Source organism: Tamandua tetradactyla, chromosome 20, assembly GCF_023851605.1.
Source record: "Tamandua tetradactyla isolate mTamTet1 chromosome 20, mTamTet1.pri, whole genome shotgun sequence".
NCBI lineage: Eukaryota > Metazoa > Chordata > Mammalia > Pilosa > Myrmecophagidae > Tamandua > Tamandua tetradactyla.
Window position 1 is genome coordinate 28,958,596 of NC_135346.1, and position 72,089 is coordinate 29,030,684.

The following is a 72,089-nucleotide window of genomic DNA, read 5'->3' on the forward strand; positions in this document are numbered from 1 at the left end:
TGTGAAATCTCTGGGTTCTGTTTTTCCTATCCTGCCCAGTTGGTGGCGCTCGTGGCACATGTTTGTCTACGGGTTCCACCAGTGAAAGTTGCTGTGGGTCCTTTAACTCTGGAAAATTCTCGCCGTAGGGGAGGTTCGGCAGCCGAAGCGTCTTGGAAGAGTGCCAGCTGGCCCGGGGTTCCGAAAGCAGGGAGGGTCGCCGGCCGCCGCAGCACGGGAGAGCGTCTGGCCGAATTACCTAGTCGGCCCGGGGCGCCAAGCGTGGCGGGAGGGCGCCAGCTGTCACAGCCCAGGAGAGTGCACTGTTCCCAGCCGGAGCGGGGAGTCACGTGTTTGGAAGGGACCCCCCGGTCACTGTTCTCCGCAGTCTGGGGATTTCCGACCCAACTCTCTCAGTTGGTCCGGGGGGCCTCGCATGTTGGGGGCACCAGCCGCCGCGGCCCAAGGGGACCGCCTGTCCAATTCTGCCAGCTGGCCTGGGAAGGAGGAAGGGAGGGACTCCGGCCGCTTGCCGTCCCACCCAGGAAAGCCCGCGCCCCTCGGTGATCTCACCGGAGCTGGTTCTCCCAGACAGTCAGCCGTTCCAGGATGGGGTACGCCGTCCCTTTGATCTCCGTTGTGGCTCCGGGAGCTGCTCTGTATTGTCTCCACTCCCCCAGTAGCTGTTCTGGAGGAGGAAAGGTGAGGGTGGCAAGGCTGTCGAGGCCGGTGGCGGAGGAGCCGGTGAAGGCGGAAGAGGGGAGAGGAGGGCGGGCAGGTCGGCTGCTGCGGGGTGTGGGCGCCGCGCGGTGGGTCAGCGGACAAAGAGGGGAAAGGAGGGTGGGCGGGTTGGCTGCTGCGGGGCGTGGGCCAAGAATGACCTTTAACATTGCTTAAAGGGCAGATTTAGTGGGGATGAATTCTATCAGCATTTGCTTATCAGGGAATGTTGTAATCATTCCCCCCCCTTTAAAAAATTTTTTTTCATTGTGAAATATAACATATATACAAAAAAATCAATAAATTTCAAAACACACCACAACAATTAGTTATAGAACAGATTTCAGAGTTTGGTATGGGTTAAAGTTCCACAATGTAAGTTTTTTCCTTTTGGCTGCTCCAAGACACTGGACACCAAAGAAATATCAATGCAATGATTCAGGAGTCATAATCATTTGTTAAATCCTATTTTCTCTTCTATAACTCCATCTTCCTCTTTGATCTTTTTAAAATTATTTATTTTTATTGATATATATTATATATTCACATACCATGTAATCATCCAAAGTGTAACATAATAGCATATTTAAGGATATTTAAACTCCTGAAGTCAAGCTCCCTTTTTATTATAAAATGGATTTAATTAAACTATGCTAGTCTGAAAGGATGTATGTCCCCTAGAAAAGCCATGTTTTAATCAAAATCCCATTCCCTATTCAATACTGTATGTTTGAAACTGTAATCAGATCATCTCCCTGGATGATGAGTTTTAATCAAGAATGCATGTTAAGCTGAATTGGCTGGAGGCATGTCTCCATCCATTTGGGTGAGTCTTGATTAGTTTCTGAAGTCCTATAACAGAGGAAACATTTCAGAGAATGAAGAGATTCAGAGAGAGCAGAGAATACTGCAGCACCTCAAAGTAGAGAGTCCACAGTCAGCGACCTTTGGAGATGAAGAAGGAAAATGCCTCCTGGGGAGCTTCATGAAACAGGGAGCCAGGAGAGAAAGCTAGCAGATGATGTCATGTTCGCCATGTGCCCTTCCAGGCAAGAGAGGAACTTTGACTGTGTTCACCACATGCCTTCTCACTTGAGAGAGAAACCCTGAACTTCATCGGTCTTCTTGAACCAAGGTATCTTTCTCTGGATACTTTTGATTGGACATTTCTATTGATTTGTTCTGATTGGGACATTTTCTTGGCCTTAGAAGTATAAACTAGCAACTTATTAATTCCCCTTTTTAAAAGCCATTCCGTTTCTGGTATATTGCATTCTGGCAGCTAGCAAACTAGAACATAAACTTAACTTGCATATACATGAAGACTAAAAGAAATAAATGTGTAAACCCTTACCATAGTTTTTGCAACAGGAAGAATTTCTCTTCCCTGATTAAATAAAAATATTTAAGAAAATTTCAAAAAGTCCTTTCTTATATCACCCTTCTTAAGGGCAAATAATATAATTTCTGCAAATAGCCAATTCTTTAGTACACCAAGATAGGGTGCTTCATGGGTTTTCCTTTAAAGATTTAACTTATGATGGAAATTCAGTAATCTAGAAGATTAGATATAAATTATGCCAAAATCATTCATATCATTTCTTGAGCAACTATAATGCTCCTGGGAATCTAAATAATTTTACAGTACTGGTTTTCTTATAGGAGTTTTATATAAGACATGGTTCATTTTAAAAATATTTTTATTGAGAAATCTTCACACACATACATTCTATACATGATGTACAATCAGTGGCTCGCAATATCACCACATAGTTGTGTATTCATCACCAAGATCATCTTTTAGAACATTTGCATCACTCTAGAAAAAGATATAAAAAGAAAAAAGAAAAAAATCTTATAAATACCATACTCCTAACCCCTCCTCTTATTCGCTACTAGTATTTCCATTTAACCAATTTATTTTACCCTAAACCCCCCTATTATTTATTTATTTTTAATCCATATTTTTTTAACTCATCTTTCTGTACCCTGGAAAAAAGGAGCATCTCATGGGAGCAGTCGTTTCTTTTAATCCCTATTCAGTACTGTATGTTGGAAACGTGATCAGATTATCTCCATGGAGATGTGACTCACCCAAGTGTGGTTATTGACTTTTGAATAAAGGGAGAGATGACTCTGCCCATTCCGCCTGTGGGTTTTGACTGATTTACTGGAATCCTTTAAAAGAGGAAGCATTTTGCAAAGAGTCCCTTTTGAGAATGATGAGAGAGCCACAAAGGAGAGAGTCTATGCAGCTGGAGAACTTCGGAGATGATGAAGGAATATACCCTTGGAGAGCTTCATGAGGCCTGGAGAAAAAGCTAGCAGACATCACCGCACTTGCCACCTGCCTTTCCAGTTGAGAAATAAAACCTGAACCTCATCGGCCTCTCTTGAGTGAAGGAAACCTCTTGTTGGCACCTTAATTTGGACATTTTTATAGACTTGCTTTAATTGGGACACTTTCATGGCCTTAAAACTGTAAACTTACAACTTAGTAAATTTCACTTTTAAAATCTGCTCTGCTTCTGGTATTTTACATTCCGGCAGCTAGCAAACTAGAACACATTTTGGTGCTGAAGAAATGGGTACTGCTATGGTTTGCAGATACCAAACATGTTGGAATGGCTTTTTAAATGGATAAGGGGGAGATTTTGGAGGAGTTATGAGGAGCTTGATAGAGAAGGATAGAATGCTTTGAAGACACTGTTGGTAGAAATGTGAACTCTAAAGATACCTCTGACAAGGCTCTAGTCAGAAATGAGGCATGTTTTATTGCAAACTGTAAGGAAGGTGATCCTTGTTTAAAATGGGAGGTAATCTGGGGGAAACTGACTAGTGGCTTTGGCTGAAAGGCAGATTTTAAAAGTCAGGAACTTGGATATACTTAGCAGAAGAGATTTCCAAATTAAGTGTAGAAAGTGCAACCTGGTTTCTCCTTGCAGCTTATAGAGAAATGTGACAGGAAAAAGATAAGCTGAGAACTGAACTCTTGGGTACAAAGAAACCAGAAATCAATGTTCTGAAAAATTCTGGGCTTCCAGGAAGGGAGACCCCAGAGAATAGTGCCCCACAAGAGGATTTAACCGAATATGAAACTTGTCAGTCATTTCAGAAAAAGCCAGGATCGGACATGGAGTTATCCAGGAAGGATTTGTGGAAACTCCTTATGTCTGATGGGCACGATCCTTGCTTGCTACATAGAAAGGCAACAAGAGTGTTGTGGGATCTGTACAAAAGGAACCACTGCCAGTCTTGATTGGAGAGCTCAAAAAGGGACAATGTGAAGGTAAAATAACTTCAGAGGCAGAACTATGGGAGCTAAAGTCAAGAAACCTTGGACTAGGAGAGCAGACCCACTCAAGCACATGGAGAGGGTGAGTTTGCCCCAAAGGAAGAGTATGGGCCTTCTACCTTGTTGCAGCGGAAGAGTGGTACCACCTCAGGCCTTGGAGAGGGTAGAACAGATTCCTTGGGGTTTGGGGAGAGCCTGGCTGCCACCACATGGAGGGGTTGAGCGTGTGCCCTGGAGATGGCAGAGAGTCTGGGTGCAGTCCCAATGCTTGGAGAGGGTAGAACTGTAAAAAAGGCTGTCTCCTCAATGTTCCTGAGGATTGTATTCAGAGAGAGGCAGTCCACTGAAATGGGAAGTGGTTGTCTCTTCTGAATCTTCCTTAATAGGCCTTCTGGTGATTAGATTAAGCATCACTCATTGCAGAAAACACAAATGCAATCAGTTGTGGAGGCAGCCAATGTGGTTATGATTTAAGCCCATGAAATGTCCTTAAAGCAATAGACAGGCTAACAGTTGCCCCACTAGACAACCGGGCTCCACCACATGGCCAAGTTGACACATGAATCTGACCATGACAAGCCACCTCCATTCATTGTGGATGGGGAACACTGCCGCCAAAAACACCAGTGTGCAAATGCCCATTTGTGTCCCCATACTCAGTTCCTCCAGGTATTTACTTGGCACTGAGGTTTTAGTATCATATGGCAAACCTACCCCTAACCTCGTGAGGAACCACCACACTGGTTCTTAAGTGCAAACAAATCTTTCAAATTTCCATTGTGTTCTTTCATCCACAAAAAGAGCTGAAAGAAGGAGAAAAAAATAACCTGCAAGAGACAATTACATTTTTGCATGGTTAATCATTTTTATTTATCAGATTGTTATTTTTACAGGAAATCATAACAGGAAATGAAGTAGAGAGATTTAATTAATATCATATAGAGTCAGAAATACTGAATTCAAGAGTTCTTGAGATTTATTAGCACAAAGATTATAGGTCACATATAGGCTATCTTGATTTTCCAGACATTTAGGAAAAAGTCTTTACAACATTAGTGAAATTGAGAGGATAAGTAGAGTCATTTCAGTATAAAGCTGTATCAGAGAATCAACATGGTGAATAATGGTTAAATTCAAGTTGGCCACCACTGCATCTAAAAAAAGAAAAAGAAAACATGTAAATTATTACATGAAGTATCCTACAGGATACATAGAGACATGTGATTCCCCCAAATAGAAATCTAACCAAAGGACTAAGCATGCTGTATTCCATTTCCTAAAGAGCAAGGACCTTCTAGAGCCCAGACTCTGTAGCTATCCTTTCTCTTCTCTAATGAAATCACACATGCATGCTCACTCAAAGTACTTCTGCCAAAAGCACACATAATGACTTGAAAAAAGAGCACTTGTAAGAACAAGAGCCATACTTCTTGCTTCAGGATTAATTGATGGGTTGTTTGTTTAATTTTTGCTGGGTATGATTGTTTTTTGTCTTGGACTCAACATCATGATCCTGTCCTACTATGATTCAGTGGCTTCACTAATTTCAGTCTGCCTTGCAAGCTATACATTGGGGCAGATCCTGGTGAGATATATCTCAGAGGTTGGCTGACCCTCTAAGCAGGTTTTGAATATTTTCTGATCTTTGATTCCTTATAAAGGTGTCCCTCTGGCCTCATAGCCCACCTCTGGAAAAAATGGGGTAAAACCTCTGTGTCCCAGCTTCTGAGGCCTGAAGTTTCTCTATTGACACTTTCTCCAGCAATACGCATCCTTCTGCTGAATTGTTTCCCAAGCTTTTCTTTCTCTAATGTTGTCTCTCCTTATCCCTCTTCTTATTCCTAAGTACTGAGTGTGTATTGTTCTAATCCCAGACCTTTATGTTTTTTATCATTTTAGAGCGTCCATCAGAAATATGTGTGGCCCTGTCTAAACATTACAGAAAGTCAGTATATTTTTTAATCATTTCCACAACAATGAATCCTTTGATTCTAGCTGTAACTTTTTGTAGATTCTACTTTTAAATAAGGCTTAAAAATACTTATCTTTCGATCAAAAAAATTATGAAAATCAGCCTTATTAAAATTAAGAGATGCAGAATTTTCTGAGATAGAGTTCAATGTATAAATGTAATGTCAAAATGCTCTTTTACCTGGAGTATTCTATCTCAATTTTGTTTCTTCTTGTAGTTTGTAATTATGGATGAATTAAAAAGTAACAAAAGAAGCCTTGGAAGATGGTAAAATGGGATAGGTCGAGTTCACCCTTGCCCCAAGGAACAGCTAGGGAGAGAAGAGAAGGTTACTGGGATGGCGATTCCAGGGTGTAAGTGACCCGGGAGGATCTTCTACACCACATAAGGAGGCCCGGGTTGCAAAAGCTGAAGACTTGAGACACAGAGAATAGGAGACCACCTGGCTGGTGCAAATAGCCCATTGTGCCCCTTTCCAAATAGAAACCTGGAGCTCTCAGGAGTGCATGGATGGGGAGATAGGGAGATGGGGACTAGGAAGCCAAGCCATGTTCCTTGAACATGCTACCCTCACTGGTGCAGTCTGGCAACCCACGACTCACCCATACCTCACGCACCTGAACCCCACCCCCACGCTTCAAGCATCCCTACTTAGCCATCCACACCCCAAGTGCACATGCACCTGCGCCGGCCCACCCTGCATCTCCTGCACAAGCACAGTCACCCTGCCTGTCCCAAGACCCACCTCCCCCTCAATGTCCCTGCAGGTTGTCACTAGTATAAAAAAGGCTTCAGGCACTTACCTTCATATGCAGGTTATACCAGCCCCCAGCTCAGAGAGTCGTGCAACCCCACCCTGCCCCCCTGAGCTCTGCACACCTGTACATCAGTTTATGGCCCTCCCAGATCCACGCACGTACACAGCCCGCAGTCTCACCCCACAGCCATGTCCCCCAGCCCTGGGCAAGTGCTGACCTCTGCAGCTGGGCCACACAACCCCAGCCCACCAAAGTGTAACCCCAGCCCACAGCCCCTGAGCTCTGTGCATGCACACACAGGGCCTGACCCCCTAGACTAGCGCATACCAGGGCCCCACCCTCCAGAGCTGAACACCAGCATAGCCACATCCTCCCCACCGCCAGGTACCCATTCTTGACCCTTGTCTGCTACTCCCTGACCCACATACATGCACATTTGCCTACCCAGCCCCAGCACAGGGCCCTGCTCCCACACCTGGCAGAGTCTTACAGATGAGTCTGTGCTACATAGCCCCTGCCCTGCACATGCATATACACCTGTACCAGCCTTCTCCACCCCTGTCCACTCATGCCAGGGCACTGACCACCTGGCACCACCACCCCTAACCCATGTCCCAAAACCCCAATGAACTGTACCTGACCCTACACACCCACACCCAGGATCTCTTGGATCCCTCCCCTTCCTTGCATGAGGGCACACCCACACACTGCCACCCCCCAAGTGCCCTGACCTCTGTGCCACGTACCCTACATCCTGATACCCATGACCCCCACACTCCACACACCCACCCACATCCTGCTCCTGTGCTCCAAGGTCTGCCTGAACTGTGCACCCCATACCCTCGGTTATCATACCACATGTCCACAGCCCCGCGACCTGCACTCCATGCTCAGAGACACCAGCATGGCATCCCCAACAGGTGTGTATACCTGCACTGCAACACATCACTGCACTGTTTGTGTCCTGCCCTGTACCACATCCATCCCACAAATTCAAAACTTTAGACTACTGAAGGAAATCAACTTCCAAAGTAAACCTATCAAGATATTTACATACCTCAAAGACAACAGCAGATCACTAAACATGCCATGATGCAGGCAGATGCATCCAACCTAATGACCAAATTAAAACACCGGAGGAGATACAGGCTTGGGAACAACTAATCAAAGATGTTCATACAACTCTACAAAATAAAATGAATGGGATGGCTAATGGCATAAAGGGGATCAAACAGACACTAGAAAAGCATAAAGAGGAATTTGAAAGAATAAATAGAAAAACAGCAGCTATCACAGAGATTATGTTGTAGACCAAATCAAAAATATACTCAAGACACACAACAGCAGATTTGAAGAGGCAGAAGAAAGAATAAGTGTACTAAAAGGCAGGACAACTGATTTCAAACACTCAAAACAGCAAATGGCAAGAAAAGATGGAAAAATTTGAATTGGATCTAGGGGAAATGATGGACAAAACAAAGCACACAAATAGAAGAATCAGTGGTGTCCCAGAAGGAGAAGAGAAGAGTAAAGGACTAGGAAGATTATTGAAGGATATAATGGGGGAAAGCTTCCCAACTCTTATAAAGGATATAAATACACAAATCAAAAAAGTTCAATGAACTCCAAATAGAATAAATGCAAACAGGCCTTCCACAAGACACATACTAATCAGTCTGTCAAATGTTGAAGAAAACCACAAAATCCTGAAAGCAGCAAGAGAAAAACAATCTACTACATATAAGGGAAACCACATAAGACTGAGTTCGGACTACACATGGAGGTGAGAAGGCAGTGGTATGATATATTAAAGATGCTGAAAGAGCGCGGCGCCCACGCCCCGCAGCAGCCGAGCCGCCCGCCCTCCTTCTCCCCTCTCTTTCTCCACCGGCTCGCCGCGCGGCGCCCACGCCCCGCAGCAGCCGAGCCACCCGCCCTCCTTCTCCCCTCTCTTTCTCCGCCGGCCCGCCGAGCGGCGCCCACGCCCCGCAGCAGCCGAGCCGCCCGCCCTCCTTCTCCCCTCTCTTTCTCCGCCGGCCCGCCGCCCACGCCACGCAGCAGCCGAGCCGCCCGCCCTCCTTCTCCCCCCTCTTTCTCCGCCGGCCCGCCGCACGGCGCCCACGCCCCGCAGCAGCCGAGCCGCCCGCCCTCCTTCTCCCCTCTCCTCCCCCTCCTGCTCCGGCTGCTCTCCAACCACCATGGTGCCCTCTTCCCCCGCCTTCACCGTGCTCCTCCGCCACCAGCCTCGACAGCCTCGCCGCCCTCACCTGTCCTCCTCCAGAACAGCTACTGGGGGAGTGGAGATAATACAGAGCAGCTCCCGGAGCCACGAGGGAGATCAAAGGGACAGCGTACCCCATCCTGGAACGGCTGACTATCTGGGAGAACCAGCTCCGGTGAGATCACCAAGGGGCACGGGCATTCCTGGGTGGGACGGCAAGCGACCGGAGTCCCCCCCTTCCACCTTCCTGGGCCAGCTGGTAGAATTGGACAGGCGGTCCCCTTAGGCCGCGGCGGCTGGTGCCCCCACCACACGAGGCCCCCCAGAACAACTGAGATAGTTGGGTCGGAAATCCCCAGACTGCGGAGAACAGTGACCGGGGGATCCCTTCCAAACACGTGACTCCCCCGTCGGCTGGGAACAGTGCACTCTCCCGGGCTGCGACAGCTGGCGCCCTCCCGCCACGCTTGGTGCCCCGGGCCGACTGGCTAATTTGGCCGGACGCTCTCCTGTGCTGCGACGGCCGGCGACCCTCCCCGCGTTTGGAACCCCGGGCCGGCTGGCATTCTTCCAAGACGCTTCGGTTGCCGAACCTCCCCTACAGCGAGAGTTTTCCAGAGTTGAGGGACCCACAGCAACTTTCGCTGGTGGAACCCACAGACAGGCGTGTGCCACGAGCGCCACCTACTGGGCAGGATAGGAAGAACAGAACCCAGAGATTGCACAGAAAAATCTTTCAACCTGTGGGGTCGAACACCCGGGGAAATCTGACTAAATGCCCAGACGCCAGCAGAAGATAATGGATCACGCTCAGAAAATTGAACATATGGCCCAGTCAAACGAAGAAACCAATAGTTCAAATAAGATACAGGAGCTGAAACAACTAATGCTGAATATACGAACAGAAATGGAAAACCTCTTCAAAAACGAAATCGATAAATTGAGGGAGGACATGAAGAAGACATGGGCTGAACAAAAAGAAGAAATAGAAAAACTGAAAAAACAAATCACAGAACTTATGGAAGTGAAAGATAAAGTAGAAAAGATGGAAAAAACAATGGATACCTACAATGACAGATTTAAAGAAACAGAAGATAGAATTAGTGATTTGGAGGATGAAACATCTGAATTCCAAAAAGAAACAGAAACTATCCAGAAAAGAATGGAAAAATTTGAACAAGGTATCAGGGAACTCAAGGACAATGTGAACTGTACAAATATACGTGTAGTGGGTATCCCAGAAGGAGAAGAGAAGGGAAAAGGAGGAGAAAAACTAATGGAAGAAATTATCACTGAAAATTTCCCAACTCTTATGAAAGACCTAAAATTACAGATCTAAAAAGTGCAGCGCACCCCAAAGAGATTAGACACAAATAGGCGTTCCCCAAGACACTTACTAGTTAGAATGTCAGAGGTCAAAGAGAAAGAGAGGATCTTGAAGGCAGCGAGAGAAAAACAATCCGTCACATACAAGGGAAACCCAATAAGACTATGTGTAGATTTCTCAGCAGAAACCATGGAAGCTAGAAGACAGTGGGATGATATATTTAAGTTACTAAAAGAGAAAAACTGCCAGCCAAGACTCCTATATCCAGCAAAATTGTCCTTCAAAAATGAGGGAGAAATTAAAACATTCTCAGACAAAAAGTCACTAAGAGAATTTGTGACCAAGAGACCAGCTCTGCAAAAAATACTAAAGGAAGCACTAGAGTCAGATACAAAAAGACAGAAGAGAGAGACATGGAGAAAAGTGTAGAAAGAAGGAAAGTCAGATATGATATATATAATACAAAAGGCAAAATGGTAGAGGAAAATATTATCCAAACAGTAATAACTCTAAATGTTAATGGACTGAATTCCCCAATTAAAAGACATAGACTGGCAGAATGGATTTAAAAACAGGATCCTTCTATATGCTGTCTACAGGAAACACATCTTAGACCCAAAGATAAATATAGGTTGGAAGTGAAAGGTTGGGAAAAGATATTTCATGCAAACAACAACCAGAAAAGAGCAGGAGTGGCTACACTAATATCCAACAAATTAGACTTCAAATGTAAAACAGTTAAAAGAGACAAAGAAGGACACTATATACTATTAAAAGGAACAATTAAGCAAGAAGACATAACAATCATAAATATTTACGCACCGAACCAGAATGCCCCAAAATACGTGAGGAATACACTGCAAACACTGAAGAGGGAAATAGACACATATACCATAATAGTTGGAGACTTCAATTCACCACTCTCATCAATGGACAGAACATCTACACAGAGGATCAATAAAGAAATAGAGAACCTGAATATTACTATAAATGAGCTTGACTTAACAGACATTTATAGGACATTACATCCCACAACAGCAGGATTCACCTTTTTTTCAAGTGCTCATGGATCATTCTCAAAGATAAACCATATGCTGGGTCACAAAGCAAGTCTTAACAAATTTAAAAAGATTGAAATCATACACAGCACTTTCTCGGATCATAAATGAATGAAGTTGGAAATCAATAATAGGCGGAGGGCCAGAAAATTCATAAATACATGGAGGCTCAACAACACACTCTTAAACAACAAGTGGGTCAAAGAAGAAATTGCAAGAGAAATTAGTAAATACCTAGAGGCAAATGAAAATGAAGACACAACATATCAAAACTTATGGGACGCAGCAAAGGCAGTGCTAAGAGGGAAATTTATTGCCCTAAATGCCTTTATCAGAAAAGAAGAAAAGGCAAAAATGCAGGAATTAACTGTCCACTTGGAAGAACTGGAGAAAGAACAGCAAACTAATCCCAAAGCAAGCAAAAGGAAAGAAATAACAAAGATTAGAGCAGAAATAAATGAAATTGAAAACATGAAAACAGTAGAGAAAATCAATAAGACCAGAAGTTGGTTCTATGAGAAAATCAACAAGATTGATGGGCCCTTAGCAAGATTGACAAAAAGAAGAAGAGAGAGGATGCAAATAAATAAGATTAGAAATGAAAGAGGAGACATAACTACTGACCTCACAGAAATAAAGGAGGTAATAACAGGATACTATGAACAACTTTACGCTAATAAATACAACAATTTAGATGAAATGGACAGGTTCCTGGAAAGACATGAACAACCAACTTTGACTCAAGAAGAAATAGACGACCTCAACAAACCAATCACAAGTAAAGAAATTGAGTCAGTCATTCAAAAGCTTCCTAAAAAGAAAAGTCCAGGACCAGACGGCTTCACATGTGAATTCTATCAAACATTCCAGAAAGAATTAGTACCTACTCTCCTCAAACTCTTCAAAAAAATCGAAGTGGAGGGAAAACTACCTAATTCATTCTATGAAGCCAACATCACCCTCATACCAAAACCAGGCAAAGATATTACAAAAAAAGAAAACTACAGACCAATCTCTCTAATGAATACAGATGCAAAAATCCTCAATAAAATTCTAGCAAATCGTATCCAACAACACATTAAAAGAATTATACATCATGACCAAGTAGGATTCATCCCAGGTATGCAAGGATGGTTCAACATAAGAAAATCAATTAATGTAATACACCATATCAACAAATCAAAGCAGAAAAATCACATGATCATCTCAATTGATGCAGAGAAGGCATTTGACAAGATTCAACATCCTTTCCTGCTGAAAACACTTCAAAAGATAGGAATACAAGGGAACTTCCTTAAAATGATAGAGGGAATATATGAAAAACCCACAGCTAATATCATCCTCAATGGGGAAAAATTGAAAACTTTCCCCCTAAGATCAGGAACAAGACAAGGATGTCCACTATCACCACTATTATTCAACATTGTGTTGGAAGTTCTAGCCAGAGCAATTAGGCAAGAAAAAGAAATACAAGGCATCAAAATTGGAAAGGAAGAAGTAAAACTATCACTGTTTGCAGACGATATGATACTATATGTAGAAAACCCAGAAAAATCCACAACAAAATTACTAGAGCTAATAAATGAGTACAGCAAAGTAGCAGGCTACAAGATCAACATTCAAAAATCTGTAGCTTTTCTATACACTAGTAATGAACAAGCTGAGGCGGAAATCAAGAAACGAATCCCATTTACAATCGCAACTAAAAGAATAAAATACCTAGGAATAAATTTAACCAAAGAGACAAAAAACCTATATAAAGAAAACTACAAAAAACTGTTAAAAGAAATCACAGAAGACCTAAATAGATGGAAGGGCATACCGTGTTCATGGATTGGAAGACTAAATATAGTTAAGATGTCAATCCTACCTAAATTGATTTACAGATTCAATGCAATACCAATCAAAATCCCAACAACTTATTTTTCAGAAATAGAAAAACCAATAAGCAAATTTATCTGGAAGGGCAGGGTACCCCGAATTGCTAAAAACATCTTGAGGAAAATAAACGAAGCTGGAGGTCTCGCGCTGCCTGACTTTAAGGCATATTATGAAGCCACAGTGGTCAAAACAGCATGGTATTGGCATAAAGATAGATATATCGACCAATGGAATCGAATAGAGTGCTCAGATATAGACCCTCTCATCTATGGACATTTGATCTTTGATAAGGCAGTCAAGCCAACTCACCTGGGACAGAGCAGTCTCTTCAATAAATGCTGCCTAGAGAACTGGATATCCATATGCAAAAGAATGAAAGAAGACCCATCTCTCATACCCTATACAAAAGTTAACTCAAAATGGATCAAAGATCTAAACATTAGGTATAAGACCATAAAACAGTTAGAGGAAAATGTTGGGAGATATCTTATGGATCTTACAACTGGAGGTGGTTTTATGGACCTTAAACCTAAAGCAAGAGCACTGAAGAAGGAAATAAATAAATGGGAGCTCCTCAAAATTAAACACTTTTGTGCATCAGAGAACTTCATCAAGAAAGTAGAAAGACAGCCTACACAATGGGAGACAATATTTGGAAACGACATATCAGATAAAGGTCTAGTATCCAGAATTTATAAAGAGATTATTCAACTCAACAACAAAAAGACAGCCAACCCAATTACAAAATGGGAAAAAGACTTAAACAGACACCTACCAGAAGAAGAAATACGGATGGCCAAGAGGCACATGAAGAGATGCTCAATGTCCCTGGCCATTAGAGAAATGCAAATCAAAACCACAATGAGATATCATCTCACACCCACCAGAATGGCCATTATCAACAAAACAGAAAATGACAAGTGCTGGAGAGGATGCGGAGAAAGAGGCACACTTATCCACTGTTGGTGGGAATGTCAAAGGGTGCAACCACTGTGGAAGGCAGTTTGGCGGTTCCTCAAAAAGCTGAATATAGAATTGCCATACGACCCAGCAATACCATTGCCAGGTATCTACTCAAAGGACTTAAGGGCAAAGACACAAACGGACATTTGCACACCAATGTTTATAGCAGCGTTATTTACAATTGCAAAGAGATGGAAACAGCCAAAATCTCCATCAACAGAAGAGTGGCTAAACAAACTGTGGTATATACATACGATGGAATATTATGCAGTTTTAAGACAAGATAAACTTATGAACCATGTAATAACATGGATGGACCTAGAGAATATTATGCTGAGTGAATCCAGCCAAAAACTAAAGGACAAATACTGTATGGTCTCACTGATGTGAACGGACATTCGAGAATAAACTTGAAATATGTCATTGGTAACAGAGTTCAGCAGGAGTTAGAAACAGGGTAAGACAATGTGTAATTGAAGCTGAAGGGATACAGACTGTGCAACAGGACTAGATACAAAAACTCAAAAATGGACAGCACAATAATACCTAATTGTAAAGTAATCATGTTAAAATACTGAATGAAGCTGCATCTGAGCTATAGGGTTTTTTTTTGTTTTTGTTTGCTTGATGGTTTGTTTGTTGTTGTTGTTTTTTACTATTACTACTACTTTTATTTCTTTTCTTTATATTAACATTTTATATCTCTTTCTGTTGTGTTGCTAGTTCCTCTAAACCGAAGCAAATGTACTAAGAAACAATGATCATGCATCTATGTGATGATGTTAAGAATTACTGAGTGCATATGTAGAATGGTATGATTTCTAAATGTTGTGTTAATTTCTTTGTTTTTTTTCTTTCCGTTAATAAAAAAAAAAAGATGCTGAAAGAGAAAAATTTTCAGCCAAGAATTCTGTACCCAGCCAAATTATCCTTCAAAAACTGAGGGAGAGATTAAAATTTTCACAGACAACCAAATCCTGAAAGAATTTGTCAACAAGAGACCAACCCTACAAGAAATACTAAAGTGACTTCTTCCAGTGGGGGGAAAAAGAAAGACAGGAAAGGGAGTTCTGGAGGAGGGTATAGAATTGAAAACTATCAGTAAGGGTAATTTAAAGGATAAAAAGAAAAAGAGGGAAAATTATATATAGATCTGACAAGTAAAATCCTAAAGATAAGATGGTAGATTCAAGAAATGCCTTTTTAGTGATAACTTTGAATGTTAATGGACGAAACTTGCCAATTAAAAGATACAGATTGGCAGAATGGATTAAGAAATATAATCTGCCTATGTACTACTTGCAAGAGACTCATTTTAGACACAAAGATACAAATAGATTGAAAGTGAAAAAATGGAAAAGTTGTAACCAAAAGAAAGCAGGAGTAGCTATCCTAATATTGGAAAAAATAGACTTTAAATGTAAAGACATTATAAGAGACAAAGGACACTATATATTAATAAAAGGGGCAATTCACCAAGAAGAAATAATAATCATAAATATTTATGCTCCCATTCAAGGAGCTCCAAAGTACATGAGACAGACATTGGCAAAACTGAAGGGAGCAGTAGATGTTTCAATAACAATAGTAGGAGATTTCAGTACACCACTCTCTTCTATAGATAGACCAACTAGACAGAAGATCAATAGAAATAGGGAAGTTAAACAACTTGATAAATGAATTAGACCTAACAGACATAAATAGGTCATTGTACCCCAAAGCACAAGGATATACATTCTTCTCTAGTACTTATGGAACATTCTCCAGGATATATCATATTCTGGGGCACAAAACAGGTCTTTGTAAATTTAAAAACATCAACATTATTCAAAGGCAGGAAAAAGAAACAAAAGGTATCCAAATAGGAAAGGAAGAAGTAAAACTGTCATTATTTACAAATGACGTGATACTATACTTGGAAGATCCTGAGAAATCTACAACAAAGTTACTTGAGCTAATAAATTTGGCAAGGTGGTGGGATATAAAATTGATGTGCAAAAATCAGTAAGATTTGTATACACAGGCAATGACCTAGGTGAGGAGTCAGTTAAGGAAAAAAATACATTCAAAATAGCAACTAAAAGAATCAAGTACTTAGGAATGAACTTAACTAGGGACATAAAGGACTGTACACAGAAAACTACGTAACATTGCTAAAAGAAATCAAAGAGGATCTAAATAGGTGGAAAGACATTCCCTGCTCATGGATAGGAAGGCTAAATATAGTTAAGATGTCAATTCTACCCAAATTGATCTACAGATTCAACACAGTACCAATCAAAATTCTAACAACCTACTTTGAAGATTTCGAAAAGCTAATTACCAAATTCATCTGGAAGGGAAACAGACACTGAATAGCTAAAAGCATCCTAAAAAAGAGTATGAGTGGGAGGATTAACACTTCCTGATTTTAAAACTTATTATAAAGCCACAGTGGTCAAACAGCATGCTGCTGGCACAAAGACAGAAGTATTGACCAATGGAATTGAATGGAGAGTGCAGAAATAGACCACCAAATCTATGGTCAACTGATATTTGACAAAGCCCCCAAATTCACTGCACTGGGACAAAATAGTCTTTTCAATAACTGGGCATGGGAGAACTGGATATCAATAGCCAAAAGAATGAAACAGGACCCTTACCTCACACTTTATAAAAAATTAACTCAAAGTGGATCAAACACCTAAATATAAGAACTAGCACCATAAATCTTCTAGAAGAAAATGTAGGGAAACATCTTCAAGACCTAGTAATAGGAGGTAGCTTCCTAAACTTTATACTTTATTCTCGCATGAAAAAATAAAGTAACAAAACTAGAAGAAATGTGTCCTATAGATAGAAACAACAGAATACTTTCATAGTGAATATATTCATAATATGATTTTAATAAAATCACAGCCAAAATTTGTCTTGAGGGGAAGTGATTAATCTATGATTATTGTTAGCTTCATTACATTTAATTAATTTAGATATTACATGCAATAAAATAACTATAAAAGTAGCTCCACAACAAAACTACCTTCAGCACTAGTGATTCCTTTACATTGAATGACCATAGATCTTATGCCTAAATTCTTTAAATGTCAGTATCAATTCTCCTATTTTTGAATGTGATATTAAAACACAGAGAAAGCGCATATACAAATTTATTTCTTACCTAACTGCCATGCAAAAATAACAAACATTGCTGTATGTCTTGCCATCTGATCCACACAGAGGAAAGTATTCCCTGGTACAAGCCATTACTGGGTTCATGTACTTGTTACTGTTACAGTTAGGCTATAAAAACAAGAAATTTTAAGATAAAATATCAACAACAAAATAAAAACCATAGTAATAAAATAAGAATACCATCTGCTACAGACTGTGCATTCTGTTACATAGAACTTTCTTAGACTTTCTTTGATTATTTGCATACTAGACTGCTTCCTGGCACATAGAAAGTAATCTAGTTTAAATGAATGAATAAAAGAATCAGATCCACAAACCATTCAAAGATTCTTTATTTCTATTTCCACTACTCTAGTCTAAGCTGTCATCATCTCTTCATGACAATTATAGCATCTATCTAGGTGGTCTGATGTGAGTCCAAAGAGTTTATGTTGAAATGCTGCACCTCGCTGTAAACACTTCCCATTTTTTCATAGAATCAACACCCTAATCTTAAAAGTCTCTCCACACACACACCCTGACATCTCCCTGTTTCTTCAGGCCATCTTCACCTTGGTCCCTTTAATCCAGTGTGTTACAAAAACAACAAGCCATTTCTTCAACAAGCTTAGTTTCCCTCATAAAAGAGCATCTGTGAATGCTGGTGCTCCTTCTCCCACTCTGTAGGCACTTCCTTCCTTTTAAAATCTATGCCTCTTACAAAAAACCTTTTGTTAGTAATTGAAATTGTTTTATTGCAAAAAAGACTAATCTGCAATCTAACTGATACAAACTGCTTAATCTCTCAATCTCACATGAAGTCTGTTAGCTTTTTCTTGTCCTCTGTTCTTTTGCTCTGAGTGACAGGCTAATTTGGTCAACATCTGTATTACTCTATAACTGTTATATTTAGTTTACTTGACCCTTATTTCTCCAACACATACCACCACCCCTCTTGTCCTCACACACTTTCTCAAATAGCCCAGCTCTGACCCAATCTTGGTATTTCATGCCTCTATTTGTACTTCTGACATTATACAGCTGAAGAAAATAACATATATAATCATGTATTCAGATGCCATATCAAGGACAAATGCTTGCATTTTTAATCATCAAACTGAATGTTTACCGGAGGGAAATCTATATTTGCTGGAATTCCAGGGACAGCACCTGTAATCAGAGCAGAGAGTTAAAAACAAATGACTCATTCTTTTTTAAGAAGCCATCTAGTTATATAATAAATAAGTTTATTCTCTGAAAATAAAAATTATGAGTATGCATTTGTGGTCATGTCTCTGTGAGCCAGCCGGATTTCAATGGCCCAGAAAACTCCACACATTAAATTAGTAAGCTTTCATTTATGTCTACTGTGATTCTAGCTACATTTCAAACACTTTCAGTATAATTTATATGACTCGAGAAAAACTGTGAAAAACAGGTAATTTCACCATTTAATAGATGAGAACATTGATGTCTAATAAGAGCAATGACTAATATGAAAGTATTTGACAGTCATGGGGTAGATCTTAGAATCAAATTCAATATATCTATTCCCAAATCCAAGTTTAGTGGTCTTTAAAAGCACCCTACCCCATCAGTGATGACCAGGGGTTCCAGTAAAACATCATCACCAGGACAGTCAGTGAGTTCCATGTTGACAATGGATGATTTTTCAGCAACTGAATGTTTAGAAGTTTCCCACTGACTATGAGAAAAAAAAATCACTCACCAGAGAAAATGAAAAGCACCAAAATAGAGGATGAAATAATTTTGTTAATCTGGATTAAAGCCATTTGATCCTTTTGGTATAATGAGGCTCTAGAAAGAAATGAGTTATGATATCAATCTTTAACATAAATCCCAGTGTTTTCATTGAGCAGACAACAAAAAGCAAGCCTAGGACTAACTTCCATGAAGAATATTCACCACAAATAAGCATCTCTATACCCCATTTTATTCAACCATATACTCCCAATTAGAAAGGTATATGCAAGCTCAGTCTTCATGAATTCTTAAGGAGGAATAAGGACACATTTTTAAAAATATTTTTCAAAACATAACTTTTAATGGGTGTATTGTATGCTTTTTTATTTTTAACTTTTTTATTGTATAGTATAACATATATACAAAGCAAAGAAATAAAAAGCAATAGTTTTCAAAGCACTCTTCAATAAGTAGTTAGAGGACAGATCTCAGTTTCTCATGGGCTGCCATATGAGTCTCTCATATTTTTCCTTCTAGCTGCTCCAGAATATACAAGGCTAGAGGGCGTAAGTATTTTTTTTACCACCACAATCAACTTTTTTTCCTTCTTTTTTTATGAAAAACAACATGTATACAAAAAAGCTATAAGTTTCAAAGCACAGTACCACAATAAGTTGTAGAACATATTTCAGAGTTTGACATGGTACAATTTCACAATTTTAGGTTTTTACTTCTAGCTGCTCTAAAATACTGGAGACTAAAAGAGATATCAATTTAATGATTCAGGATTCATATTCATTTGTTAAATCCTATCTTTTCTGTATAACTCATCATCACCTTTGATCTTTCCATACCTCTCTTTAGGGGTGTTTGGGCTATGGCAATTCTAAATTTTTCATACTGGAAGGGTCTGTCACTAATATGGGGTAGGGAGATGGAACTATATGATGTTCTGGAGGGCTTGGGCTAGGTTTCAGGACTTATCTGGACCAAGGACTCACCTGGGTGTTATAGGTTTCTGAAAAGTTACTCTAGTGTTGGAACTTCGTAGAATCTTATATATTGCCCTAGGTGTTCTTTAGTATTGGCAGGAATGGTCCTGGTTGGGAGTTGGTAGGTTATGATAGGTAGCAAGGTCTAACTGAAGCTTGTGTAAGAGCAACCTCCAGAGTAGCAACTCGACCCTATTTGAACTCTCTCTGCCACTGATACTTTACTAGTTATACTTTCTTTTCCCCCTTTTGGTCAGGATGGAATTGTTGATCCCATGGTGCCAGGTCTGGATTCATCCCTGGAAGTCATCTCCCACATCAGCAGGGAGATTTTCATTCCTAGATGTCATGTCCCACGTAGTGGGGAGGGCAATGATTTCATTTGCAGAGCTGGGCTTAGATTGAGGCCACATCTGAGCAGCAAAAGACATCCTCCAGAAGCAACTCATAGGCATACCTATAGGTAGTCTAAGCTTCCACACTACCTACATAAACCTCACAAGAGTAAATCTCATGATCAAGGGCATGGCCTATGGATTTGGGTGTCACTGAAGTTTGACACAGTATCAAAGGATTCCCTGATGGTAAGGCTTAATAGTTCCATATTCTTTCTCCCATCTCTCACGGGACTTTGCCAATACTTTTTGATTATCTGCTTAATATACTCTAGGATGAATCCAGGCATTACAATAATCTATACAGGATTAAAGGACCTCTTTCTTGTTCTGTGCTCCTGTGTTTCAATTGTTCGAATGAGCTATATGGGTAGGTTTAATTAGATTATGCACTACAGAAAATTTCAGTTCCAGACCAAATAAAACTTCCTTCCATTGGTCTCAAGAGTATGTGTGGTTCTAAAATATAAACACTGTCTTCCTTACCCCTATGTTCTGAATTGCTTTAATCCCAACCTGTTTTGCTTTATTCTTATCCCTAAATATCAGGTTTTATATATATAAAGCAGCCTTTCAAAATCCAGAAATACTACTCATCACTCCAGATTTAATGTGTCTGCCCTAAAAGCTTACAATCTAGGCCCCTGTTTTCTTATAAGCATTTTCTAAAGGTGACCACACCATTCTTGTTCTTTTGTTTCTGGCTTATTTGTCTCACCAAATGTCCCACATGTTCATTCACATCATTGCATGCCTCACAACTTTGTTCCTTTTTGTAGCAGCAAAACCTTTGTTCATAAGTATACACCATCATTCACCAATCAACTTCTCAGTCAGTGCATCCTTCAGCCACCTGCATTCATCGGGCATCATGTATAGGGCCCAAATCCACAGTCTATCAACATTCTCAAATTTAGATAATTTTATTGTTCCCAAGCGAAAGAGAAACAATAAACACACCCTCACCAAATAGGAAATCTAAACTTCCTCTTAACTCTTTTCCCTCCCCCCATTATCTACCTCTGCTGTTGCTATGGTAGTGATGATGGTTTCCTTTTGAACATAGCTCATAGCATGCAACCTTACATTCTCTTCTATAAGTTTTATGGTCTTAGCACTAATGTTTAGGTCCTTAATCCATTTTTAGTTAATTTTTGCATAAGGTATGAAATAAGGATCCTCTTTCATTATTTTGATTATAGATATCCAGTTCTCTAAGCACCATTTATTGAAGAGGCTGCTCTGTGCCAGATGAGTTGGCTTGATTATCTTATCAAAGATCAATTGTCCATAGTTATAGAGTCTATATCTAAATACTCTGTTCAATTCCATTGGTCAGTAAATCTATCTTTATCCCAGTGCCATGCTGTTTTGACCACTGAACCTTCATAATATGCCTTAAAGTTAGGTAGTATGAGACCTCCGATTTCATTTTTCTTCCTCAAGATATTTTTAGCTATTTGGGGCAACTGCCCTTCCAGATAAATTTGGTTATTGATTTTTCTATTTCTGCAAAGTAAGTGTTTAGAATTTTTTGTTGGTATTGCATTGAATCTATAAATCAATTTAGGTAGAATTGCCATCTTAACTATATTTAACCTTCTAATCCATGAGCATGGTATGCCCTTCTATTTATTTTGGTCTTCTGTGATTTCCTTTAGCAATTTCTTGTAGCTTTCTGTGTTTAGGTCTTTTGTATTCTTAGTTAAACTTATTTCTAAGTATTTCATTCTTTTGGTTGCAATTGTAAATGGAATTTTTTTCTTGATTTCCTCCTTAAATTGCTCATTACAAGTGTATAGAAACACTACTGATTTTTGAGTGTTGATCTTGTACCCTGCCACTTTGCTGTACTCATTTATTAGCTCTAGTAGCTTTGCTGTGAATTTTACAGGGTTTTCAACATATAGTATCATATCATCTGCAAACAGCGAGAGTTTTACTTCTTCCTTTCCAATTTTGATGCCTTGTATTCCTTGTTCTTGTCTAATTGCTCTGGCAAGAACTTCTAACACAATGTTGAATAACATCATGTTGTTCATAATTATTCAAATTCACCATTATTAATAATGTGACAGTGGACATCCTTGTCTTGTTTCTGATCTTAGGGGAAAAGCTTTCAGTCTTTCCCCACTGAGGATGACGTTAGTCATGGGCTTTTCATATATTCCCTTTATCATGTTAAGGAAGTTTCCTTCCATTCCTATCCTTTGAAGTGTTTTCATCAAGAAAGGATGTTGAATTTTGTCAAATGCCTTTTCTGCATCAATCAAGATGATCATGTGGTTTTTCTACTTTGATTTGTTGATATTGTATATTATATTAACTGATTTTCTCATGTTGAACCATCCTTGCATACCTGGAACAAATCCCACTTGGTCATGGTGTATAATTCTTTTAATTTGCTGCTGGATTCAGTTTGCAAGAATTTTGTTGAGGATTTTTACATCTATGTTCATTAGAGAGATTGGTCTGTAATTTTATTTTCTTGTAGTATCTTTGTCTGGCTTTGGTGTGAAGGTGGTGTTGGCTTCATAGATTGAATTAGGTAGGCTTCCCTCCTCTTCGATTTTTTAGAAGAGTTTGAGCAGGATTGGTACTAATTCTTTCTTGAATACTTGGTAGAATTCACATGTAAAGCCATCTGGTCCTGGAGCTTTTTTGGGAGCTTCTTGATGACTGATTCAATCTCTTTACTTGTGATTGGTTTGTTGAGGTCATCTATTTCTTCAAGTCAATGTTGGTTGTTCATACCTTTCTAGGTAGTTGTCCATTTCACCTGTGTTGTCTAGTTTATTAGCATAAAGTTGCTCATGATATCCTCTCATTACCTCCTTTATTTCTGTGGGGTCAGTGGTTATGTTTCCTCTTCCATTTCTGATTTTATTTATTTGTATCCTCTCTTTCTTTTTGTCAACTTTGTTTAAGAGTCTGTCGATTTTATTGGTTTTCTCAAAGATCCAACTTCTTATTGTTTTCCTGTTCTCAATCTCATTTATTTCTGTTCTAATCTTCATTATTTATTTCCTTTTGTTTTCCTGGGGTTAGTTTGCTCTTCTTTCTCTAGTTCTTCCAACTGAACAGTTAATTCTTCGATTTTTGCTCTTTCTTCTTTTTTGATATAGGCATTTAAGGCAATAAATTTCTCTCTTAGCACTGCCTTCACTGCATCCCATAAACTTTGATATGTTGTGTTTTCATTTTCATTTCATTTGCCTAGAGATATGTACTGATTTCACTTGTAATTTTGTCCTTAACCAAAAGAGTGTGTTGTTTAGCTTCCATATATTTGTGAATTTTCTGGCCTGTTATTGATTTCCAACTACCATATGATCTAAATAATTCCACTCCTAGGTACATGCCTAAAATAACTGAAAACAAGGACTCAAACATATATGTTTACATCAGTGTTAATAGCAGCAATAGTAAAAATATCCCAAAGAGGAAAACAATGCAAGTGTCAATCAACAGATGAATGGTTAAACAAACTATAGTAGATGCATACAATGGAATATTATTCAGTCATAAGAAGTAATGAAGTTCTGATTCTTGCTACAACACACACAAACCCTGAAACATAATGCAACGTGAAAGCAATAGACAGTGTATTTGTGGATGATAAGTGGAATCGTGTATGATTCCACTTACATGAACTATTTAGAATAGACAAATTCACAGAGAAAGAAAATAGATTATAGGTTATCGGGGGCTGGGGATGGGGGAAACAGGAGTTAACATAACAAGAAAATATGTGTGACTAATCTGTGTAGTTATACATTTTATATATATATTTATATTTACCATTAAAGCAGGATAAAATAGGATTGCAAGTCCTTGGTTTCCTATCCAGCTCTGAAAGAGTTAACAGAAAACTGCAAGTCCCTTCTTTCTTATCTAGCTGGAAGGAACTAATGCAAACTGCAAACTTCAGCTGCAAACTTCCTGTAATAAAAATTTCCCTTAAAGTTCCCAAACCTCCCCAAACCATAAAATCTTAGAAAATCATGGGCCTGAAGCAAACTTTTAGTTAATAACAGAAAGCCTGGGGTTGTAAAGATTGTTGAACATCTTCCCAAAGACAAATTCTGGATCGTGATGGGCTGGCCACAAGCATCAATGGTTATATCTTCCTGAAACAATGCTAACCCTGTTGTAAGCCCCTGGTGTTCAAAGATTACTATGGGAAGCTGCCACCAACAAAATTTTCCTATAAAGAAAGCTAACCCATTCCATTCAGTGCATGTCCTCACTTGGACATGTCCTTTATTAACCTCTTTAACATGTATTCTCTCTTTCTTTTTAATAAACTTTACTACTTATTCCAACTGGCCCTCTCATTTGTCTAAATTCTTTTAGCATTTAGACTGTTCCACTGAACCTGGAACAGGGCTCAGCTGGCACCATTGCCAGCCTGGTACCTGTTACACCATAGTACCTATATTAACATAAACATGAGTGCATAGTTATGTCTCCAGCCCTAATCTATTACCAAACAGATTATTTTAGCCTCTTCTTTCTTTACTGTCATTTCTCACTCCAATAGTGAGAAGTCTGGCTCCCATCATTTGCCAGAAATGGTAACTCATATACTTGTAGGAAACTTTATCCAATAATAGACAGGCCCTAAGTACAGTTTCTTTTGCCTTTAGACTCACAAACCACACATTTTCAAAGTTACTTAAATAAGTACCTTATATGAATATATGAAAGTTATCTTTTATCCTCCACTAAATAAATAATTGGGTTTGCTCTTTTTTCTTTTGTTTGTTAGGAGAAGTTATATTCTACATTTTCCCTCTCATGCTCGCAGACAACCAGGTTAAGCCCATGAATGGAATTTTGGGGTAACAGGACATGTAGTTTTTACCTTGCCTGGATAATGCCAAATGGTTTCGTATTACTTGTAGGATTGTATTTCTTGACACTAGTGTAATTATGATACAGATTTTTAGTTTTTGAGGGATCATTCCATTGTGCATATTGTTGGGTGAATTTTTCTATTAAAATTTACGATATAAAAAAGGCAAAATGTTTGTCTTTCAACTTCCAAATGAATCATATTAACCTACCTTTGGTAAAGTTGGAAGGGAAGTTTCTGTAACCCAAAAAGAGATAAAATTAAAAAAATAATAAAATCATCATCTCTGTTGTAAAGTGCCAGAAATCTACATAAATTGCTTACACAGGACCTTGCAAATAATTATGAGAGACTTCTGTGTCTAGCAAAACAATAAATTCACAAAATAAATCCAAATGTGGAAACATGTTTTATTTCCAGATTAATCTTACTCTGAAATTACTACATGCATTATTTTTTAATAACCCACAACACCTTTGTTTAAAGATAACACTATTTTTTTCATATTTTAGCTGATATCTTAGTCAGAGATGACTGTGCCCTAAAGTTTCTTAAATATGAATAAATTAATAAGTACTTAATTAGTAAATATCTCTATTAGATGCCTCGATCCTATACCTCATGTGCTGGTTTGAAAAGTTTTATATACCCTAGAAAAGCCATGTTTTAATTCTAATCAATCTTGTGGGAGCAATGGTTTCTTTTAATCCCTATTCAGTACTGTATGTTGGAAACTTCAATTAGCTTATCTCCATGGAGGTATGACTCAATCAAGTATGGGTGTTAAACTTGATTAGGTGGAGACTTATCTCCACCCATTCCAGGTGGATCTTGATTGGTTTTACTGGAATCCTTTAAAAGAAGAAGCACTTTGGAAAAAGCTAAAGAACAACAAGAGAGAACACCACAGAACTACAAAGCAGAGTCTGCCCAGCCAGTAACCTGTGGAGATGAAGAAGGGAAACACCTCCCAGGGCACTTCATGAAACAAGAAGCCAGAAGAGAAAGCTAGCAGACTTTGCCATGTGCCCTTCCAGCTGAGAGAGAAACCCTGAACATCACTGGCCTTCTTGAATCAAGGTGTCTTTCCCTGGATGCCTTAGATTGGACATTGCTACAGGTTTGCTTTAATTGGGACATTTTCTCAAACTTGAAACTGTAAACTAGCAACTTGTTAAATTCCCCTTTTAAAAAGCCACTCCATTTCTGGTATATCACATTCTGGCAGTTAGAAAACTGGAACACCTCGCAACTAACTTATTCTGAATTTCATGGGTCATATTGAGCTTTAAAGAAGATAAATTGTCCCCAGAGTAATCAACGAGCTCCCTCTTAGCAAGGCATTGATTTTAGGGAATGAGAGCTGGCAAGTCACAAATAGATTGTCAAGCAATATCAGATATAGAAGAGATCATTCCTTCCCATATTCTGCATTTAACAACCATCAAATCTCACATCCAAATAGGAAAAAATACTTAGTGTCCTCTAATTATATATGAACAAACAGCCCATTCTAACCCGCTATTCTGTCTCTAGTCCTCTAATGTGTAAAACGTGGTAAAGCATTTCAGTTACGTAATTTTAAAAAAGGAAATTGTTTCATGTCCTGTTTCATTTTTCCAGTTTAATGATTGAAAACCTGATTTTAAAAATACCCTTTATTCCTATTTTCCAGCAGTTGTCTTCTGCATTTTATAGGATTTATGCAGTGTTTCAAGTTAGATTTGAAAATTTACTTATGAGAATAAGGAGTATTTGCCAAGACAATGACAAAAAAATAGTTTTGATCCCATGAAACAAGCAAACAAAAAAGACATTTTATTGAGTCCTTGGGCGGTACCTTTCAGGTTATTTATAATTCATGGGACAGGGATATATTCCAATTTCCAATGGGCAAAAAACAATCCTGAGCCTACTTGTATGGTTTTTATCGGTAAGGGAACTGCTTCAATTCTCTAAATTATGAATTAACTATTCCCTGTTTTCTTCCTCCAACCCTCAAATTCATCTAGCCATAATATGTAAACAGAGGCCTCCTAGAGATGTGTAATAAGGTCCAGGAAGAAAGTCCTCTTGTACACATCAGAAATAGCTGGCTTGTCTCCCAACCTCTTGGGTCAGCCAACAAGCACCTTAGCTGCATTCAAAGCAAGTATTCACATTTGAATCTCACTGTTTTCTTCTGGAAAATAGGAACTGTTGTTTCTGGAAAGAATGCTATCCAGTTTAATGATTAAACTGGATATGATCTACTCTCTAGATTCCCCACCTAACCTACCTCCAACAAAGAAAATAGTGGAGACTGAGTTCAATAGCTCTGGAGCCTTTGGCTATCTTGGTCTTTCCTCCTCAGCCACCTCCACCCAACTGAGAAGTCCCTTTTATTGATGTATGAGTAGGAGTTTGGGAGCAGGTCACTAAGGTCCAAGATAGATAGAACACAGGGGTACTCAGTGTTCTGCCTGGAGGCTGTAAACTAGGTCATTAAAGTTACCTAACAAAGAATTCTCCATACATCTTCCCCCCAGGAGGAAGTTTAAAACAGTTTGATCTGAAGAGACTAGAAGTATGGGGAAGGGAGAAGGTAATAAGAGTGATTATAGACCATGAGATAGAGAAGATATGTGAAAGTTTTCCAAACAAGTAAATCAGAAAAGACAAGAGAATCAAAGGAAGAAAAACAAAAAAAAAGTTTTGGGAATTGTAATCAGACAAGGGTATAATCCTGTAGAAGTTTTTAACACTAGAAGTACGTTAGACTCAATTGGAGTTTTTTCTGTTTGTTTTTTTTTTTTTTCCTTTTTTGAGATTATTGTAGATTTAAATGTAGTTGTAAGAAATAATAAAGTAATTTCATGAACGCTTTAGGCATAAATAATGATATAAATAAAGAATATTGGTCAGGGCTTTGTGGCAAAAAGAACAAATATCTAACAAGGCTGGAGAATTAAGCTTGATCACAAAAACATAAAAAGCAAAGCAATGCATAGTAGAACATAGTGAAAAATAGCAAGGAAATAAAGAGGGAAGCAATGATTCTATATTCAGCTAAGTTCTTCAAATGTAAAAGTAATAGAAAATAAATTTCAAATGCACAAAAACTTCAGCTACCTTCTATCATGACTGCTTCTTGAGCAATTAACTAATGGAAGAGCTTGCTTCAATTGAGTAATTGATGGAAAAGTTTGGCAAAAGCCTGATTAGGACCATGTAACATATTTAAAATTTGTTTACTACTAAACACAGTTTGGGAAAGAATAATATAAAAATGTTACATTACGTATGTTCTGTCATTTATTTTATAAGTAATAAAACAAAGTAGTCTTACCATGACTAAGAAAGTTAAAGTGGAGTCAGCAGGTCATTCTGGAGGTTACCCCTAGGCAAATCCCAGCCACGTATCACAAAGTGCCAGGGTATGCAAATCCTCAAGCAGCAATGCTCCTCAAAACTCTAAGGACATCCAGATATCATAAATAAACCACAAAATAAATGTCTTGGTTTGCTAGGCTGCTTAAACAAATACAATAAAATGACTCAACTTAAACAATGGGAATTCATTTGCTTCTGGTTTGAAGCTGGGACAAAGCCCAATTCAAGGTGTCATCAAGGTGAACTATCTTGAAGATGGGTGGTGTGGGGCTGTCAGCTTGGGATCATGAGACCTTGATCCTTGACTCCTGTGTCCCATGGCAAGGCACATGGAGGCATCCTCTGGTCTCTTCCAGGTTCCATTTAAGCTTCTTGCTTCGGCTTTCTCTCCTTGTCTGAATTTCATTATCTCATAGAGTAATACAGGAATTGGATTAAGACTCCTCCTGATTGCGGTGGCTCACATCTTAATGGAAGTAACCTCAGCAGAAGGTCCCACTTACAGTGGGTTTACACCCACAGGAATGGATTAGATTTAAGAACATGTTTTTCTGTGGTATACACAGCTTCAAAGCACTGCACCCCACCCTCTGAACACCCCCAAAGAAATGTTTTTCCATATGCAAAATAATTCATTCATCATGATATCCCAAACATGTAAGTCATTTCAGAAACAATGCTGTTAGAAAGAACGCCATACTTGAAAGAAAATAAACACTCACCCAATTGTGTAGAATAAAAAAATTTATTCACAATCTTGCAAGAACAGGCACCCAACCAAAAAAATGGTGGCCAGTGAGCTGAGCAACTGAAAGCTGTGATATTTATCTAACCCGTGAGTCCCTCCCCTGTTTCTCTGCTGATTGGATACCTCAGAAGTTAATCCGGATAGTCTAATTCAAATCTCTGGCAGAAGATTCCCACTGCCGATAATACTTTATATTTCAGTGACTCTGGCCATTACTTAAACTTGTTTCTACCTATCTGCCCCAATTCTAGGCTAGCATCAGAGGTGCTCTTTTCCCTGCCTGCAAACCAGTTTGAATTGTTCTGCAACCCTTTCCTGCACCATCTTGTATGAAAGCTAAACTTGATTTTCTAACAAATGCTTAGTACAAAGTCTCATCAGAATTGGTTATGGTCTTGTCCATGGCCTAATTTCCCTTTGTTTATGGACTGGTGAAATTGAGAGAATAAGTTATCTGCTTCTGATATACAATGGAGGGATACGCATGGAATAAACATTCCCACTTCTATAAGGGAAAACTGGAAGAAAAACAAGGGTCATGAGTCCCAAACAATTCCAAAACTGAACAGGGAATACTCCATTATATTTCAAGTTTGAGAATCATTATGGAATAATGTTTTGTCCTCCAGGCCTGATAAAGCAGCAGCTCCACCCCTTCCAAATGCTTGGACAGTAGCTATGCTCTCCCTGAACACTGGGACACAGGACCCATTCTCTAAGAGCACTGGGGTGGTAGCACTCCTTCTGAACAATTTGGCAAAAGGCCAGCACTCTCCAAGACCCAGGCAGACTCACCTTTTCCCACACATGGGTGGGCCTGTTCTCGTAGCCTGAGACGATGTCTTTGGTCTAGACCTCAGCTTCCATGGATCTTCCCTTGAAAAGATTTTTCCTTCAATTTGCCACTTCTCTGTCTCTTTTAGTCCAGGCTGGCAGTGGTTCTTGCACACAAATTTTGCAAGAAACTTCTCAGTTTTACATGTAACACACAGGGGTCCAAATCAGACAGTAGGACTTTCCACAGGTCCATCTTAGATAACCATATCTCCAATCCTGGCTTGCACTGAAATGGTTGACTGTTTCCATGCTCTGGCAAACTCTCACATGGCGCACTCTTCCCTGGGGTCTTACTTTCTGGAAGCTCCGAATTTCCTAAACCATCAATTTCTAGTTTCTTTGTGCCTAGGAATTCAGTTCTCAGTTACACCTTTCCTCTTGCATTTTACTATAAGCTGCAAGAAGAAACCAGACTGCACTTACAACATTTAGCTTTGACATATCCTCAAATAAATATCCAAGTCCATCACTCTCATGAACTTGATGCTTTCTGTCCAACAGCAGAACTCAATTATTCCAAATTCTCTTCCACTTTAAAACAAGGTTCACCTTTCCCATCATTTTCTTCTTATGCCTTATCAGAATTACCTTCAGCATCCATATTTCTCTAGTCTCTTCAAAGCAATCTAGGCATTTCCTATCAAGCATCTCACAATTTTTCTGGCCTCTACCCATCACCAAAGCCATTTCCACATTTTGGGTATTTGCAATATAGCAGCACCTTACTCTCCTGGTACCAAAATCTGTTTAGATTGACTTAAACAATGGGAATTGATTTGGTTAATCAAATTTCCCCAGTTTCAGGCTAAGGAAAAGTTTAAACGAAAGTGTCATCATGGTGATGTCTTCTATGCAATAACTAACAGTCTGGGGCTGTCTATCCATGATTCTTGGTCCTTGGCTCCCGTCACATGGCAGGGCACATGGAGGTGTCTCCTGGTCTCTTCCTTTTTTTCCAGGTTCCATCTCAGTTTCTTGCTTCCTGTGGCCTTCTCTCTGTGTCTGAATTTCATTGCCTTATAAAGGACTCTATTAACAGGATTAAGACCTCTACTGTTTGAGGATAGGTTTTAACTGAACTAGCTTCATCAGAAGGTCCTACTTACAATGGGTATACATCCACAGGAGTTGATTAGATTTAAGAACATGCTTTTTTTAGGGGCGTACATATGGCTTAAAACCACCACAATAAAAATCTCAGTAAACTATCTAGCCTGAAAGACGATTTGATTCCCCAAATACCATGACCACAAAATTATCTAATTACCTTTGTCTTTAAGAACCCTTGCCTGGAAGTGCCAAGATGGGACATAATTTGGGTTGCTACCTCAATCTGTGGTTCTCAAATTGCAATAATAAAAATGCAAATAAATGCCTTTGTTGCCTGGTAATTTAGTGTATTTGTGATATTATTGGTTGACAATAACATAACATAAATGGGATGTGAAGTGACCACCAATCTGAGTCCAGAGCCACTGTTGGATTTGAGCATGGTACCAGCAAGAGTCCCCATGCTCTGTCATTTCCCCAATGCCCCAGGTTCCTGTCAGTCATTTTAGCTCAGAACTTCTCCTCTTTTGGTTGAGGTTCTAGCCGTCTTCTGGATGTCTTCTGATAAAGGGCATTTTGGACTTCAGTTCTTTGGGTTTGAGTTGGTAGCAGCAGTGCTGTTTATGTATTTGAATGTTTATTCTTCTGGTTTGGCCTTTGTGTGTGCCCTTTTTGGTATACGAGGAAAATTTCCCTGTCTGGTGAGTTCTCAAATCGGACTTTAAAATTTCCACTTTGCTATTCTCTTTTTCAGTGGAGGGATGCCTCAGTAACAATCAATTTGATCTATGCTCTGACTTTGAGCAATCAAATAATTATTTTGGTGGGTACAGGATAATCATTTAAATGCTATTAGAGCACCTGCTACTTTTTTATGAGAAGCCTTGGCTTCTGAAGAAGAAGACTTCCATGAAAGGATAAGGTGGCATACACTGGATAGATTAACACAAGGTCACCTGACACCATCAAGACAATTTTTGTACAGCTAGTAAAACCTGGCCACAGGCCAGACAACTAAAGCAAAGGCTATCTACCAGGTAAAACAAGTATCCCATGAAAGCCATACTGTAAAACATCACATTTTGCAAAACACTCAAATGATCCCTCTCAGCTTAGAATTTAGGCTTGCTCATAATCAGAACTAACTGAAGGAATGGGTTCCAATCAGTCTAACAACTCTAATGGTACACTACTGTCAGGCATACCAAATGGTTTAATGCATAAAACTTATGGTCCTGCCTCATGTAAATTCTTATCCTGCTGGATCTGGTGCACTAGAGAAAATCTTGAATCACAATGACCACTAAGGGGAGCTTTTGAAATGACTAACTTGGTATATTTGTGTGTTCAATTAAAAAATAGAGGCCTAAATCTAAGAAACCCAAATGGGATATTTATTTTAATTTGTACTTGGAAGCTTCCAAATGTATAAGTAATTCTAAAATTGCCATTCTTCAAGAAACAGAACATAAATTAACAAAGACTTATCTAAGCACATTCTCAAGCTTGAAAAATTATCCAGAATTCCTAACTCTCCTTTAAACCCCTCCTATATCCCTCCTCCATGTCCTGGTTTAATCAAACTCCCCTTTTATAGGGATGAGATTTACTAAATCCTACTGAAGACCCAGTGGGTTTTGCAAAATAATTCACACATCTTTCAGACGTATGAGCCTCAATTCTCAGACCTTTATCAATTAAGTCATATGACTGCCGGTGAAGGTCATGCCAGTATTTGGATAGACAAAACTAATTGGAAAGATCCCTTAGATGAATTTTCAAAATGAACAACTATTGAAAAACCGAAGCATTTAAGCTAGCTAAGGAATTTCATAAGGGCATACCTGAAGTTTCTCCCTATAGAAACCTGTCAAGCACACTTATGAATATTGTTAACAGGTTCAGAAAAACACAACTTTACCCAGTTCTCAGGTCTTCACCATATAGCTGTGAAACCTCTACCCATTTAACTATCCTTTTGTTAATGGCCTTCCAGACGAACTAAGCACCACTCTAAAACGTAAACATCTAAATTGGGCCACAATGGAACGTAATGATTTAGTAAGGCTTTACAGATTAATTGGATCACACCTTTAAAACGAATGAGAAAAAAAAATTCTCCTAAGCTAAAATAGCACAGATACAATAAGCCCAAATCATGAGTTTCCAATTATAGCAGCTAAATAAGCCCTCAATGAGCCTTTAAAGTGCCAGGGTTCAGGACATTGGTACTTGTAATTACTGTAAACAACTTGGACATTGGAAAAGAGACTACCCCAAATGCAATAATCAAAATTTTAAAAATGAACATGAAAACAGCAGCAAACGGCTTGATGCTCTCTTTGCTCTCTGAAAAAGCAAGATGTCTTTTAATTCTACTGCTGGCGCCGCACTAGGGAAACAGCAGAGATCTTTTCATTTGTCTATGTTACATCTTTAGGTGAAATTAGATCTGATAATTGAAAAAGAGTATACAGCCCCGTTTAGATACTGGCACCACCATCCTCTCTTAACTCTCACACCTTCATCAAACTTTCTCCCTGGAGTACAGGAACAATTCACATGGTAGGAATCTCCAGAAACCCATGACTCTTTAAATTCCTTCCAATTCCTTCTCAATTAGGTAGGACATTTTTAGGGCACTCATCAATTTTTATTGTTCCCCTTTGCCCCAATTCACCTTCTTAGAAGATATTTTCCTTGGATTATTTCATCCACAAGGGGGAAATTAATCTGGAATTCTTAGAATCAGATTCAATAGACCAAGAAAAGGCATTAAGTCCCATATCTAATGCTGTCCATTCTCTTTTGGATACCACTCTGAGCTGGTGTGAAAGGATGTATGGACCCTAGAAAAGCCATGTTTTAATCAAAATCCCATTTCGTAAAGGCAGAATAATCCCTATTCAATACTGTATGTTTGAATTTGTAATTAGATCATCTCCCTGGAGATGTAACCCGATCAAGAGTGGTTGTTAAACTGGATTAGGGGAGATGTGTCTCCACCCATTTGGGTAGGTCTTGATTGGTTTACTGGAGTGCTATAAAAGTGGAAACATTTTGGAGGATGGAAGAGATTCAGAGAGAGCATAGAATGCTGCAGCACCACGAAGCAGAGAGTCCATGAGCCAGCAACCTTTGGAGATGAAGGAAAATGCCTCCCAGGGAGCTTCATGAAACTAGAAGCCGAGAGAAAGCTAGCAGATGATGCCATGTTCGCCATGTGCCTTTCCAGCTGAGACAGAAGCCCTGACTGTGTTCACCATGTGCCTTCTCATTTGAGAAAGAAACCCTGAACTTCATTGGCCTTCTTGTACTAAGGTATCTTTCCCTGGATGGACAACTTTAATTGGACATTACTATAGACTTGTTTTAATTGGGACATTTTCTCAGCCTTAGAACTGTAAACTAGCAACTTTTTAAATTCCCCTTTTTAAAAGCCATTCTGTTTCTGTTATATTGCATTCCAGCGGCTAGCAAACTAGAACACACTCCAACCGACTTATGGTCCACATTGCCTGTTGCTTGTTGATATGGGTCGCATTCTTTCTCCCCAGGGCCACCTCCTGGATCTTAACTGAATCTAAAGCATTCTAACATTTTATTCTCCCCGGTACAAATTTCACCAAAGAAGATTTTTAGGCCTTGCAGGAGAAATTGATGGTTCAACCTTTAAATATCTTGTTTAAAGCTAAAAACACTGAGCCACTTATTTGGGACCAAGCTAGTCAAAATTTTGTCAAGGAAATAAAGCACAGTTTGCTGGCATTCCTGTTCTGGGACACTCTAATTGCAAATTACCCTTTTCCCTCCTTGCTCATGAATGACAAGGGAATGCCTTAAGATTCCTTACATAGAGGCATGGCGACCAATATAAACCTCCAGATATGATAGCCAGCAATTGGATACCATAGCCAAGGGACTGCTCCCCTGTCCCCTTGATGAGGTCCACTGCTGCAATGGCAAAATTTTAGAATCAATTGAAGAATTAATTATGGGATCTCCCTTAGCTATATATGTCCCTTATTCTGTTGAAACCCTTTTTAATTCCCATCACACTCAACGTCACTATACCAATAGATTAATTTCTTACAAAATTCTTTTAGTTTCCCCTCCCAATATCTCCTTTGTTCATGGTCACAACCGTAATCCTGCTACTTTCTTCTGTTTCTTATATGATCCTCTCTCATGACTGTATAGCTTCAACTAACTAAATGTTAGCCTCTGGAATAGATTTACCCAAAAACCTAATTGATAACACAGATGTTGTCCTGGACCACAGGGGCCTCTCCAGCTGAGAAATCAAAGAAAGCACTAGGTGCAGACTGAGACATGAACTTTATTATAGGAATTTCTTAAAGGAGTAAAGAAGGAAGCTAATCAGGGAATCATGCTGCTCTGAAGGAGGCTGATGCAGAGCTCAGGTGAAAGCACTCTGCACTTAGGTGGGAATCAATAGGGCCAGTTATAGGGGCCAAAACAAAGACATTCCACTGAGGTACAGCAGAGGGGTCTCATGACGCAAGGGTAGGACTGATTCTAGTTTGTGTGCACAGGGAGGGATTATAGGTTGCTTTGTAGATAACAGTAAACATGATAACATCACAAGGGCTTCAGGAAGGAGGTAGGGTATAGATCAACATCCTACACAGAGAAGGGTCTAGTCTCTTACATACATTGACCCCCTGCACGTTCCTCCTCCAGTAGAGAGGTTAACTTAAACACTCACTGACCCAGGTCATGCGAGGGGCTGTGTGCTTTCAAGTTTTGCAGACTTAGGTAATGGCTTGGCTCCTAGGTCCCTACAGATGTTATCTAGTGTACAGATGGTTCCTCACCTTAAAGATAACTCAGGAATCCACCGCATTGAATATGCTATAATCTCAGACCATGAGATAATACAATTCTTTACACCTAATGCTAAGTATGTTCAGGAAGCTGAACTTTTTGCCCTCACAATAGCCTATATGCTTGCAGAAGGAAAACAACAAATACATACAATGATAGCTGGTATGCCCTCGTTCATGACTTAGGATGCTGTGGAAGCAGAGGTTTTTAACATTCAATGGAGGAAAAATAAAATATAGCTCTTAGGTTACAGAATTGCTAGATGCTATATTAACAAAGGCTTTGACTATAATTAAAATTCCTGGAATTCTCAGGCAAATATAGAGGAAAGCACTGGCAACAGCATGGCAAATGCAGCTGCAAAAAGTCGTCCAGCTATAAATTCTAATCCTACTCCTATTTATCTAACATTTGAGTCAAATAACTACTGAAACATAAAAAAGTATTCCTTAATACTGAACAATACACTCCTTCCAAGAGTCAGAAAAATGTAAAAATCCTGGCTGCAATTAATTAAATTATGGTTTAACTGCAATTAAATCATGGTTTGACCTGAATGGTAAACCAGTCCTCCCTAATTGCCTCCAGGAAACAGTTTTGGAAATTATTCTTAATGTCTCTTTGGAATACTGATAAAATGGTATGCTGGGTAAACAATATTTATGGAAACCACCTCCTAAAGTAACTATGGAAAAAATATCTCAATTGTTAATTTTGTCCCAAGCATAATCCAGGAAAACTTTTCTACAGCTTTCAGGGACATTTTCCCTTACCAAATGGACCTTTTGAAATTTGGCAACTGTACTTCACTCAATTACCCCATCCCAAAACTATAAATATGTTTTAATAAGAATTTGTGTGTACCCCTATTGGGCTGCAGCCTTTTCCTGTAGACAAGCTACTGCTGCTACTGTTGCAAAGTATTATTAGAAAAAATAATACAAAGTTGGGAAATTCCCATAGAACTTCACAATGATTGAGGAACCACTTTACAGGAAATACTATTAAAACAATATGTAAAATATGGCCTATTTTGCAACAGTTTCATTGTGCCTATCACCCCATCCTCAGGTTTAATAGAAAGAATAATTGGTATAATTAAAACTCAATTAGTTAAATTTATGGAACCCCTCAATCCTCCATGGCGAAAAGCCTTACTTTTAGCCTCATTAAATCTAAGATCTACACATTTTGGAAAACATAAGTTATCCCATTTGAAATTATAATAGGGAGACCTATGAATATAAATTCTGGAATACATGAGTGCTGCCTCATAAAAGGAAACACACTAACCTATTGTCAAGCACTAATCTAAATCTTAAAGAACAATGAAACCCTGGTAGAACAATCCTTTTAGAGTGCACTCCCAGAAGACAAAGATATTCAAAACCACAATACTCAGCCTGGCAACCCTGTATATTGGAAAAACACCTCCATAAAGTTGCACTCCAGTCTTGCTGGAAAGGACCCTATCAGGTCCAGCCTTGCCTGGAGGGCAAATTTAGCCCTGCCTTGAAATCCATTCCTACTGGGAAACTAAAGCTCAGAATTACCAAGGATTAGAAGTAGATGGCATCTGATGTAGCTAAGACCTGGGACCAAGCCTGCATATATGCTTACAGGTGATCTTAGGCTTAAGTCACCCAAAAATAGAAAGCATCTGATGTTGATGGAACCAGGACAAGACCTGATTTTTATCAGATAGAACTTGGGGAAACTTGATTTGTAGCATATTTCAAACCTGGTGAATCTTTTTTCTTCTTATAGCCAATACAATGCCTCTTATTCATTGTCTCATCTTCAGTATCCCATCTTCAGAATAACAGCTGCAGCTGCCTCTGTCATACTACAGTGCCATGCTCTTGATCTTGAAACTTGCATTTATGAAACTTTTTTATGTAATGATGAAACTAAGCCTAGTTATAATTAATACCTACTATAATTAGGTAGGTAATTAATACCTAATCACCTTCCCTTAAAATCCCCTTGTTGCCATTCTGTAAGCCAAACTGAGCAAATAAACTCACTACCTTCCACTATGTGGGGCATTATTTCCATAGATGAGCCTCCCTGGCACCGATGAATTAATATCAGATGTCGATCATTGATCAACAGTCCCCCTTAATCAAAAGGGGTGAATGTAAAAAGAAATAAATGGAAAAAAATAGAAACCTTGAATCATGCTTTCTTTATAAAATGAGGTGGAATAAAAGCCAATATCATTAATCATGACAAATAATTAAGACACTAGATTGACACAAGAGAAACTAAGGAGACGAACTAAGAATATAAACAATTATAATATTAGAATAGGGGACTATAAGTCACACTCGCAATACATGACAGGTCAAATGGGCTGAGAACAAGAACAGCAACCAAACTGGAAAATGGAAATAAATTAACTAAATTCCCAATTTATAAAGCTACGGAAAGAGTACAAGGCAGATAATAAAGATAAAAACAGAATAGGAAAGCAGTAGATACAGTTAACATATCAAAGTTCAAGGGGGAAATAACCACTGAAACACAAGAAATTAGAATAAATTATAAAAAACTACTTTGCACACCTCTTTGCAAATTAATTTTCAGTTTTTATATAGTTTTACTTTGGAAGAGTTATTTTGGTGTACATTTTGTTCGGTAATATTAATCTTAATTCTCAATTTTAAAAAGGTTAAAATTTTACCTTTAGATTTCCAAGTAAATGAATAATAACTTAAAAAATTATTTGAAAAAGTCTACAAAGAAGAGTTGAAAATTTTAAGAAAAAAAAAAAAAAACAGAACATGATCTCTAGTAGAATGTTCCTGCATTTAACAGTAGCAGATATTGATTCAAATTGCCTACTCAAGACCTTGCAAATAATGAATGATAATTTTGTGGCAGTGGTAAAAGGAAATAAAACAAAATGGAGTTACTATGGCTAAGAGATTTAAAATGGATTTGGAAAGTCATTCTGGAGATTACTAAGGCAAATAAATGCAAGACATCACAAACTGTCAAAAGTATGCAAAGCCTCCAGCCACAATTTTCCTCAAAACCCAATGACATTCAGGCACAATGAATAAACCACAAGATAAAGAACTCCGTAAATTATTTAACCTGAAGGACAATTAGAGTAGCCAAAATATCCACCAATCACAAACGACTTGTTTAATCTTTCCCTTTACAAATCTTTGCCTGGAAATGCCAGGATAGGTCACAGTTTGGGTTGCTACCTGAATCTGTGTTCCCCAAATTGCAATTCTAATACCCCAAAAACTGCCTTCGTTGCCTTGAATCTTAATTTGTTATTTCTCAGTTGACAGTGGTAAAACATAAATTATCAAAATATATCTAAGTCTTTAAAAAATTATTAATGACCAAATTAACCAGCTGTGAAAAAATAGTGCCATATGTTGTTTAGATACCCCTCATTCTATATTACAATGCTATCTCAAATAAATTTTAATGAGATGATCTTAGTCTGAAAAAAAGACAAGGTTGTACGTGTATTCAATTAAATATGAAACAATAATCAGGACTCTTGTAATTTTATGGTTCTACATAATGCCTCACAGCTAAATTATCCTGAAATTCATAGACCAACTTGAGCTTTAAAGAAGATAAATCGTCCCCAAAGGGATCAATGAATTCTCCTCTTCTTCCAGGTCTTGGCTTTAAAGAACTTGGAGCTGGCAAACCTCAATTCAGATTGTCACGCAATTTCAGATTTAGAAGCGACCACTCCTCTCACACTTTGTACTTAATGCAATCTGATATCCCCAAAGGAAAAATGACTGAGGTAAAATATTTTACTTGGAGAAGAACAAAGAGCTAAATTCTACTATTCACTCGAATCCATTGTCTCCACTTCTCTAATGTGGAAAAAGAAAACACAATTCCTGGATGTAATTTTAAAAAGACATTTGTAATATACCCTGTTTATATTTTACCATTTTAATGATTACAAACCTAACAAAGCAAGCCTCTCTGTTCCCAAGTTATAGCAGTTGTTTCCTGCATTTTCTAGGATATGTGAAGAGTTTTTCTGAGTACTGGAAAATTTACTCACCAGTGCAAGGATGAAAGCAAAAACTGCTGAAAGTAGCTTTGATACATGATTACAAAGGCATTTTATCCAACCCTTGGAAGAAACAGGATGTTTAAGAAACATGGCACAGGAACAAATTTCCTATTTCCGATGGACAAAAAAAGAGAATCCAGGGTATTTAGACACTCAGAAGTTCCTTATAGGTAAAGAAACTTTGTAACCCCCTGACTCATATTTAGGGAGGATTAGTCCTTTTCACCACCTCACAAATCTATGAGTCAACAAGACAACAGACCCTCATGCCCAGAAAGATAAAGCTCAAGAAAAGTCTTCTGAGAACACATGAGAAAGAGTTGATCACTCTCCAATCCTTTCCGTCTGCCCATGGAAGTCTGGCTGACTTTAAAAAAATGTCCATTGAATCTCTGGATTTTTTTTTTTTTCAGAAAAATAGGAAGAGTAATTTCTGGGAGAACCAATCTGGAGCTACCTTCCCAGCTTTGCCACATGACCTACCTTCACAGAGGGATGGTGCAGTATGAGATCTACAGCTACCTTGTTCAGCTTTTGCCTTCAGCCACATCCACACAGCTGAGTATCCTTTATTCATGCCTGGCTGAGCTATTTGACAGGTTTAAGAGTCCCAGGCAGATAAGGAATGGAGCCATTCTGTGTTGTGCTTGGAGCTTCTAAAGTTAGTCATGAGAAGTAACCCACAAAGATTTCTCTATAGATATCTTCTCAGCAGGAGGTATGGAGAAATTTGATCTGATGGGCCCAAAAGTATAGAAGGGAAAAGATAATAAGAATGATTATAGCTCCTAAGAAAGAATATATGTGAAAGGTTTTCAAGGCAGTTGGAAAAGGACAAGAAAATCAAGCAGGAAAAAAGAATAAATCGTTTAGGTATGGTAATTAGACACAGTTTCAAGGCCCTAGCAGTTTTAAAAACTAGATGATTATTAGAATCACCTGGACACCTACAGAAGCCAATGGACACACCACCCCACCACCAAGATAGTGAAGCGATTGCTGACAAATGAGGCCTGGTAGAGGTGTGTTTTAGAAGCTCCCAGAAGAGTCTCGGGTGCAGCCAACTTTGGGGAACACAGGCTCGATAATAGGATGTGAATAACTAGAACAGGATAGGCAGAAAAAGGAGAGTAAAATTGAAACCAGATGGCCAGTGGGAAAAATTACGTTAAATAATTTCATTTTTACCTTACAGGTAAGTTAGAGATATTGTAAGCTTTTGCATGAAGGAAGAGATTTATCAGAATTATCCTTCCTAATGAGCCAATCAGTACAATAGTCTGACTCAGTGAAAAGAGTTTGGCAGTTGAAAGACCCGAGTTAAAGCCTCATCTACTACTGAGTAACCTCGACTCCATTTTTAAGCTTTCTAATCCACAGTTTCCTTACTATAAATATGAGATTTATAATTCTTATTTTATAAATCTGTGGTCAATGTTAGGGATAACATTTAAACGATCTGCTCTTAGGTTGTGTGTTAGGCCTAGATCTGTTAGTTTAATTTAACCCTCGTTTTTTAAGTAGTGAAGAAACCCAGGATTTATCAAAAAAAAAAAAACCTGAGACAACTAATGTTCTATGCTGATTTAACTGAAAAACCCACATCTGACAACTGAAAGAGCATGCTGCTTTAGAGAATATTAAACCTCTTATGCAGGTCTTTTAATTGCTAAGTTAGATATCATCCGAAATATCTGTGGCAGACAAATCCTTCTGGTACATAACACTTGAGGGAAACATGAACCCAGCCTAGAGATGAAATTTCTAGGAAGGCCTTTATGACCACCATTACCAGACTTCTCTTACATGTACTCATCAGCAGAGAGTAAGAGCCGGAGAGACTGTCTATGACTCACAGCAGGCTACAGATGTCTGTAAATGACCAGAACAGGGAATACTTGACATATGGATTATTTAATATGGCATCATGAAGAGAAAATATGCATACATTATTCAACGTGCATCATGGGTAGGATAAGCAGGGAAAGACAATGACTTTGAGAAGATAGAGATATTGAAAGAGAAAGAGATTGGGAACCAAGTGCATTCTCCAGCCTTCCAATATCTCTACCCCAATAAGTTGTGGGTAATGAAAGGCATCATTCTGGATGTTTTGTGACATAGATGAACTACCCAGATTTCCCTATGCCTGTAAGACACCAACCAAAATACCCGTGGGCCCTCACCTTCCTTTTCCTACCCCATCATTGCTGAAGAACACATGTATTTTGTCATTTTCTTTTTGGGGATATCACATACTCTTGAAAACAGAATTACAAAAGTCAAAATGCACCCAAATATACTAAGTAAAAGAAATTGATTCTTCTAACCTTCCTGGTTCAAAGAGACTGAAGTGGTATGACACATTTACAACGATAAAATTTTAAAGCTGAACTGTAGTTGGGAAAGTTCTTGGTAGAAATGGACTTCTGGAAACTAGAGGGCAATGCTCAAATCCATTCTCATAGGAAGGGAGGAGAATGTTGAATAGGAAACCAACTCTCAGGCAGCATATGAGTATAAATCCTGTATAATTCATGGGAGATTTCTGAATTTAGGAGTTTAGTAGCACTGCCTCACACCATCAGGCGATGGATGGCTCTGTTAGATGAGAGTAAAGAGGCATGCCTTTCAAGCTCTCTGCAGCCAAAGGTATAAAATGAGGTACACGGAGTTTAGCTGAGAGGAAGGAGTTCTGTCCTGTTGAGGGAGCCTCTTGTTAGGTAAATAAAACCTATCTCTAAACTAGACAAGGCTCTGTCAACAGAAGAAAAATTCCAATAGAAAAGCGCTGTTACCCAGTATTATTTAAAGCTTACTTTAATAAAGTTTTACTCACATAACCAGACTCTTTTTCCATCTGCTATCCCTGCACCCAGAGAGTGACAAGGATAAAGTTCTCTAGGAATTCATGCTCACCAAAAGGAGAAAGAAGGAAGGCCAATCAGAAAGTTCCATTCTACGAAAAATATCAAAGTTGATGATAATGATTGAACTTATAGTTATATTGATATATATATCCAAATACAAAATTTATTTTTTATATAACCAAATAAAACATAAAAATATGTACTAGCTAAATTTGATCAGAAAAGTCATGTCTGGGATATAATTTTTTTGGGGGGGCGGGAAGGTGGATGGGCTGGGAGTTGAACCCAGGTCTCCGGCTTGACAGGTGAACATTCCATCACTGAACCACTGGGATATAATTTAAGAAACATCAAAACCAAACAAAATGTACATTCTTGGGTGGACATAAAGAGAAAGTTCAGTTTTCATATTTTTAATTATTCACATTTATGAGCTGATATTGTTTGCAGCACAATTGTTACAATTATGATGCCATCACCTGTTGTTTTGCAAAATTCAGAATCTTGAATGCTGAAATTATGGCTTAGATGTAAACAACAGTCTGGATCATACTTGGGGGTCCATGTTTTATTTTCAAATCAGGAAATGGCATCATAAGTGTTTTCCTCCAAGATTGGTTGTGAGAAAAAGATTCACCTTCATAGGGTGATGATTAGATGATCCATACCTAGCTGGTAAAAAAGAAATGCATAGGATCCCTTCCAAGATGTTCTCATCCCAAAGTATAACTACAGTTAAAAAATATTAAAGAAGCATAAATATAATCATATATATTGTTAAAGTCAGGTATAGACTGGCTTATTTTTGAATCCTCACTTGTGCGTTGTGGAGAGCCTGTTTTATTTCCTATGGGAAGCCATTCTGTTTAGGCATCATTAACATATAATCTAGGGACAGACATATAAATTAATTATTTAACATAAATATAAAAGGGATATATGAAGGTTACATGAAAGATAATTTAGACAAATTGACCTTTTTTTTAAGGTGATTAGATTAAGTCTATAGGCAGAAGACTAGAAAGGTCAGGAGAGTTTTTACAGGAGAGGAGATAGCTGTTCTAGAGTCCAATGTTAGCCAAAAGCATGACCTGCGAATAAAGAAATGTTGAGATAATCCCTGAACACAAAGCAGAGAGGCAAGGTACAAGTGGAGAGGTAAAGGAGAAAAAAATCATGTAGACTTTGAATACCATGATAAGGGGTTCTTTTGCTTGCCATGAGCCTAGAATTACATTTTAAGCAAGGAGATGATATGGTAAAGATTTTCTATTAAAAATACTACTCCGAGCATATTTATATAGCGGAGAAGTTTAGCCTACATATAGTTATGCCTAAGAGTTACTTCCAGAGGACCTCTTTTGTTGCTCCTATGTGCCTATACCTCTCTAAGCCCATTTGCAAGTGAAATCATTACCCTCCCCTGTGCGTGGGACATTACACCCAGGAGTGAAAAGTTTCCCTGGCAACATGGGATATGATTCCCAAGAATGAGCTTGGCCTTGGCAAGCTTGACCAAATAGGGAAAAGAACTGTACAAATAAGATATCAGTGGCTGAGAGAGGTCAAATAGAGTCAAGAGGCTATTCTGGAGGCTACTGTTATGCAAGCTTTAGCTAGGCATTGCTACTTATCATGGTTTGCCAAACCCCAACCAAAACCCATTCTTGCCAACCTAAAAGAATACATAGGGCTTTAACTGAGATTCTACAAATATTCCAGGCAAATGATTACTTTCCAGAAACCTACAACCTCCAGCTGAGTTCGTAGACCAGATTTGTCCTGAAATCCAGAAGGGTTGACCTCTCCAGAACATCAACTAGTTCCATCTCCCTATTCTGTATTATCAACAGCCCTTTCCAACATGAAAAAGCTAGAATGGGCATAGCCCCCAAACCCCTAAAGATTGGGAGAATGATCAAAGGAGAAGATGGATTTATAACAGAGAAGATAGGATTTAACAAATGAGCATGATTGCAGAATCATTATATTGATATTTCTTTTAGTCTACAGTATCGTGGAGCAGCTAGAAGTAAAAACCTAAAATTGTATAATTGTAACCCATACAAACTCTGAAATCTGTTCTACAACTAATATTGTGGTATGCTTTGAAATTTATATATATATATATATGTAAATATTAGGAGAGTTATTATAGGATTTGGTCTACATGACTGAGGGGATGGGCAAGTCCAAATTCTGAAGGGCAGGATGTAATCTGAAACTTGAAGGTGATGTTAAATTCCTTAGGAGAAACCACAAAGTATAAGTTCCAAAGAAAGTGACAAATTCACCAAAAGAATCCTATCTCTGAGCAGAGATAGATATTCTTCTTTCTGACTGCTGAAATCGTCATTCCCCCCTTTAAGGCCTTCAACCAATTGGATGAGATTTTTCTCATTGCTGAGAGCAATCGCCTTTATTGATTGTGTCTATAGTCAACCATGGACCCAATTAACTGACTAATGATTTAAATATATGAAATACCCATACAGTAGCAATCAGGCCAGTGCTTGCTTGACCAAACAAAAGCCAAGTTTACACATGAACTTAGCCACCAAGGAGCAGAGCAGGCAAATAATATAAATTGAGTTTTGACATTTTGAATTTAAAGTACTTTTCCATCATCCAAGTGGAAATATCACATGTAGGTGAATATATAGTTTATAGACTCTAGATACAGATAAAAATGTGTGAGCATTGTTTGTATAGACGGGGTAATTGAAACTGCCGTGGTCATTAGATCATTAGCAGTGGCAAATAGAGTGAGGGTCAGAAGAGTGTGGGGCAGAGACATGAGGGAATCCAGTATACACAGAGGAATTAGGTGCTGAAAATAATAAGATTTACAACAGGAAAGTAGAAGGAAAGAAAAAAAATCCCAAATAGAGAAGACATAGCAAATGAAATAATATTTGCAAAATAAAATGGACACCAGTCTGGAATTGTTTTTTATAAACCACAAAGAATTTATAAAGTACATAGTGTAAACATGGGGGCCCTCGTGGGAGGGTTGAGAAGAAGATTAGGGAAAGAAAACTCACTTATTCTGGCTGCCAAACATGGTTCTCCAAATTGATGTGCAATGGACCACAAAGCCAAATGAACACGTCTACAAAAGAACTTACGAAACAGTTCCTTCTGTTCCACAGATAGGGAAATTAAAGTCCAGACAAGTGAAATATCAGGTTAAGAATTGTAAAGCCACATCAGATTTTTATATATTTTCACAAAATATTCATAATTCCATTTTAATCAGAGGAAAAACAGCAGACAAATGTCATCTTGGAGGCACGCTATAAAACACCTGACCGGTATTCCTCAAAATTGTCAAAGTAATCAAAAACAAGGAAAGCCTGAAAAACTGTTAAGAGTCAAAGGAGCCTAGGAGGGAATGAGGACAAACATAATTGGCATCATGACTGGGTTCCAGGAACAGAAAAGGACATAAAGTAAACAATAAGGAATGTTGAATAAAGTAGAGACTTCAGTTAATAATAACGTATCAATATAGTTCATTAATTTTAATAAATGTACTATATTAATGTAAGATGGTAATAGGAAAAACTGGACGCTAGGTATATGGAAACTCTCTATCTCCCAAATTTTTTTAAGTCTAAAACCATTCTAAGATTTTTAAAGAGTAAAGATGAGGTCCTGCAAATCTGGGTGCATTGCTCAGCACAGTTTATGGGCTGTGGAGGAAAAGGTTTATTCATGCTGGTGGGAGGGCAAGGGAAAGTTCCCAAACTGCTTCCCCATCATGATTATTCTGTGGCATTTATATAATGTTAGAGACAAAGAAAGAAAATCATCTTGGTTAACAAGAAACAGAGGTCTGGAGAATTTCATTAGTCCCTTATCTCAGTTATTTACTACTTCCTTTAGGATTTATGACCTCTAAGATACCCGGAACATGGTGCCTCCGTGTCTGAGGTGGTAGATGAAAGAACACAAACAACGGTAATTAATGCATAGCTCAGCTGGTGCCCCGTCCTGTCTGGGTGCATCCTTTACCTCCTGCTTCTCTGTGAGACCCAAATGCACAGCTTGCTTACAGTTGCAAAGTTACATTTAAAATGCTAGCACTACAAAAGTTCATTAAAAAGATGTTCAACAATTCAAAATACAAAAGATGAAGTGATAATGTAATTTTGTTACTGACAAAAAAATTTGAAATCTTACATAAACTGTGGTAAACATTTTTTTAAAGTGTGGCATTACTGCAAAAATTTAAACGTAGGCCAAGAGAACAAAAGAGAGTCCAGAAATTGGTCCCACAGACATACACAATATTCATTTATGAGAAAGAATCCCCTGTAATCCAGTGGGGAAAATTTTTCCCCAGTTAATGATGCTAGAGCAATTAGTAATTGATAATAAAAATACAAACCATAAGCCAAAACAAAGGTTAATTTTTGGTTAATTTAGATTGAAGACCTAAGTATGAAGGCAAAGCAATATACTTCTAAAAGAAGAGAAGCAAATATATTCATTATATTAGAGGAGTTAAAATTTTCTTAAACAAAATAGATGTGGCATAAACCATAAAGAACATTAAATTTTGAGCTGGACTCCATTAAAATTGAATAATTCAATTCATGAGAACCGAATAACTATTTAAAAAGAGGTGGTACATATGCGTCTTGGAACTTCTAGACTAACACTGAAGTGCTCAGAGAAACTTCTCCAAAAGAGAGAAATTAAACCTGTTAAAATTAGTAAAGATAGTCATTTAAATTCTATGGTGATTGATCAAAGGGCTTCCAACAAATTAAGAAGCATTTAACAAAATCTATGGAAACTCAGCAAGAACAGGAGGTCATGACATACCCATCAGGGCTGTATCATCCCCACACAGATCCTACGTTCCTTGCCCTCTCTGGGGTGTAGAAGACCTAAACTAGCCAAAGCATCCAGTGGGTGTTCATACCATTTCCCACTCCCGTTGCTGTACACACAGAATGGGATTGGATAACCAGTGAAGAATTAGTTCTCCAGGGTCCATTCTCCCAGGGTCCCTACTCCCAGCTCCTGCTTCATAGCCCAGCTGTCCTGTCCAGGGAAGGTTTGGAGCAAGCATAATAGACTGGCAACACTCTACGCCTCTCAAAGGGCCAGGGGCGATTTGAATTAAATTTTGGTATTACTTATGCTTTGGGGCACTGTCAATAACAACAGAGAAATCAATTAGCAATTACTGGAGGCTAAAATTAGGTGTAATATCAATAGAGCAAACAAGGCAGAGGCTGAAAAGTGAGATCAAAGATGTAGATGATAAAAGCAAGCTTAGGGGAAAAAAAACACAATTATCTCTACACTTAAAAAACATTCTCTGGGTCTGCCCAAGGCTGCACTCTAAGGAGTGATCTGAGAGGCAACTTCTGAACTACAAGTAAGTACCTGGCTGAACAGGAGGCAAATTCATAAAATCCCTGAATAGTGAAAGTGGACTTTAAGCCACACATAAAGCTTTCAGTAAAAGATGAAATCTCTACTGGTTTAGGAACTTTAGCCCTACCTCTGATCAATCAGTACTGACTTATAAATGGTGCTACCATGGGCAAATGCTAGGAAGCCAGATTTAATGACGAAAGGGAAACAACTTTGAGCAGAAACATCAGACATGCACATTTCAAGGGAAATACTTTGAAGAAGCCAAGTACCAAAGAAATACAAAAAGCCAGCAACAACGAAATAAAACAAAAAACCTCGAGTGGGATTGAGGGAAGTTTGTATCCAGAAATTTTATAAAATATTATTGAAGTCCTTGGTCTCCAACAAAAACTTATGAGACAAATGAAATTACTGAAACAATATCATGCAATGAAATTTTGAGGCTGTAAAAATATAGAAATGTAATAAACTTGACAATAATAGCACAAAGGAAGTGGATGGGAGAAAAGGTACACTGGAGTAAGGAAATGATCCCACATGATAACTGGAATTCAAAAGAAGAAATTAAGAGAACTAGAAGTGATAAGTAAGAAAGTTTTCTAACAAACTAAAAAAAAAAACTTTGAACTTCTCTAAAGATGTAAGATGTACTATAATAACAATGTATTATTAGGTTTGTAATATATAAATGTAATTTGCTAACAATAAACACTAAAAATTGGCACGTAGAACAGAACTATATTCTGCATAGGATTAAAGTTTATATTTCTCATGGTATTGTTACTATAAATATGAAGTAAATTCTGACAAGGTAAAATGTGTATTGTAAGCCTATGGGAAATATTAAGAAGGTAACTCAAAGATAGTTAATATAATATTAATGGAATTTAAATATTTCACTCAAAAAGTACCCACTTAGTAAAAAAAGTCAATAAAGGAACAAAAAAATATTAAGACATATAGAACACAAAAATCAAAATGGTAGATATAAATCCAGTCATACCAATAAAAATGTTAAATATGAATGAATTCAGCAAATCCAGTCAAATGGCAGAGATAGTAAGAATGAATGAAAATAAACAAAATTCAATTTTATGCTGTATATAGGAAACACACTTTAGAATTCAAAGATACAAATAGGTTGAAAGTAAAAGGCCGGAATAAGATATACTATGTAAATAACAACCAAAAGAGAGCTGGAGTAGTTCTAAAGGTAGAATATATAAACTTCAAGATAAAAAATGGCTACTAGAGATCAAGAGATATATTTTGTAATTATCAAAGGGCCAACCTACCAAAAAGATATAACAATTATAACAGAGAGAATTGAAAGGAAAAATTGATAATTCAACAATAGTTTCATTTTCTAATACCTCACTTTCAAAAATGGACAGAACAGCTATAAAGCAACTTTACCTAACAGACATCGATATCATATATTATGGACAACATCAGAATATACATGCTTCTCAATCATGCATGGAGCATTCTACAGACTAGATTATATGCTAGAACATAAAACAAACCATAATAAATTTCAAAGGTATGGAGTCATACAGAGCATGTTCTATGGCCACAATTTAATTAAATTAAAAATCAATAACAGAAGGAAATTTGGAGAATTCACAAATAAAAGGAAATGAAACACACACTCCAACTAACTAATGGCTCAAAGAAGAAATCGTTAAGACAAATTAGAAAATACTTTAAGAAGATTGAAAACTGAAACATAACCTATTAAAACAAATCAGATACAGATGAGCAGTACTGAGAGAGACATTTATAACTTAAATGTTAATATTAGAAAAAAAAGAAAAAAAATCTCAAATCTATATACCTCCCCTTTCAGCTTAAAAGAAATCTAGCATGATAAAATAAACTCATAGATAGCATGAGGAAAGAAATACTCCAGATTACAGTAGAAATTAGTGAAATGAAGAATAGTAGGAGAATACAACCAACTCAACAGTTATTTTTGAATAGATCATCAAAATTGTCAAACCTTTAGCTAGGTAAATAAGAAAAATAGAGAAGGCTCAAATTATTAAAATGAGGACTTACAGATGGGACACCTATCAATCTTAAAAAAATGAAAAGGATTATAGGAAACTATAATAAATAAAGTATGTTAAAAACTAGATAACTTAGATGAAATTTACTAATTATAAAAAGACACAAACTACCAAATTGACTTGATGAGAAATAGGAAATTTGAATAGACATGTAATAGGTGAAGAGGTTAAATTACTAATTAAAAACTTCCCAGGTGGGCCACGGTGGCTCAGCAGGCAAGAATGCTCGCCTGCCATGCCGGAGGACCCGGGTTCGATTCCCGGTGCCTGCCCATGTTAGAAAAAAAAAAAAAGAAAAAGAAAACCAAGGCTACATACTATTCAAATCCTGTATCTACAAAAACAAAGTTAAAAAAAAAACTTCCCATAAGGACCTGAACAAATGGCTTCTTTGGTGAATTCTACTGAACATTTCATGAGGAATTAACACCAATCCTTCAGAAACCCTTTCAGAAAATAGAAAAGGAGGGAAGATTTCCTAACTCATTCTGTGAAGCCTGTATTATCCTTATATCAAAACCAGACAATGTTATCACAAGAAATTTCCCTTAAATGCACCTGTGCATCTAGAATAAAAAATCTTCAACAAAATACTAGCCAACAAAATCCAGCAATGTATATATACATATATATAATTTTTATACATTTATTTTCATTTGATTAATTAATATATAAAGAAGATTTTACCATGACCATGACCAAGTAGGATTTTCCTAGGAATGCAAACTTGGTTTAACATCCAAAAATCAATGTGCTACATTAATAGATAAAGGGACAAAAATTATTTCAATAGCTGCAGAAATCCTTTGACAAAATCTAACACCTTTTGATGATAAAAAAAAACTTCCAACAATGATCTATAGCACCAATGGTATACCTATAAAAAATCTCAAGACTCTTATGTAGCTATAGACAAGCTTATCTGAAATTTCCATGTAGAAAAAAGCCTTCCACAGTAATAAGAGTAGAATAGAATAGATTGAACAGTCATCCCTCTTTTAAAACAATAAGACTACTTGGAAAAAATATCAAAATCAAATTTTTCAGAACTTTGGATTAACCTAAGGCTTACAAAAATATGAGGAGTGTTTGGTCAAGACATTGACCAAATGCCTTAAAAGAAAACATTAGAGGAGGGAATGTTTTCAGAAGGTTTGAAAAACTCTGACAGACCCCTATGAATTTAGAAGGCCAAACACATGTACAACGTAGACCTGAAAATGTCTTAATTTCTCATCTCTGCCTGAACTTGAGGATCTGTACAAACAAGGTGTAAAGTTTCAAGTAGAGCTGTAGGTGCCTGCTAAAACGTGAAGGGATGCCTAGAATAAACACTGTGCTCCTCTACAAAAACTGGGATACTTATTGGTTAAAGGCATTTAAGGAAATCTCAATACAATCATAAACTGAACACAAAACTAACTGTGTAGTGGCGTTAGTGACCCCACTCAACAAAGAATGCAAGTTTTGTAGAATTAATCCCAAAAAATCACTGTTTTGGTTTGCTGAAGTTTCTCTGAGGAAAGGTTCATGGTACTAGGGGTTCTCCTGTCATTGGGGAAGGCACATGGTGACATCTGCTGGTCCTTCTCTCCTGGGTCCTGGTTCCAATGACTCTTTCTCTACTCCTCTGGGGGCTTTCCTTTTTATTCTCTGACAAAGGACCCCAAAAAAGGATTAAGATGCACCTTGAATGAGCTGGGTCACCTCCCAGTTGAAATAACCTAGCCAGAAGGTCCCACCCACAATAGGTCTGTACCCCAAGAGTGGATTAAAACAAAATGGCCTTTTCTAGGATACATAACAGCTCTAAACTACCACAATCACTAAACAAATAAACAGCACAGAAAATAACAGAAAAACAGCACAAACAGTTACAAAGTATTCTATGGATGGAATAATCTGAGTTCCAAATTTGCTTGGCTCCAGACCTTAGCTTCCATGTTTCTGCCTTTGAAGTCATTTTTCTTTCGATCTGTCCCTTTAGTATAGGCTGGGAGTGGTTTCATCCAATTTTGCAACAAAAACTTGTTCGGTTCGGCAGACATCATACAGAGGTCAAACCCATCAGACAATGGGACTTTCCACAAATCCTTTCTGGATAATTTCATCTCCAATCCTAGTTTATTCTGAAATGGTGGATTGCTTTCACGTTTGTTTGAATCTTCACTTGGGAAAATATTCTGAGGTCTCATTTTCTAAAAGCTCAGAATTTTCTAGACCATCAATTTCTGTTTTTTTTTGTACCTAAAAATTCAGTTCTGAGCTTATCGATTCCCTCTCACATTTTACTGTAAGCTGCAAGGAGAAGCCAGGCTGCATTTTACACATTTAATTTGAAAATTTCCTTATCTAAATATCTGAACTCATTGTTTTCAAATTCCACCCTTCATCCAAAATCAGCATTAAATTTTACCAAATTCTATGCCACTTTATAAAACGAATCATCTTTCTTTCTGTTTGCAATAACACATGTATTATTTCTGTCCAAGGCCTCAATGGAAGTAACTTTAGCATTCATATTTCTAACAACAGACTTCAACACAACTCAGGTCTTTGCTATTCACCTCCTCAAAATTCTTCCAGAATCTTCCTCTTATCCATGTAAAAAGCCATTCCAACATGTTTGGTATTTGCAAACAGCAGCACCCCACTTCTCTGGTACCAAAATCTGGACATTTTCATGGCCTCAGAACTGGAAATTTATGACCTAATAAATCCCCTTTGTAAAAGCCAATCCATTTCTGGATTGCATTCCAGAAGCTTTAGCAAACTGAAACTGGCACCAACAAGAGGATAACTTCTTGGAGGTAAGGCAACATCTGGGTTCCTCTATTAGCTGGGAAGGGACATGGCAGCATCTGCTGGCTCTCCTAGGGATTCAAAATGGCTCTCTCAGCTCCAGTGGGCCTTTCTGGCTTCTCCTGGGGGTGTTTCCTTCTACAGCTACAAATGTCTGAGTCTAGGCATCTGCTCTCCATATTGGCTCTTCAAGTATCTCCAGACGTCTTTGTTCTGGTTTCATTTTGCTATTCTCCATGTTGGTTCTGAGCTCTTTCTCTCACTGTGAGCTCCTTTAAGAACTCCAGTAAACTAATTAAGACCCACCTTGAATGGGAAGGGTCACAACTCCAAGGAAATAATATAATCAAAATATTGCACCCATGGTTGAGAGAGTCACATCTCCAGGGAAATGACCTAATCAAAATATCCCACTGTACGATAGGTCTGCCCCACAAGATTGGATTAGGATTAAGAGAACATGACTATTCTAGGGTATATAATAATTTCAAACCAGCACAGACTCTATTCTCACACCTTATACAAAAATTAACTCAAATGGATCAAAGACCTAAACATTAGAGATAAGATCATAAAACTTTTAGGAGAAAATATCTTAACAATCTTGTCATAGGACTTGGTTTCCTAGACCTTATATCCAAAGCACAAGCAATGAAAGAAGAAATAGATAAATGGATCTCCTCAAAATTGAATACACTTGTGCATCAAAGGACTATGTCAGGAAAGCAAAAGGCAGCCTACACAATGGAAGAAAATATTCAGAAACCACATATTGGACAAGGACTTAATATCAAGAATATATAAAGAGATCCTACAACTCAACAACAAAAAGGCAAAAAAAAAAAATTAAAAATGGAAAAAGACATGGATAGACACTTTTCCAAAGAGGAAATACAAATGGCTCAAAAGCATATGAAAAAAAATGCTCAACTTCACTAGCTATTAGGGAAAAATGCAAATCAAAACCACAATGAGATATAATCTTAAACCTACCAGAATGGTCATTATAAAAAAATAATAAACAGGAAACAACAAGTGCTAGAGAGAATGTGGAGAAATAGGTACACTTATTCACTGTTGATGTGAATGTTGAATGATGCACCCACTTTCATAGGCAGTTTGGAGGTTCCTCAGGAAACTAAATGTAGAATAGTTGTATGATCCAGCAATTCCATTACTAGGTATGTATTTGGAAGAACAGAAAGCACAGTTTACAAAAGGATGTTTTGCACATCAGTGTTTATATTGGCATTATTCACAATTTCCAAGAGATGGAGACAGCCAAATGCCCATAAATGGATGAGTGGATAAACAAACTGTGGTATATATACAATGGAATACTATGCAGCTGTAAGATGTAATAAAGTCATGATATATGCCACAATATAGATGAACTTTGAGGATGTTATATTGAGTGAAATAAGGCAGAAACAAAAGAACAAATACTGTATGGTCTCACTAAAATGAACTAACTATAATGAGCAAACTCTGGGAGTTTAAGTTGAGAATGCAGGTTATCAGGAAATAGAAAGAGGGTAGAGAATGCATATTTGATGCTGAATGAGTACAGAATGTTCAAACAGAATTGATTGTAAAGATTCAGAAATGTATATTACAATATTATGAGGTGGTAGCACAATATTGTAAGTATAATGAACAAAGCTGAGTGAGAGTATGGTTGAAAGAGAAAGGCTAAAGTCATATATAACACTGAAAGGAAAGATAAGGTATTAAAAGTAGACTGTATAACTTAGTAAACCTAGAACAATGATGGTGATTAAATATATAAATATAGGAAAGTTTTTACATGAAGGAGAACAAATTAATATCACCATTGCAAGGTATTAAAAGTGGGATGATATATGTTAAAAATACAATTAATTAATCTAGGGTCCATGGCTAACAGTAACATTGTAATCATCTTTCATTAATTTTAGGAAAGGCAATATACGAAAGCTATATGTCAATAAGAGGAGAATATAAAGCAGGTGTGTTGGATCTTGTTTTATCTCTTTTTGTTTCCTCTTCTTTATTTTGGAATAAATGTAAATGTTCTAATATAGATTGTGGTAGTGAAAGGTTAACTATGTAATTATACTAGGAGCTATTGATTATACACTTAAGATGGGTTGTACGGTGTGTGAATAGAAGTATTTAAAAATAAACAGAAAAATACAAGTGCTGGAGAAGTGTGGAGAAAGCGATGTATCTATTAACTATTGGTAGGGAGTAAAATGATGTAGTCCCTCTGGAGGGCAGCATAGGGATTCCACCGGCGGCTAAGTATATGGTTGCTACATAATCCTGCAACCCTTTAATTAGGTATATACCCAGAAAAAATGAAAGGAGGTACACAAATAGAGATTTGCACACTGGTGTTTCTGGTGGCATTTTTCATGATTTTCAATAGATGGAGGTGGCCAAAGGGTACATTGTCTGATGAATGGAAGGGTGAAATGTGGTGTATACATATGACAGAATACTGAGAGCCTGAAGAAAGGAATGAAGTTGTGAGGCAAACAATTAAGTTAATGATTCTTGAGGACATTATGTTGAGTGAAATGAGTTATACATCAAAAGACAAATATTGTATGGTCTCAATGATATAAGCTAACTATAATGAGCAAACTCTGAGAATTGAATTTGAGAGCATATGTTATCATGGAATAGAAAGTGGGCAGAGATGGGCAATCGATGATTAAGGAGTACAGATGTTCAATAAGTTTCACTGTAAAGGTTCCTAGATTGTAAGCCCTTACAGCAGTCACAACTACTCCTGAGTTTTAACTGTTATTTTCAAATTTTGAGATCTGTATGCTTGTGAATAACCTGGTTATTACTTATAACTTTGGGTATCTGTGTGCAATGGAGGCTCAGAGTTAGAGTTTTACAGTTCTGAAAGCCAGCATTACTCCATACAGCAACTGTTAAAGAAGTTGGAAAAAAAGAGATCAGACTTCAATTATAAATGTGAAGGAAATGGATCTGGTTAGGGCTCAGGTAAATCAGAGTGCAGGGTAAAGATATTGTTCTTATTTAAAACTTCAACTTGGGTGTGAGATCAAAGGAAGAGATGTTTACTTTGTCCAAAATTTAAATTTTCTGGTGTACACTGTCTAATTTAAACTGCCTGATCAGTTTATCTAAACAATCCAATTACATGGAACCAAGAATGAGAAATGAGATCTTGTTATTTTGTACAGGTTAAGGTAATACTCTGATATATTCCAGAGTATTTTGGGCAGAAATTTTAAAAAGTATTTGCAAAGTCTCCTTGAGGGACTGGAGAAAAATGTGAAACTATTAATCTGCCCCACCAGAAAAATTCCTCATATTCTCTCAAGCATTAGGGACTCCCAATTTAATATGTCAAGTCCATGATCTTGAGGGCTGTCCTTACGAAACTTATCTCTGCAATGGCAAAGCAAAGTCAATTTATAACTGTGCCTAAGAGTCACTCCCAGAGAACCTCTTTTGGTGCTTAGATGTGGCTTCTCTTTCTAATCTGAATCTGTAGATAAAATCACTACTCCCCCATATATGGGACATGATCCCATGGGTGTAAGTCTCCTTGGCAATGTGGGACATGATATTCAGTGATGAGCCTGGCCCTGGCATCATGGAATTGAGAATGTCTTTTTGACAAAAAGGGGAAAAGAAATTGAACAAAATAAAATTTCAGTGGCTAAGAGATTTCAGAGTTGCAGGGTCATTCTGGAGGTTACTTTATACAAGCTTCTGCCAGATTTTGCAAATTGCCACAGTATGCCAGGCACCAAATACAATATTCCAGAAAGCTCTAAAGAATACCCTCTACTCTCTCTAAGTCTCTATAAATGTTTTACCTAGCAAGTTTATTTTTCCAGAACTTTAAGGCCTCCAGATTGTTCCAATGCCAGATAACTCCTGAAACCCAGAAGTACCAGTCTCTCCGAGAACACTCACCAGTTTCATCCTCTAGCCCATGAGGTCAACACCCCTTTCCAGCACGAAGAAGTTAAAATGGCCATTTCCCAGTTATCTCTGAAGATTGAGAGAATTATCAAATGAGAGGGAGGAGGTGTAATGGAGAAATTTGGATTTAACAAATGATATGACTACTGACAGATAGAAAGATTTTTCTTTTTAGTTTCTAGTGTATTAGAATAACTAGAAGGAAATACCAGAAATTGTTGAGCTATAGTCCAGTAGCCCTGATCTTTGATAATGATTGTACAGCTATATACAAACAAACAAACAAAAAGTCAGTTACCCATGTTTGACAGATTTACTTCTGGGTGTTTTTTCAGTTCCACTGACCTATACAGCTATATCTGACAACACTACACTGTCTTAGTTAACTTAACTTTATTGTATATCTTTAAATTGGGTAGAATGAAATACTAGGGCTCAATGGGGAGGGGCAGTATAAGGGGTATGGAATGTTTAATGTTTTCTTTTTTTCCTTTTAATTTCTTTTTCTGCAGTAATACAAATGTTCTTAGCTTGATCACGGTGATGAATGCACAACCATGTGACTGATGGGGCTGTGAATCACTGACTCTATACTTTGGATAGATTGTATGGGTGTATGAATAGATCGCAATAAAATCACACTTAAAAAATACATTGAATTACATCATAAAAATACAATTAATAATCTCTAACATGTAAAAATAATAGCACAAAGCAAATATATATGTACATAGAAAAAGCTGTAGGAGAAAACCCAGAGCAGAATATCTGCCATAGTTATTCTCCTCCAGGTGGAGGCTTAGGGAAATTTTCATGTTCTTCTTTATACTTTTATATATTTCCCATTTATTTCACAATGAACCTACCCCTTTTATAATTGAAAAAAATCATATAATTTTTAATAATAGGGTAATGATCAATGTTAAAAAAAAACAAGGAAAACAATGCATTCCTTGATAAGGAAATATGGAGAGAATTTATCACTAGAAGATTGTCTACAAGAAGTATTAATAGAGACCTTCAGACTGTAATGGAAGGACATAGAAAGTAATTTAAGTTCATATGAAGAAATAATGAACATGAGAAGTTAGCTATTTAAATATAAAACAGTATAAAATATTTTTGCTTATCATTTTCCATCTATTTTATTTAAAAACAAACTGAAAAACATCAAACTGTAGAAAAGAAACCAGTTACATGGGTTCATAATAATGCAAATATGATTTATAAGATAATATCACAAAGGAGGGGGCAAGTGTATGGAGTTATATGGAATCAAAGTTTTGTATACTATTGAAAATAAGTTGATCTCAATCCAAGCTAGACTGTTTTAGTTAAATGATAATAGTAACCTTCAGGGCATCCACTAGCAAAATAACTCTAAAATAAATAGCAAAGCTATTTGAATGCTATATAAGATAGCATGTACTAACACAAAAAAAGCAGTAATGGAGGAAAATGAGATACATTGACAAAAAATGTAAAATAACAAACATAAATTCTAAGTAATGATTAATTCCATCAAATGTCAAAGAACTAAAAATGCCAATCAAAAGACAGACGTTTCCAGAATATATTAAGAGAAAAAAACATGATCAAATTATATGATGAATATAAGAAACCTACTTTAGATTCCAAGACAGATAGTGTAAGAATAGAAGTATGAACAATGCATGCTATGTAAACAGTAAAAAATAAAATAAAAAAGAGAGCTAAAGCAATTATACTATCAAGCAAATATAAGACAAAAATTGTTACTTTAGAAAAAGAAGAAAAAATTTTATTATAAAAGGGTTAATCCGTAAGAAGACATAACAATTATAAGCATATGTGGGGATCTAATAACTGCCTCAAAATTCAAAGGAAAAACTAACAGAATTCACCTTTTGAACATTTCCTAAGACATATCATATGATAGGGAATAACAGAAACCTCAATCATTTTCAAAGGTGAGCAATCATAGGGAGCATGTTCATTAACTACAATGGAATAAAATTTAAAAATTAATATACGAGGAAATTTGGGAAATTTACAAATAGATAAAAATTAAATAGCATTCCTAAATAACCAACAAGTCAAAGAAGAAATCATAAGGAAATTTATAAAGTACTTTGAAAATTTTTGAAAGCAAAAATACAGCATACAGAAATTTTGTGAGATGCAGCTCAAAAGCAGTGATTAGAAGCACATTTACACTTGTAAACATGTACAATAAAAAAGAAAGATCTCAGGTTAATAACCTTATCTTCTACCTTAAGCAACTCACAAAAACAGGCAAACTAAGTGCAAAGCACAAAAAAGTGAATAGCAAAGATTAGAGCAGAAATAAATTAGAGCAAAGAGAAATTCGATGAAACCAAAAGTTGTTTTTATGAAGAGATCAACAAAATTGACATACCTTTAGCTTGACTGAGAAAAGCAGAAGACTCAAATTACTGATACCAAGAATGAAATAGAGGACGTCAGATCTGACCTTACTGAAATACAGAAAAAAATAAGAGACTATTGTGAATAATTGTACACATTATTCACAATTTATTTATTAATAAATTAAATAACACATGAAATAGACAAATTCATAGAAAGACACAAACTGCCAAAATTGAAGCAAGATTCCCTGGTGATTTCTACCAAAAGACTGAAGGAATTAATGTTCACAAACTCCTAGAAAAAATTAGACAGAAAGGAGCAGTTCCCAACCATTTGAGAAGGTGAAAATCAGACAAAGACATCACAGGAAAAGAAAACTACAGACAGATGTCTCTTTTGAATACACATGTAAAAATCCTTAATAAGATAATAGCAAACCAACTCTAACAACATATTAAAAAATATTATACCCAATGACCAACAGGATTTATCCAAGAACTGCAAGGCTATTCTAACAGATGAACCACAATGTTAGGACAAAACATATGATCACTCAATAGACAAAGAAAAGCATTTGACGAAATTTAATCTTTTTTATGATAAAAATCTTCAACAAACTACAAACAGAAAAGAACCTCATCCTCTTGATAAAGGCCATCTATGAAAAAATCCTAAAATAACATCATAATGGGAAAGACTGAAAGCTTTCCCCTTAAGAACAGAAAACTTACTACTTCTTTTTAACATTGCAATGTTAACTGGGCTATTAAAAAGAAAATTTTAAAAATTGTAAGGAAGCATCACTCACAGGACACATGATCTTGTAAATAGAAAATACCAAGGACTGTACCACCAAATTATAATTAAAAGGAAATTTCATCCAGATTGTAACACTAAAGATCAATAACCAAATTTAATTTTTTATATATTAGTAATGAACAAAGTAAGATGGAAATAAGAAGCCAATTCCATTCACAATAGCATGAAAAAGAACAAAATATGTAGGAATAAATATAACAAGTTTATACATGTGCAAAATTTGTACACTGAAATCTTCAAAATATTGTTGAAAGAAATTAAATAGCTACATAAATGAAAATACATCCCATATACATAGACTGGAAGATTTAAAATTGTAAGATGGTAATACTCCCAAACTGATCTACAGATTCAACACTGTTCCTATAAAAATAAAAATCTGTTTTCCGGAGAAATTAACTAAAATTCATATGGACTTTCAAAGAAACTTGAAAAGCCTAAACAATCCTGAAAAAGAACAAAATTTGAGGACTCATACTTCCTACTTTCAATTACTGATAATCTACAGTCATCAAGAAAATGTGGTATTGGCATAAGGATAGACATATAGATTCACTGAAATTCTAGAAATAAGCCCTTACGTTTGTTGTCTTTTGGTTTTTGACAAGGATGTCAAGACAATTCAATAGAGAAATACAGGCTGACCTTGGATTAGTCAATCATTTCTTTTTTATGATATCGATAGCACAAAGAAACCAAAGAAACAATAAAATGGACTTCAACAAAATTAAAATTTTATACTTCAAAAGACACCATCAAGAAGGTGAAAAAAAAAACAACCTGCAGAACGACAGCATATATCTGCAAATCATATATCTAATAAGTGAATTGTATCAAAAATATGTAAAAACTTTTAAAACTCAACAATACAAAGAAAAATATTACAATCTAAAAAATGGGCAATGTGTTTGAATATCCATTTCAGCCAAGGGAGATAAAAAAATGGCAATAAGCACATGAAAATATGAATAAAAAAACATTAGTAGTTAGGAGAAGTGCCAGCCAAAATCAGGAGATTTCATTTCCTACCCACTAGGATGACTAAAATAATTTTAAAAAGAAAGAGAGAACCAATTGTTGATGAGAATGCAGAGAAATTGGAACTCTCATACATTGCTGCTGCGACTGTAACATCAAACCTTTCTAGTGGTTCATATAATTACATATAATTAAATGTAAAAAGTAAAACTATAAAATTTTAGAAGAGAACACAGGATAAGTTCTTCTTTACGTTATTAGATAAGTTCTAATAACGTAAAGAATTCTTAGATATGTCATGCCAAAGCCTGATCCATTTTTTTAATTCATAAATTGGACTTTATCAAATTGAAAAACTTTGCTGTATGAAAGCCTGGATAAATGTTTCACATCCATACAATTAAGTACTTTCCAGTAATAAAGAGTAATAACTTTTGATACATGAAAAAAGTAGATGACTTTCAAGGATACTATGCTGAGTTTAAAGGAGCCAATCTCAAAGTTTTAACTTGCTGAACCAATTTTAGAACATTCTCAAAATGACAAAATTCTAATGATAAAGAACAGATCATTAAGTGCTCTGGCAATTGATCAGTAAAGGTTTATTGTTGGAGATACTGTGGCTATAAAGGGGAAGCAGGAAGTGTGTTTTTGTAGTAATGGGACACTTCCACATCCTGGCAGTGGTGATGGATGCCCAAGTCTGTACACATGATAAAATTTCATAGAACTCTACACCAACAAACAAAGAAAAGTGTACTGTATTTGAAAATGTTGAAATCCAAATACGGTCTAAAGTTAGTTAATTGTTGCATACCATGTCACTTTGCTGGTTTTGACACTAGTTGAGTAAGATGTTACTGTTGGGTGAAGCTGGTTATAGACTACACAGGAACTCACTGTATTATCGATGCAAAATTCTTGGGAGTCAAAATTCAATTCAATATACATAAGTTAAAAAATTACCCTAGGTACAGAATGATATCAGTGTTTGCTAGGGGCTGAGAAATATCAAAGGAATTGACCACATGTGACACAAGGAAATTCTGGAGAGTGATTGTGGAGTTGCTTACATGATTGTATAACTTTGTCAAATCTCAGTCTATAAACTTTTGATTTTAGTATATGCAAATTATACTTCAACAAACCTGAACTAATTCGTATAAAATCATTCCAACTCTTTCAGAGGTGTATCTCCTATACCTAATTCTGGTAGTGTTTACCTACATTTACTATTAAAGAGCATTTTTTTAGCTTAGAATAGTGGGAATAATAAACTCTAAGGCTTTATTTATTAAATAATGTAAAGCAGGCATGACAATCCAGAGTAGAGTTCATTCTTCTCAATTATAAAGTGTTTGCAAATATTTTCTGGATCCTCAGATGAAGACTAAGTTCCAGTCTTTTTGAAGTAGTGTAGTTCTATATTTTGGTCTTTTGATAATTTCGAATTCACCTTTAATGGATTGAATGACTCTTACTATTCAGTGCAAATCATTCTTCAGACAAATAGCACAGACCCCAGTATTTGAAAGTTTTGCCTGGGTTTTTGATGTTAAAATCATTTAGAAAATAATTGTTAGCATAATCTTTAACATAAAATGATGACATACAATTTTCAGCCAAGTGAATACTTTATGAATTATTATTACCTTAAAACGGTATAGGACTTCTGATACCATATCATGGTGTAGAATAAATAAAACTCTGCTTGGCACATGTTAAATATTTTGTACTGGATGATTTGAATTAAAGTGTCCCGTCTAATTGAATTTGGAATGGTGGTTTTTCAGGCATTGGTTTGGATCAGAGTGTCTGGTTATAGGTGTCTGGAGAGTAACTAGAGGCATAAGGATGCTTGGTGATGATTCAGAAAAAAAGAGCAAGGCAGTTGCATTTAAGAAGCTATGTACCAGGAAAAAGAGGGCCGTTTCTTGATTCGGTCACTAAATACTTGTCTTAAGCCATTCTATTTTCCCCGGGCCTTGGGGTTCTATATATAATGGATACTCCATAATTCCAGGTATCCATGGTTAATATTTGTGGTATGAATGGAAAATATTATTTTGTCCAAGATTCCCAGTTTATGTACTAACCAAGTGTCATTTACAATTATGTGTGGTGAAGGGCTTTTTGCGATCATGTGCAAAACACAAAACTACCTGAAAACTGTATACCTTGTAGAATTTGGTTTAATACTCCTAAAACCTGGGAATCAGAGGGCTCCCTATCCATTCCTATAACAGGATGCTTATAACAGAACAAAATGGTTCAGAAAATTTGTGTCCATGTACCAGCTCAGAAAACATTGAGATATGGATGGTGAAAATGGCTGTGCATTCTTACATCCTGTCTGACTTGAGAGAATGGGCAGGATTCCCTTCAGTTCTTCCCTGGAGCTTAATTAAGCCAATTGTTACTCTGCATATCAATCTTGAGACTGGAAGGGAAACTTTGGTATATAATGTCATTGTTGGGAAATGTTAAAATAGGTAAAATTAGGTCATGTGAATAATAAAACACCTCAATATTTTTTATTAAACTTATTTTTCCATTATGATAGTAAATGCATGTTCCTTGTTTTCAAAAATGTGTAGAAATGTAAAAAGAAGAAAACCTTAACTCTTCACCCAGAAGTAATCAATTTTAATATTTTGATGTTATTAATAGTTGATCTTTTTTCCTTAGTTATGACAGTAGGGTTAAAGTTCCTTGTGTGACTATAAATGCACCTACTCGAATAGGTATATTAATAGGCCAGTAATGAAAATGCTCATGGGGCTGTGGAGAAAATGGAACCCTCAGGTACTGCTAGTGGGAGTGTAAAAAATACAGCCATTTTCTGTCCCACTTTCATTATGACTAAAGTGTAGAGTTGATGTCTCTCTAATAAAATTCTTATAAAACTAAGCTATATACATGAGGCAGGCTGCCTCAGGGAACTTTTGCAGATAACTGTCACTCCATAAAGAAGAGTTTCCGTTCTCTAATAGGTAATTTCAACCTGTATACTGAAAGTTCCAGTTATCACTTATCATCTGATATCCACCATCTGACATAATGTCTGCTACATAGTAGGTTTATTATGTAATATGTGGAGTAAAAATGAAATAAATACATATATGAATATACCATGCTGTTGAAGAATTTTTTATACTAGCCATCTAAAATGAAAAAGGCCATGCAACTAAGTGAATAAAGTTTTATGTTCTAATGAAAAATATTTCTTTAATTATGAGAAAGAATATTTGAATAAATATATAATCATTTAACATTTTACAACAAATATTTAGGGTTTTAAATTGCTATAGGTTTTAGATTATCAAACATATAAGTGAGAAATTGAATTGAACTGAGTAATTGAACATAGAGAAGCAAAACCCTAAAATCACGGGATCATAGAGTTGGAAAGAAACTTGAACACTTTATATGCCAATATGTGTTCTGTGGAAGGATTCACCTGGTCTTCTAGGAATAGGGTCCTGAGAAGAATTCAATTTCAAAATCAACCACAAAACAAGATAAAAATAAATGCCATACTGATGTATACTTCAATCAAAATTCAGCATATACCAAAATGATCAAATTGAACTCTGTTCCGTAAAAGCCTGTAGAGAAGACACAGAGAGAGAAAAAAATGAAAGACTTAAAGAAACTAAACTTGCTGGGTTGTGCATAAAGTACCTCTCCTTGAGGAGGATGTGAGTCAGGACACAATGGAGAGGTTGGGCTCCACTCCCGGAAACAGTTGAATCCCACTTGCTCCTGGGCCCTGCACATGTCTTCTTCCTCCTGTGGGGCTACTTGACCCTTCCTACTTGCTCTATCCTGACTCAGTCTTGGAGCCTATCCAGACCTGAGGAAGGAGAGGATTAAGGGTTGAGTTAGTAGCCCTTGAAAAGGAGATTGGCAGTTTGGGGATTATAAGTGCAAGACTTTATAAACAAAATACCTGTGAGTGAATATGAAAGACAGGCCAAGAAGGCTGGCAGAGTGAAGGAGGGAGGGAAGGGAGATTGGATGGAGATCTCCCAGATTGTCCTGCACTTTAAGAAAGATCTAGAAGGCTGTAGTAGAGTACAGGAAATACAGTCAATCATCAGAAGACTCCCTTCACATCATGAATGGATCTACTGTGATAAATTTCAGATAGCAGCATTCATTAGAGTCCCTTGCTCAGTTGCACTCCCATTAATGAAGAACCGCAAGACTCATTCGCATGAAATCACAGAGGTCTGCTGTGCAGCATCAGCAGCATCAGGGTTTTGGAATTACATTATATTGGTCCCTAGTCTTCCATTAGTAATTCATAATAAAATAAATTTTAAATTAATTGATTATTATGTTTGCAGAACACCCAGCACAGTTATATAGAAAGCTCAAATACAAAACCATTTTCAGAAATGAGAACTTCAGGGAAGGTACAATGTGTGCTCAGCATCTTTTACACAGATATAATAGTCATTCTATGTGTATTCTGTACCTGTTATAAGCCACAAGAATTGTCCTAACATTTTGTGATAGTTTCTTCATTACTTTTTTAGAAAAAAATAATTACTATTATATTCTTACTTCCTCTCTCTGCAGAAAATACATAGATTTGTGTAAATTTCGCCATTGGTTTCACAAACTGGATCACTTTCACTGGTGCAAGCAAGTGTTGTAATTATGCCCAGAGGACACAGAGGCTATAAAATACAAAGAGACAATATGAAATTTATCAAACAATCAACACTGGAATAAAATTTTCCTCAGTCTTTAATATGATATGCCATTCATCAAAATGTAATAAATATAATCTATATGTAGGTTTAATGACAAACACTAACATAACCACAATCTACTTAAACTTAAGAAGTAATCAGCTTTTTTTACAAGACTGCTACTATTTTAAAGCCATATACTTTGAGAGATACGTCAACCTCCTCGCCCCCCAACTTCTCTTAAATTCTGATCATATCTCCATCCTTCCATCAAACTAGAACAAATCATGAAATTGAATTTGACTACATATATGCATAATATGTATTGCATATATATATTTCATTGTTCTGACAGTTATACCTGCCAACTTTCTATATTCTCTCACAGATATTTCCTCTCATAATATATATTTATTTATATTTTATATACACAAATGTGTGTATATATTTACATGTATATGTACTTGTGTGTGCATGTGATTTGGTTAGTTTTCACAGTTTATGTAATTTTGTATAAATAAATATTGTATGCATTTGTTTATGACTTTTTTAACTTCTCTGTGAAGTCTATTTTGGTGTTTAAAGCTATAGTCATTTCTTTTAATCTGTGTAAAATGTTCCACACGTGAATATATAAAAATAAACATTTTTAATACACCTTTAAATGGGTAATTGGTTGGGTTTTTTTTCTTTTGTTTTGCTAGGATGAACATTTCTACTCTAAACACCCATTAACCTGTCTTAGATGTTTGCAACCCACAAGGTTTTTACCAAAGAATGGTATTTGGATAAGAAGATATTTTCACCTTGACAGGAAGCCAAATGATCTTGAATAACTGTAAAAATATTGTATAAGATTTTTAATTTAGTGTAGTGATAACATCTACTTTTACTTTTTGAAGGTTCATGTTACTGAGCATATTGCTGGGTGAATTTTGCTGCTGAAATTTACAACACAAAAGAAGTTAACACTTTTTTTCAACTTCCTAAAGAATCAGAATCACCTTACCTTTTTCACATAAAATGGTATTGCTTGAAATGAAATTTCTGTGAAAAACACACAAATGAAAATGTTAAAAAACTGAAAATAAAATAAAGAATTATCTCTGGTAGGAAGTGACCACATCTCTTAGACACAGAACTATACATAAAATGCCATAAGCAAAAGCAACAGGAAATGTAATGAGCCTTTAATGGTAGCAGCAAAACATAATTTCACAAAGTAAAACAAAATAAAATTATTTTACTTTTCAAATTGTTCACACTCTATGAAAAATAATTTATGAATTATTTTTTAATGCTCTTTCCAACATCCTGCTTTAAAGATACCATTGTTTTTTCACTTTTGACACTCTCTTCAGAAAAGACACTGCCTTGCATGAAGTCACTCAACTGTGAGGAAATTAATCGGTACTTAATTCATCAGCACTCTGCTCTGATTACGTCACATTTATCTATTCTGAAATTCATGGATTTAATTCTCTGAGATTTAAGGAAGATAACTTGCCCCCCAAAAAGCTAATGAAGTTTTCTGTTTACACAAAATCTTGATTCTGGAGGAATCATAGCTGGCAAGCAACAAAATAAGATTGCTAAGGAATATCAAATCTAGAAATCATTCCTCTTCATGTGCGGCATTTAAAAACCAAGGATTCTAACATCCAAAGGAAAAAAAAAAGGATTGAGGTAAAGTCTGTTAGTTTAAAGAGCTAAGAGCTAATCAAAGAGCTAAGATCTCTTGTCTTTTCTAATACACCATGTTATCTCCACTTCTCTAATTTGGGAGATGAGAAAAAACAAGCTACTGGTGTAATTTCAAAAAAAAGTAAAAAGGCATTTGTATCACACCCTATTTTATTTCACCAGTTTAAGGATTACAAATCCAATGAAACAAGCCCCTCCATACTTAAATTAGAGCCATTGTTTCCTGCATTTTCTAGGGTATGCAAATTATTTCACCCAGGACTGGAAAATTTACTCACCAGAATTGAGAGTAAGTGTTAAGACAGTGACTAAGACAGCTTTGATCCATGTGAAGAAGAAAGACATTTTATCAAGTCTGTGGAAGAAATACTTCAAATGGTTTAGTGCTCAAGCAACAAGGGAAAATTTTTATTTTTCAGTAGACAAACAATTTGAATCTAGGACCCAAGAATGGAATGTTTCTTACTAGTAAAGGGATTGTTCCAACCACCTAGATTCTAATTAAGGTAGACTATCCCTTCCCTTCTTCCCCCAACCCTATGATTCAACGCTACATAATACGCAAACACACACACAATCCCCTAGAGATGTGAGAAAAAGTCCAGAAAAAGTCCTACTATACCAATGAGAAGGAGCTGATTAATCCCAACCCTTCTGGTCAGGCCGAAAGGAGCCTGGCTGCTTTGAAGCGAACTTGTACTTCTGAGTCTCATTTTTTTCCCCCACAGACAATAGAAAGGTATTCTGGATAGGGCTGACCTGGAACAGTCCTCACAAAATGCTATGCATGAAGTCTACCTCCCTAGTTTCCCCATGTGGCCTACCTACACAGAGAGACAGTGGAGAATAAGGTCAATAGCTCTGGAGATCCAGACTGTATTATTTTTCTTTCCTCTTCAGCCACCTCCTCATTGGTGTGTGGGTGAGGAGCTCAATGGGGGTAAACCAGATGGCCCTGGGGAAATGAGACACAGGTATTCTGTGTTCTGCCTGGAGGCTAGAAAGTAAGTTATGAAAGGTGCCTTACAAAGAATTCTCTATAGATCTTCCTCCAGCAGGAGGCTTGGGGACAATTTGATCTGATGAAACCAGAAGTAGGAGGAAAGGAGAAGGTAAAAGATCTTAAAATAGAGAAGATACATGAAAGCTTTCCAAGCAAATGAGCTGGAAAGAGAATCAAAGCAAGAAAAAGAATGAGCTTTGTGAACTGTGACTTGATATATGCATAGACCCTCATCAGTTTTCAACACTAGCAGCACACTATATTCAACTGGAGTTCCTTTTTTGTGTGCATGTTATACTTTTATTTTGAGACAACTGTAGATTTCCGCCAGTTATAAGATATAATAGAGATGAACCAGTTTCTTGAATGGTAGCATCTTGTAAACCTATAGTACAATGTCATATCCAGGAGCTGACATCACCCGGAGTCCTCTGTATTAATGCCCAGTCCCACCACCAAGACAATGAAACTGTAATTCATAGATGAGGCCTGTACACTGGTTTAAAAAATTCCCAGATGGGTTTGGACCAGTCAGTTTTGGAGAACTTTAGGCCAGATCACAGGGTATAAATTTCTGGGTTAGGAGAGAGAGAAACATAGGTGGTTAAATTGAGGCCATATGGGATAATGCTCTAAATTAAACATTAAGTAATTTCATCTTTATTTCATAGATAAATGGGAGACTGGAAGCTTTTTAAACTTGAGAGATCTTTGTTCAGAGTTATCTTCTCCCATATTTACTAATCTGCATCATATCTCACTTATGGATGGAGGATGGCAGTTGATAGACCAAATTCTAACCTCATTTACTGCTTAGTAACCTTGACTTAAAGTTATGATAGACTAATCCACAATTTCCTTATTTAGAATATGATTATAATTATTCTTATCTCATTGGTTTATTTTAAATAGTACGAAATACTTAAACTTACATTTTCACTTCAGTCTATATTTAAATTATGTGTTGATTTAGAATAGTCACCCTAATCCTGTCTGTTTTGCAATGAAGGAACCCAGTATTTAGAAAAGAAACTTTAAGTCTAGAAATCTTCAATGCTAATTTGATAGGAGACATCAAATTCTGATAAATATAAAAATGCTCCTTGTTTATGATAAATTGATATTATATTTGTAGTAACTCTTTAAATGAGATACATACACACAGACATATCTGTCACTGATAATTACTTCTGGTACATGACATTGGAGGGCAAAGTAAACCAAAGTCTACAATTGAAGTTGCTGGGAAATACTTTACAAGCCCCACACTGGACTTCTTTTCTTAGACATATTCACCAACAGAAAATAAGAGCAGGAGAGATTGCCTATGACTCACAGCAGGCTACAAACATTTTAAAGTTCACAAGGAAAAGGAATGCTGGACATGTGGATTATTTCGTAGCGCTCCATGACAAAAATGAAATTGCGTGTATTATTCAAATTGGAGCAAGGACAGCAGTAAAAATATAAAGACTATGTCTTTGAGAGAATAGAGATTTTAAAAGACAGAGAGGAAGAGGAACCTACAGCACTCTCTAGCCTTCCCAATGTCACTGTCCTAATAAGTTCTGGGCAAAGAAACCCATGATTCTGGAGAACAACAGGGATGACCTACCTAGATTTAACTTTTATGCGTAAACGATTAAGATTCATGCTGGACCCTTCCCCAGATTACTATATAGTACAATTATTTCTTGAAGATCAAATACTGTTTAAAACAGAATTAGAGAAACCCAAATTTATCAAACTTTCAAAAGTAACTGGAGTCTTCTAATCTGCCTCATGTCTCAAAAGAGATCAAAGTGATTCCATGACATTTACACCAGGAGAAGAAAAAAAAACCGGACCAGGAACAGGGATGAATTTTAGTAGATTAGTGTTTCTAGAGATTAGAATATAATGCTCAAATCCTTTCTTATAGGAAAAGAAGTGGGTGGTGAATAGGGTACCAATAAACTTCCAAGCAGCACATGAATCTCAGTCTTCATGCCAGGAGGCTTCTTAGTAGGTGAGGCTTATATTACTCCAAACCAGCTACCCATGTGAGAGCTGTGTTAGAGAGGGAGAAGAAAGACACACCTATCCATCTCTCTGCAGAGATATAATTAGGGGCACAAATGTTAGCTGTAAGGAAAGAGCATCTGGACCACAGAAGAGGGGGGTCTTATTGACAAATGGGACCTATCTCTGAGATATCACTCTGTCAACAGGATCAAAACTCTAGTAAAAAACAATTCTGACAAATCCTCATATCCAGCTTATATGGGTAGACAGAGGTTTGCTCATAAATTCAGATACTTTCGTATTATGATATCCTTTTTGGCATGCAAGGGGCTAATAGAAATTTATTATCATGATAGAGGGATATAAAAGAAAGTCAGTGCCAAAGCTTAGAATTTTGAAAAGTGACCAGGATCATGATGACATTTAAATTTTCTGTGTATTTACGAACAAAAACAAACAAACAAAAAAACATGATATTTAACAAATAAATTGGATAATAGAAATCTCAGGACTGGGATGACTTTTTACACCTATGACTGACAGATTTTTGCCAAGATTGCTAAGTCCACTCAATTGGAAGGGATAATTTCTTCAAAATGGTGCTGGGAAAACTGGATATCCATATGCAGAAGAATGAAGGTAAACCCCTATCTCATACTATATACAAAAATCAACACAAAATTGATCAAAAATCTAAATAAAAGAACCAGGACTGGGGTGCAATGGTAGTTCAGTGGTAGAATTCTCACCTGCATGTGGAAGACCTGCGTCCGAGTCCTGGACCATGCACTTCCCAAAACAAACAAGCAAGCAAGCAAGCAAAAACAAACAAAAATTCAGCAAATGGTGCTATAATAATAGGATGCTCACATGGAAAAAGAATGAAATACAGCTCCTACAATACTGCATACCAAAAAGAGAGAGAGAGAGAGAGAGAGAGAGAGAGAGAGAGAGACAGAGAGACAGAGAGACAGAGAGCTCTGACTATAAAATTCCCAATAGAAAATGTAAGGAAGCATCTAATTGCATAAGAAATAGTATCTTAGTCTTTATACCAAAAGAAAAAAATACATCAATGTTATTTCATCAAAATTAAAAACTTTTGTGCAACAAAAGACATCATCATGAAGGTAAAAATACAACCTACAGGATGGGAGAAAATATTTTGAAACCGCATATACGATAAGGTTTTTTAAATATTTTGTATTGTGCAATATAA

At 37.0% G+C, this 72,089-nt stretch overlaps 1 protein-coding gene across 1 annotated transcript; it reads right to left on the reverse strand.

Moving 5' to 3' along the window:
• Positions 1 to 4,854: 4,854 nt before the first annotated feature.
• LOC143664306 (uncharacterized) lies at positions 4,855 to 40,771 on the reverse strand. The gene is made up of 6 exons (XM_077137976.1): positions 40,678 to 40,771; positions 27,552 to 27,621; positions 25,485 to 25,510; positions 18,454 to 18,494; positions 17,332 to 17,453; positions 4,855 to 5,148 (listed from the first exon to the last, which is right to left on the reverse strand). The coding sequence occupies exons 1-6, from the start codon at positions 40,769 to 40,771 to the stop codon at positions 5,103 to 5,105; spliced, it is 399 nt and encodes a 132-aa protein (XP_076994091.1). The 3' UTR covers positions 4,855 to 5,102.
• Positions 40,772 to 72,089: the final 31,318 nt, after the last annotated feature.

Bases quoted from the DNA above. Each gene is read 5' to 3' on its own strand.
- LOC143664306 (XM_077137976.1), bottom strand. From the start codon at position 40,771: ATGAATAAAGGATACTCAGCTGTGTGGATGTGGCTGAAGGCAAAAGCT. The intron at 27,622-40,677 runs GTAGGTCATGTG...GAGGTGGCTGAG, and splicing joins TGCACCATCCCTCTGTGAAG to GAGGAAAGACCAAGATAGCC. The intron at 25,511-27,551 runs GTAGGTTAGGTG...TTTGGGTTACAG, and splicing joins CACTATTTTCTTTGTTGGAG to AAACTTCCCTTCCAACTTTA.